Here is a 72,089-nt window from a genome sequence, read left to right as displayed (position 1 = left end):
CCTACTCTTTGGCTGTGAAAATTGCATTAGAGAGGGAGGGAAAGGGAATGGGGTCGCGTATCCCAGGCCTTTTCGAGACAGCAATTTGTTCATTTTAGTATCCAGCAACCGACACCACGAATGTCAACAAGGGTTCATCGGCGGGTCTGCAATTCTTCCTTGCTCTTTCTCCGCCGTCTGCTTACGACAACATTTGACTGCAAGAGGTTCCAGCCTCTGTCAAATTAACCTTAAGGATGAACTCTATTGTTAATCATTTGCTGGGGGGGGGGGGGGGATTTGCATTTCACTTAATGAAGAGCACTCTCGTGACACTGATGGAGGGAGCACCCATGCCCCTGACACACACGTGGAAAAACACACTCGCGTACACCGACACACACCGCCCAGGACTCGCCCAGGGACGCAATCATGGAGAGACAGCAGCCAAGTGAGCATCAGGGAAACAGACACCCATCAGCACACACCCCCCCCCCCCAACCCCCTTCTGCTTCTCGGCCACTCAGACTTGGACAGATGGGGCCGTGAGTGGGGATTGTCATGGAAATGAGTGCTGACCCTTTGAACACGGGGCCTTTTCACCGTTGCGTGTCATCGGCTCGACGCTCTCTCTCTTTATTTGCGCCGCGCCACATGCGCCGGGTCTGTTTGGTATTCAATCCCCCACTCCTCTCCTTTGCTCTGCTCTCCTCTCCTCGCTACCTCTGTCCCTCTACCTTTCCCCCTCTCTCTTCGCTCTGCTAATGCGGTCCTTCTGGGGTCTCACCAGTGCAAAGAGCAGATCGCGAAAAGGTTTCGAAGCAGGCCGGCCCAGAGTGGACAGAATTCACCGCACGCCTACAGTAAATTAGTACGTCTGAGCAGGTGGATAAATAAAAAACCGGGAAAAAACCCCATCGAAAACAACACAAACCGTACATCTGCAGCGTAGTTCTAGAAAAGACGGGGACAAACTTACACTTGCGACCGCTCGACCGTGGTGTCTGTCCACAAGAGCTGAGATTAGATTTCCCCTCCTTGACTGCCAATCATCCAGTCCTGATATCAAAAGCCGCCTGTCCTGTGCAAGCCTGCCCCCCCCCCCCCCCCCCCCCCCCCCCCCCCCCCCCCCCCCCCAGCCAGGAGGCATTAGGGTGATAAGCTTTCTGGCATGGGTTCAGGCAGTCAAATGCCAAGGGATCTCAGGGTGGGCATCCGTGCCTGCCAAGGCGGCCAGAAGTCAATCCCTTTCAGCCACCGAGTCACAATAACAGTAACCCAATCCCATTTCCTGCACCAAGAGACAAACTCGGCCTATTAGGCTCATCTGACGTTGTCCATCTTTTCCGTTGGATCAGAGCCAACGCAGTCCAAAAACCAAGCCAACACTTAACGGGATCCGTCAAATACATCTCGGTGAGAACGGTGTGAAAAACAAAATGCATCTCTCACCTCCTGCAGCCCATACTGCCTCTAACCTGTTCTCTCTCAGACCCAAACCCCCCAGTGTCGTGTGTCAGATCCCTATTGATGGCCAGTGGGGTGTGCTAGAAGGAGGAGGCAAAGAGCCGACAGCTGCGTTCAGTCCGGTTGGTTCTCTGTGACAGGAGTACAATACCTGGTGAGAAACGGAAGGATGGAAGTGAATGAAAGAGATGAAGATGATAGGAGGCGGTCTGTGAAGCCTACCAGGCCTAAATAAAAGAGAGCTGAGAGGAGAGATATAGAGCGGAGCAGTGAAGCATTCGAATGCTCATCGACTGTCTATCTTACATGGACGTGTTTGTGTGTGTGTGTGTGTGCATTGGGGTGTTTGTGTTGACCGGAAAATCAAACGCATGCCGGTGTCTGAGACAGAGATATTGGCCCGACATTCACGAGGTGATGTCCTGGAGGAAAGCCATATGTTTGTTTCAATCACTTCCTCCTGGCAGCTGCCGGGACTGGGTGGATGGATGGCGTCTCAGCCAGGGAGAGAGATGGAGTCTCGCACTTCAGTGTTTCCCCCTCTCGTGCTCACGCTCGACACGGTTACCACAGATGGGTATCGCCGAAGAAAAATCTCCCTCTCTCCGCCTTGGGTGCCGAGACACTCCCTGAGGGAAGGCAATGGACGAGTCTCTGACATTTTTTACAGCGAAAGGAAAAAGAACATTCACTCTCCGTTAACTCGTCTTTTCATGTCTAGCTGTGTGTCACAACCACCACCCCTCCCCCCCACACACACTCACACACATTTGGTGACGTAGTTCTACAAGGTGGATGTAAATGTGGCTCGACGAAAAGGCTTAAGGCATTTAATGGGTGGTGTGCTGGCCAGAGCCTACTGTAGCATGCTAATTGAGATCTGCTTTGCCCTTGCCTGCCTGTCCTCTCCCAAACTGCCTGACTTCCCTCTCGATCATTTTACACCACCTTCAGCCTTGCTGAGGGTTAGTGTGCTTAATGCCACTGTGTTCATCGCTCATTAATTACAAAAATCTAGCCACAGGCTGTCTGAACAGCCAAGACGCTTTCTGGTGCCCCGTGTCTAGCTTCCCCCCGATGAAATCAATGACGCTGTATAATTTCAATGGCCAGAAGCGTTACATTACCGACAGGCCATCAAAGCTTCATAGCAAATCTCTCGACCGTCCTTCTGATAATGACACGTTACAAAATGAAAATGACAAGACCTGTAGGAGTTAACTGTACAACACAAGCGGACATAAAAAAAATGTATTTTCTTCATTTGAGGAACTCAGCCTCAGAAGCAGATGTTCCTCTTCGAAACAAATCAAGTTGCAATTAGCTGGCTGTCAGTAGATTGTGTTGGGTTTGTTGTGATTGGTTTTATAAATTGATGTCAGTTATTTCACAGAACAATCCTGGGATTGAACATCCCTCCTACTCTCTCTCTATTGAGCAAACATTGCATCTCCCCCAAAACAGTCACTGCTGTCACAGTCATGCATAGTCTGAGAAAACTGAAAACTGAGAACTGAAGTAGGCCTCATCCCTTGTGACAAGCAGCATAGACACAATTCCTTAGCACAAAGAGTTTTCATTGGCAAACAGCATCTCGAAAAAACATATTAAGGCCCAATGTCAACAATGTAAACCCATAAGGGCTTGTTTAACATGGATTTTACAGTTAAGCTTCAAGCTTTCTTTGTTATTTCATGAGAACAACTACTATGCATGCCCCTTGGGCAAAACATATTTTAAGCGTGTGTATAAAACAAAGAAGATTGTGTTTGGTTGATTATGCATGCTGCATCTTCACAGTAAATCTAAACAAGGAATCTTCACTTGTCATCTAGCCATATCTCGCAAACGTATGCATTACCATATGTGTACAATCATTGCTAAGAACAACAATATTCTATCTAAAAGAGAAAGAGTTGGGGCTGGTCAGTTTCATGAAGTATAATATCCCTCAGTAGACCAGAAAAGCAAACTCCTATCCTAAGAGTATTTTCCACAAGTGCGCAAAACTTCCAACGTCATGTTGGGTCAGCCTGTTTACTTCCGTCCAGTATAAAAGACTGCCTCTAATTCAATATTAGTCAGGACATCCCAGCCTGCAGCCATGTCACCACTAATGTTGTTTACAAGTGCCACTCAGATGTGCCTTCGAACCCTCAAGCGCACTATGACAACTGTCAAACAACGTTAGCTGCAATAACAGAAAGAAAAAACAAAACAAAGCAGAGCATCCGGCTTTCTGGAAAATAAACAACTATTCATAAATTTGATTTAATCCGAGCAACGTGTTCACAATGAGTCACAGAGTTGTCTGGTGTGGTCAAATGTATGTCACTAAGTATGAGTATCAAGCATAATGGTCAACATGAGAAAGTACAGAGTTGGCTTGGCTTCTGATGTTCCCTTTGCAACACATACCACCCCTTCAACAACAGCAGGGAAAGGGTATGTGACTGAAAGAAATCATTAACTGTAGCCAGCATAATGGATATTCTCAAAAAAAGCACTGCCCCAGAGCCTCTTGTTGTGCTTCATACTTTAGTAAAGTGTCCATGAAATTTATAGCCACTTATAAAGATTAGTGATGCACCAAGCACATCCCACCTCCCCACCCCCATGCACCACTTCTGTTCGACCACCACATTTCCGAGGATCTAATGCTAATGCTACTGTGTTTACATGTACAGTACGCAAAATGTTGTTTGCATGTTAACGTGGGATTTAATTTGGGTCAAACTGCTCACTGTGTAGAGAAATGAAAGCAGACCTTATTTACAGGTCAATACCATCTGGGGGCTTATAAACATGCATTCTTGATGTATTATGGGGGAAATAGCAGGGTTTGTTCTGCAGGAGGATTGGAGACAGAAACATGTTCAAACATGATTCGCAATAGCCAGAGCCACTGTTAATTAAGGAGAGTACATTGATATGGGCTTGTTATTGACTTCAGAGGTTATGTGCAATCCCACGTTCATTTGTCAGGCCTGTTAGCTGGCTCTCAGGAGGTAGACAAGTCTGAAACGACTTGATCACTGAGCCCTCTCCAACGCCCCCCAAACATCTAGAAATACAATCGCACCAAACATCTGTAGGACACACAAGAGGCTCTACGTGTGCACTTAGTAACATTGAGAGCTGAATATGTGATTGTGAGTATCAATCGGGGGGGGGGGGGGGGGGGGGGCTATTAATCAGAAGGTTGTTGGTTCGATTCTCGGCCGTGCAAAATGACATGGTGTCCTCACTCTACTTGCTCAATATTCCGTTTCACTACACCCAGTTTACCATATGTAGAATCTTTTCAATATTGTTAAGAGCAGTGTGACATTCTATGAAACAGCTGACACTGTTACTGATGTATCAGTAACATCTTAGGAGACACAGTCAGAAGGGAGTATTTGCCCTCAATGGAAATATAGTATACATTATTTGTGAATGTTGCCGTCAAAACATACAGTATGCAACACAATGCACTAACTGGCAGCCCTCTGCAACGTGGTTCATTTGGGACTTAAAAATAAATCAGTAGTCAGCTCACAACCTAAACCATTGAAAGGGTTTGCTTTAACAAAACATTGTTTAAATATTTCATTCAATACGGAGTAGCACGCGGAGCCCAGAACAGGTGGGCGCTCCCAACGTAGAACAACACAGAGCGCGAGCTGAGCTGCTCCATTGATGAACGCACGCAGGAGAGACACTCATTAAAATACTGAAGCTACGGGCCTGGATTACAGAGTCAATATGACACGGGTGTCAGCATTTAACAGAGCTGCGAAAACCACGTCTTTTTTTTCATGCCGCATCAGATAGGACCAGACTACAAAAGTGCATTAGCATGGAAACACTAACTCACGATCCCTCTCTCATAGCATACCAAGCATCAGAATAGTGAAGGCATCGGTTCACATAGCTATTGGGAGTCGACTATGCCTGTTGTGGCCACATTGATTGTTTTGTGCAGTGGTGTGGACCAGTACAAATGTAATCCATAATGAAAACAACACACATGCTGTAGCCGAATGCTTACTGTTGTCTGGAATTTGAAAATGATATTCAAAGCTTAAAAAATTCCAGACATTTGGTATTACCATACCTATCATCAGGACAAGTAAAACAAAAATAGAATGGGAATCTTGGAAGCTCATATATCAGAGTTCTCTGAAGTCTTAGTAATGGGGACATATTTGTGGCATTCCTCTCTGGTAAAAAAAAAAAAAAAAGGTTATCTATGTTGCGACAAACATCTGACTGCACATCTGCTCATGTTCAAACAAGTGGCGGATAATATCTCTTACACATTGGAAAACATCAGGAATGATCGTGCAGGACAGTTGAATATGTTGGGGGCTGGGTGAGGGGATTCATGTAAAACCCTGAGTCTGGTCTAACTCTAAACCTGAGTCTGAGTCTAACCATAAACCTGGCCCATCTGATAGCTTGCTTACACTGCTCTACCACCGGGTGCAACATGGGTGGAGGTGAAGGAGATGACGGGGCTAAAACTCAAATAACGCATATATGCCATCGGAAAGTCCAGTCCAGCTTAAGAAACATTATCTTTGGATAATACTCAGCGGGAGGTATTTTCTCTACAGTGAGATTCTAATAAAGTCCCCTTGTATGCACATATGGCCTTTCTGATCGTTAGGATTTCTGTTTAGAAATGAATGTGTTTCCAATGACGGTGTTTAAGCTTAGCTTATGAACATAGTTATAATCATACAGGTAACTGACTGACAGATACAGAAGAAACAAGAAATGCATAAAAACAAGTTCCTGAATCCTGATGACAAACAATACTTAATGTGCTGTAGTCCAAAGCAAGTGCATGGAAGGAAGTGTGGTTTTATACAATGCATTTTAAAACCAATAAAAGGATTTATTCCATATAAATGGGCACGGCGTGTGTTCAATGGTTGTTCATGAAGCCAATTCAATTCAAAGGATTGATACCATGTCTGCCCGACCTGATTGGTTGGCTGTGAGCAGCATATTAAACACAGCCCCCTGAGATGCTCTAACTATCTCAAAGATCTCACAACGTGCCAAGTGAGTCACTACAAGTCAGTCCTATTCACAGTAAAGAGACTGCGCTTCGGATTTCCAGTGGCAGTGCACCTCTAGTGGTTGAATCCTGACATAATGTGTGCACGAGCCGTTTGGGAGGGCGAATCACACAGACAAGCTGAGAAGCAAGGGGTGGAGGGGAGCACCTTAAGTGCAGTCCAAAAAAGTAGCACTTTGAGTAGATGTCAAATGGACAAATGATACAGACCTCAAACGTCAAATGTTTCAACATGAAGACATCCACTTCATGTAGTTTGAAGCAAAGGAGTAACCCACACCACCAGTCCATTAAACCTAGTGTCTTTCTTTCACCTACACACGGATACACACAATTGTCTGTGTGTTTGTGTCTAACTGTGTGTTTCTGTGTGGGTGGGTGTGTGCTATTTTGATTAAACAGTTTATATATTTTTTGAATACATTTACTTCAACAAGGTGACCCCTTCCCACGCATACAATGTGCAGCCTACTGTGTAGCCTAGTCAACCTGACAATTATTTCAAAGGTCTAATGAGGAGAGAGAGATTGTGCGTCTGTGTGTGTGTAGGTGTGCGTGTCTTTTGTGTGGGTGTGTGTGCGCGTGTGTGTGCTTGTGTGTGTCATGGATTGCAAAAACAGAACTAGGGTACATCTCTGCCAAAAATGATCCTCGGTGGCCACACTGCGTGAAAGAATAAGAAAGCACATCTTAAGTAGCCTACTGTGTAAGACAATTCGGGTAACATGTCCGCATTTATGGAGCTACTTTGCTACCCAGACGACCCCTCATCAGTGGACTCTTAAAGCCCTGTCACGCTCGCATTTGATCCAAAATCATTATTACACATGAGCATGCATTGCAATAAACCATGCACGGTCGAGCTTAAACTTAGTATTTCCAGACTTACCATATGATGTTGCATCTCCCGCAATAAAGCACAACCAAGCAAGTACAGATAGTCTTTTCAGCCAAATACATCCAATTGGACCATCCATGATTGCGCTTCACACTGTTATTTTAAGCGACAGTCCACAATTAGAAAAAAATTACTTGTCCAACACACCACGCACTGATCAATTCATGAGCGCCGACCAAATGGAGCCGATTTCCAAAAACTGAATGCAATAGGAACAAAATGCGGACTCTGTGATAGTTTCCAAGTGAAATGAAGCCACAACTCTAATCGTCAGTCCTCCATCTCTTTTTGGTGTTCCAAGATATTTGGTTAGAATCCCCAGAATGACTTGAGAGGGGGCATGCAGCCTCACTGGTACCGGGAGCTGTCCAGCGCCTCACTGTGAGCATGGAGTGGGGTATGGTACGCGAATTCATTGATCTAAAGCGGTTTGAGCTAAAGACCGGTAGAAACTCCAACGGAACGGATTGAACAATTGGTCCTATTAAATCACACCGCAAACTCCTGGATTCACAGGGCTGTGTGGAATAACTGATATCGCCTGCCACCTCTGGCCACATTAAGAACTGTAGCTACAGTAAATGCCTACTAAATTGAGAGCGTTGAATATTCATTAAAAGTCGCTGTTGAGATGAGAACAGCTGCGCTCGGCCAGCATATTCATGCACACCATAAAATCACTAAATAGTTGTAACTTGTACCCAACGGATAGGCCTAGGCTACTGTATGTTTTTGCCTCGGTGTAAGAACAAGCTGTCCGTTTTTTTGTAACTTCTCAGACATGTCAATCACACCCACCATCCCTCCGTCTCATTCAAGCTTCTATTATTCTATGGATGAAAGCGGTGCCGAAAAAGGACAATTATGGGAACCAAATTAAGCCACCCGCGAAATGCTTAAGTCAACACATTAATAACATAGCCTGCTCATTCACACACGCACTCACCCCTCCTTGTCTTATCGGTCTCAGCGTGAGTTAGATGAGGGGACAAGATAATAGCACAACCGAATGAGGGAATTACCTAATTGGTTATTATCAGACTCTGAATTAACTGTGAACTAAACAGCGAATTAGGTACACTGTTGTATAGAGCAATCTTGTGGCCCACAAATCCATTGCTCATTCTCAATGGAATATGCTCAATACATCATGAATTACAAGAGAGATGATAACATACATTTCCCTTGGCTTTATGAATGATGTCAATGAATAGACACTGTGGTCCCTGTTCTGCTGACATGATGGTGGCCAGACCAGACGGTTTTAACAGAAGCAATTTAGTTCAACCAGAACAACTCCATTGTGTAATTGTGTCACATGCAGTTTGGTTGAGATTCAGGACACAGTGTATGAAATTATCTACATGAAATGAATGTAGGTGCATTGCTATTTCAGGGTCCTTTGACGTTTATTCCGTTTGTACATTCTTGTTAAATAAAAATAAATGCCTTCCGTAAATGTCTCGTTTTGCACCAATAAAAGTTACTCAAATTCATGGTGAATTTGAGTAAAGTAGGCTATGAGTAGATAGGACATGAGAGACAAGAACTAGTATTGCGACCGGGTGGCTGTACAGTGGCAGGACTGTTAAAATTCAATCCCAGGCTCAGCTGGGGTTGATATGGAATTTCAAAGCCATTCATGGGGACAAAGAAAGGAGATTGCCAGAGAATACCAGGCAGGTGAAGGGTTGTCATCTCTTTTGTCCACCTTGTCACAGCTCTGTTTTCCTTTTGAATGAAGAGCTAAGCCAGCGTTCAAAGGTTATTGCTCAGTGCTCCGACATTCAACACTCCCGCTCATTCTGCAGTTCTTACTCTATGCTAGCTGTTTTCAACCACCCCACCCCACCCCACCCCTTGCAACCCACCACCAACACCACCCCCAATACATTCTGGGTGGATTTTAATCATGGCTAATACTTTCAAAGGAAGGCGCCTTAACAATATTAACATTGCCAGCTAATTCTAATGATTTGGAAAGGGCAGGTTTAACTGTGAGGTGGCACACTTTGTTAATCTGGAAACGGATATTAATACAGGCTGACACTGAATAGGTGACGAAAATGAAACCTCCAAGTCTGTGTCCGACACAATGGAGGGTTTGCTATTGAAATTAGCCAGGCCGCACGAACGGCCTGGTAGTCCTTCCCTCTTTGATTATTTCACCCCCTCTACGGGAGATGATTTAAAGATCTGCCCACTGCTTTTCTGAGCACCTGTGTCTTGCGGCCACAAATAATGACTCTCGCCATGCCATTTTACTCTATAATGGCGGTGATTTGCCCCGCCTTCTGTCCCGCGGACAGCTGGTGCTATGGAGCGCCAGAGGGTCCTCGGCCCCGGAGTCCTTTGGACCACTCAGGTAGCCATGGCGACGCTCCAAGACACTGAATGGCTGTCTCTAATCAACATGGCCGAGTCCATTCTCTCAGTCAGTTCACATCGCAGTAATCAGAATAATTAGAAGCAATGCTCCTGATGTGGGTGTGAAGAGGGCCTCGCTGTCACAGGGTCACAGGCAGCGTAACGCACAAGGACAGACCCGACACGCATCGTTATTAGACTTCATTTCCATCAGTCAGGGCCGTTTTGCCCCCCATCCGAACACTCAATCCGATCAAGGGGTATTATTGTCGCTAAATGTGATTGGGATGACTGTCATCAGCATGATAGAGCATCTTTTAGACCGAACCGTCTCTGCTCATGACAATCTGCTCAAGAGCCACTAAAGAGCCGCTGGTGCATCTCTTGTGACAATTAAACCTGCTCCTCATTCAGTGTGGTTGTTTACCGAACCTGTTAATTCAGTGCAGGGAATCACAACCCATCCAAGATCATTTTAATCATGATGAACATAGCTGTCTAGCAACCAAGCATTTGAAGAGTTTAACAAATGGTTGCATAAAATAGAAAATGTTCTGTCTGACCCCTTGGACGATCCCTAATCCCTTGGTTCCCTAGGGCCTTTTTGGGCCAGGGAACACTACTCCCATGGGGTCGAAGACCCCAAGCAAAGAGACCTTCGTTTGAAATCCTTGTTTGAACTGAACTGAAAACTGGCTCATGTCGTTACTTGTTAGAACAACAACATTACTTTGACAGGAAGAACATATGTACTGTTTTTTAGTCACACCTAATTATACGAACTGACATGTTTTCTTCTTTTCATTTGTTTTTCTCTCATTAACAAAGTGGCTGAAACATGTGAATTTGTTCAGACAATTTCGTTTTGGTATATTATTGCCCTCATCACTCGGTCAACTTAAATTAAATTGTTCATCTAATTTGATCTCAACCAAATGATATCTGCTGTGTCTTTTGTTTGCACATTCAGAAAAGAAACAAACCAAAAGCACACAAAGTCTTACATTTGCGCTTTGTATAAAAAAATCAATGTCCTGGTTCCATTCCTTTAAAACCCGTCTTCCAATTTTGTTGTGAGGCCCCCCTGATGAACAGTACTAGTAAGTGCACTAAATGCTGTTGATTCTGATGTCAGGGTTCCTGCAAAACAGTGTGGAGCTTTCTGGATGCAAAGAATAATTAATAGCCTTGTTCCAAACCTCCAGCTTGTTCATTCAATTCTATACCCCTGGAGACAAAAGTGACAGCTAAATAATGATTCATTTTGTTTCCGATTAATTTAAGAGGAGAAATCAAATGTGCGTTCACGGGTACGAGGGATTGAAAAACACTTATCCAATTAGAATGATTTAAGTTATTAAGACTAACTCCGAGAAAGCCGTTGTCTCCAGGCATCTACAGCCGAAAAGCTTATTGGCTGCAAAAGTTATTGCCTTAAGAATCTAAAGAAGGACAACAACAACCTTGGGTGATCCACGTTTCTGTTTCACAGAAATACACAGGAGATAACTGTCCTGGGCCTTGATTAAATCCTTTCTCAGGATGAATTGTATGCTTGTCTTCTGTGCTGTTGTGCTGTCACTTCTCTTTTATCCAGTCTCTCGTTTCTCCTGATGATTGGGGGAAAAGTGCCATGCTTTCTCCCTAATTCTTTCCCTCTCGCTCATTCCCTCACTCTGGCCCCTTTTTCTCTATTCCTCTGGTCGCCCCCTCCTCTCTTTCGCTCTCTTTCTAGATTAAAGGCAGCGACGACCAAATGAGCATCCGTGTGTCCAAGAGAGGGAGAGAGGGAGGACACGGTAAAGGAGTATTACGTGTTTTCAAACACAGGAACACCAAAGCCTTTTGCCCATCTCAGGCCGATGCTTTTATCAACCTCTCAGATTAAGGAATTTTGCTGCCTTTGAAGAGAAATAGGAGAGCCTCGCAATCATATGTGATGAGATGCAATGAGATGTATGGCTGACATAAAGAAGGAAGCAAAACTGGCCTTAAAGCCCACACAGTGGGAATTCCTTTTTATCAGATCAACTATTGGTCTCGGTGGTAGGACTGTAAAATATTGGATTCTGATGAATCCTCGAAACGATAAAGCCTTCAGCAGCTAAACAGTGATATAACTGCTCATCTATAAGAAGGGTAGCTTTGTAACCTGCCCTGGTTCCGTTGGAACTGTCAATCATGCTCTGTGTGACCGGATGATCAAATCCCAAACAATTCTCCTGGGCTGCGACCCATTTCTTCAGCATCTCTCCCACACAATGTGTGCGATGAAGTGGCTTCTGTGTGAGTGTATACGTGCATGCAAGAAAACAAACCTTTCTTAGGTCCATTCACTACATAAGGTAGCAATGACATGCCAGGAAGATAAATGCCAAATACCAGGTAACCATGCCATTCCCCTATATGCACCCAATTCGAACCCCACCACTGTCTCGCTCCATCCTAAAAGTTGGTCATATTTTGTAACATGCTTTTGAAGGTTAAATCATTCTTGACCAATTTCTTCAGTAAGTGTTACTTCTCCTGCCTTCTTACAAAGTGAGTTCACACGACAAGAAAGCCACACTGTAGGTGGCTGACTGGCTCACGATTGCTAGCAGGAATGCTTTTTTGTTGACCGCTGCCTACATCTCGGGACTTAAAATAAATTGTAGGTTTGAAAACTCATGCACTGTGATTTCCATCTTAAAATGGTTTCCAGACCTGTGAGGAGGACACGGTGTTTGGGTTCTGTCACTGTCACTGGGGAGGGCCTTGACGAGTCCCAGGTGTGTAACAATGCACCACTCCACCTGCTCCACGTCTTTCCTGATAGGCTGCCTGCGCCTCACCTGATGCTGCAGGTGCTAATGAAGCCTTGCTGTGTGAGCCAGCTGATTGGGAGTGGAGCACGCTGTCCTCTGAGACAGAACCACACGGCGTGAGCCTTGAACACATGCTAGTGTAACCACTTTCATGGAGGAAATTTGTACAAATATACATTTACATTACATTTAGTCGTTTAGCAGACGCTCTTATCCAGAGCGACTTACAGTAAGTACAGGGACATTCCCCCGAGGCAAGTAGGGTGAAGTGCCTTGCCCAAGGACACAATATCATTTGGCACGGCCGGGAATCAAACTGGTAGCCTTCTGATTACTAGCCCGATTCCCTAACCACTCAGCCATCTGACTCCCACATACATACTTTCGAGCTGTAATTTAGAATAATGTCTTAGAGCGTGGACGCTAATGGGTTTGTTGTGCTAATGTAATTGGCTGTGTTCGCCCTGCACAGTAAAAGCTGTCACACCCCAGTTGCGCCCCTTGTCTTGTTCAGGTGCAGTATGGTTAATGTTGAACAATGACCTGACAAGCACGGCACACTTCCTTTGGGCTTGTTCTGAATAAAATGGCCACTTTCCCCAAAGTGGATATTATGGAGGGGATTGTCCCTGTTAACACAGGATTGTCCTGAACACACTGTGAAGACCTTAGTGAGCTTCTTTGCTCTCCCAGTTCGACGACACAGCAACATCTTCCCATGTCTGGACTCAGGTCTGAGATTGGGGGTGACGCAAGGCTTTTGTCAGTTCAGCGTGCTTAAACCACTTCCGTTCCAGTCTTCCACATCATCTCCACCAACACCAGCAATGTGGGAGAGCACAGAGACGGGAGTTCCGGGTCTGAAGGGCAGAGCAGGGAGATAAAGGCTAGGACGCTTTCATTATTGCTTTGACCCGCAGGTCAGGTTGTACCGGCAGCTAGAAAACTAGCCATTAGCCACCTCTCGATCACAACACACCTTGGCTGCAGCTGTCCAAGGAGGATTTATCTTCTCACTCTCACCAAGCACTGTACTGTACCAAGTCGGTACTCTGCTTGCACAGTAGCTGGTGTCCTTAACAGGGAGTGTATCAAAATATCTACTTGCTCAACAGACATCCTTTCTGGCCTCGTACGAATTGGCAGTTGTTTAGTGGCACGTTGTGTATTCAAAGGACTTACGCTACAATTGAGGCATTGTAACATCAATGCTATTTCATAAATGTTGGTACACAACCGTGGCCTGCTACTGGTAATATGACCAAACATGTTTAAGGCTCCTGATTTGGGCTTGCTGCCGACAGTTATCCTCATTTCTGATGGTGTTAGCCACATCGCAAACATGCTGAATAAAGGTAGAGGGAAAAAAGGGGGATTCTGACAACAGGCATGAAAGCAGGCAGACAGACAAACAAGCTGGCAGACAAACAGGCAGACAGGCAGGCAGGCAGGCCAGCTGCTTGGAGGCTGTTTGACATCCCAGCCACGCACAGCCAGCCCATCCACAGTGGTGCGTTCGATCAGAACATGCAGGTAAATACCTAATCAATGAGCGCTGGCGGCTGGGACTGGAGTGGAATACTGAGCTCCCTGCAGTGGGCCCTTGCTCCTCGCTGCAGTGCCCAGCCAGATGGATCCTCCAGGGGGGAGCTGGTCACGGAGTGGAGGAACAACAGGGCTCCTACCAAGATGGACGTGGTGCATACTTTGACATTGTGCTCGTGGATGACTGTAATTGGTCACGGAGTTTGGTCATTTGATGGCTCTGAGCTATAAATGGCCAACTTGGGAGAGCAGGGATGGTTCTGTCTTCGATGGAAGGTCGTTAATAAATGCCTTTTTTTTTAACCATTATTTGACGATAGATCATAAGAAAAAGGAAGGAGGATATTGTCATTTTATCGAATAACCATCTCCTGAAGACACTCTTGAGAGAAGACAGTTTATACAAATGAAATGAGTCAACCGTGTCATCTTATTTCAGAGTAATTACACATATACCTAGCCTAAATGCATACCGACATGGATCCTACTGTTAGAATCAATGTGGATTAGGGGTACTGTCAGGAGGAATTAGGTTGTGCCAACAGAGCTCAGCTAAAAATGACCTCGAGCTACATAGAAATACACCATCTCTAAAGATAGAAAGCAATAAATCACGAGATAAGGAAAAAAATGGTTATATGATGAGGCTGCAGCAGAATTGCAATGAAGACATATTCTCTCATTCACAGTCGTTAGAGCTCTGAATGCATGGCTTTGTCTGTGGGGTGATATATTGGAGTGCTTTCGAGGATTGCATGAGCTACATGTTGAAGACAAATGATTATCCAGCTTCATTTTCCCCACAAAATGTATTGATGGAAGTTAGACCTATATCCAAAGTCATGAGACGAAAAGTTGGTCACAAAATAGGACCAACTATTAGGATGGAGCTAAACAGTGGTGGGGTTGGCATGGATACCTGATATTCGGCATTCATCTTCCTGCCTTGAAAGAACGTCTAATTATTTACTTTTTGGGGGGGAGGGGGGGCTTTCTGACACTGGATATATATTTTAAAAGGTTGATTTTGAGTGTGAGGCTTTCTTAGGTTTCCATAATATGTTGTTGCCAATTTGCATTTTATCAGAAACAAACACTTTGTTTTGAGGCGCCTCGAGGACTCTTAACTAGTGGAATTCACAGCCTTGCACAACTGAAGACACAAAAACATAACCATAAGGTGTGTGTGTGTGTGTGTGAACGTTTGTGATATGTGTGTATATCATGGAAACACACGCTTCTTTGTGTGCTTGTGATTGTGTGGGCATGTTTGCGTCCGTGTACAAGGGGTGCCATGAATTCCATCTTCCCTCGAAAATTGGTGCAAAAAACACTCACCCCCCCCTCTTTTTTTGCCCCAATAATCCTCCCCCCCCCCCTCCCTTTAGACCCCCATACTCATCACCTCCATTTCAAATCATAAAACATTGAAGTGCACTTGATGACCGTGCCAGTTCCCTCCCCTTGTCATCTCATCATATATTGAAGAGGGACTGTGTGTGTGAGAGATAAAGTGGGTCTGACAAGTGCAGCTGCTCTGTGTGGTAAAGGATCTGTGCCAGTGGGCAGCCAAACACTCCATCGTTCCATCTCCGGAGTGCGCCACCGAGGGTGCACTCCACTCAAATCGGCCTCGCTGTTAAACATGCACACGGCAAATGCACGAAAAACACTCCACGCAAACACGGAGCAACACATTTCACCCGCCGCGAATATAAACGAACCCTTTTGTGGTCTGAATCACCGCTGCCCGCTGTTAAGTAGCTAATGACGGGTTTCGGGTTTACTTTCGGGTTACGATGTAACCGTGAATGGATTCGGCAACCGACGACGCCGTTCGTGTTTGATCGACAAGCCGTCGTGCCGGGCGGTATTGAATGTTGTCGCCCGGAGACCCACAGGCCTTGAGACAAGCTAATACCACAGCTTCCACTGCGTCCATCATTCACATGCGGAGGTTGCATCATTATACCTGAACACCAGTTGTTTGTGCTGCCCCTCATTCCCATGCTGATGTTATGGCCGAGAGGAGAGAGGGATGCAGGGGGGACACTGGAGAAGCTAATGAGGAATCTCATTAGGAGGCTGAAGACCTCCAAAAGGCAAAAGACAGAACTTACAGGGGGGAAGGTGTCAAATTGGAAGCCATTTTCTTGATCATCTCAGTATGCATCCTGACTCTACTCCATGTCTTATTTACATGGAGAGGGCCCAGTGACTCCAAAGTGACATGTCAGAGTGTCTTGTACCAGTATGTTTTAGGTCACAAAACTATTTTGTGATTCCATAGTAGAATGAGGAAATGTTGTTGTGTCTCAGTCTACGGACCTATGATGGGATGAATTTATGCAAAAAAGGTTTACCGATGTAGCTCTAAACACCAAGACAGTGCCAGCCGCCCTTGATTGGAGCGGGAAATCTGTTCCAGAGAAGAGAATCTCTAAGAACACCATTTGCCAACCCCCCCCCCCGTCGTCGTCGTCGTCGTCGCATTCAACTTGCAACACACAGTAACTGCTGCCACAGGTTAGCAACCTGTGTGTTGATTGTTACCGTAACGGTGTGAGTCATGTGAATTCATTTATGAAGAGACGGACCAAACACTATCTTCATCACAGGAAAGGGGGGAGGGGAAGACAGGCAGCAAAGAACTCAGCCACTGCAATATCACCTCAGCCTACATGGTACTCACACTGCACTAGTTTGAACTCATTTACAATTATTCGGTCGTTTTGGAACACGCACATTTTTTCCTCTGACATTGCGCCACTGTAATAGTTATTCGATATGCTGACCTAGCCATTTTGGAGGCTATTCGAAGGTAATCTGTCTTCCATGCATGATGTGTCACCGTGGAAGCAGGAGATATGCCATTGATCCACGACCGAGGCAACACTTCTCAATCAACACACACACACACACACACACACCTCGCAGCCCTGTGGACACAGACTCTAGCCTTTTCTTTCATATTTCACACTCAGAGAACATCATTGTCAACTTTGTCAATATTCTTGGCGAGAAGTCTTCTCAATAGAGGTTGATTTACAACGTTGATTTGGATTCTTTTGTCATTTGCAGGCAGACCTTCTATACCATTCCACAGCCCATATCTAATCTAATCATTGCAGCCTCATTCTACATGCTGGCTAGCAGAGATAATGTGAATAGAGATAATAGTACTACTGTATACGGAGACCCAGGTATAATGTAGGCACACTTTACTAGCTGTTGTCATCAAATCAGTATAGATTGGATCCCCAAAGGTCTACAGTATTGGCCAAATCCCAGGGGGAGTTTACCTTCATTTGTGTAATGGATGACACGTGAGACCAGCTATTGACTGGTCTCTGTGGTATAATCCTGAGACAGTACCTTCTGCTATTGCAGAAATCAATGGGTTTATTAGACCGTGAAACCGATCTTGTCTTGAAATGTTTTTTTTTCAATTTATTTGAATATTGAGATGGTCCTCCAGCTCCCGGTCTTGCGCACGGACGCGGCTTCGCCGTGAAACATGTCCTGCAGCGGAGGCGATCAATGGCAAGGATGGGGAGGAAATCCCTGGACTCATTACACTGTTAGTCAATACAAGGAAGAGCCATGTTTCTTGGGTGACATTTAGAAGCGCGCACGCACAAATCACACTGGGCTTCAAGTCATATCCAAATGTTCCGGAAAATGAGGTTGCGTCTCGTCAGAGGGACGCACGACTGTCCCGCCGAGCTGTTTCGCCAGTCGCCGTCTGCTGTCCTCCACCTGAACTTGCCGGCGGACGTGGCCCCGACCAAGCTTCCCTCTCACGCGACCAGATACACTGTGTTCAGAGGCTCTGCTGGAAGAGTGGCCTCGAGCCCAGTGTATAAAGAAAAGCCTGACGCATGTACAGCCACGCGTAACCCTTTTCTTAATGACTTGTTGTGCGTGGCGGTGGTGATGGATAGGAGAGCGTTCTCGCCTGATGGAACGAAGGTCCCTCGCTTCATCAGCAGGCATCAAATCATCAGGTCATGAAATATTGAGTTGAGGAGGGAGCCCATTTGACAAATAAGCCGCTTTAAAGATACCCAAGACGGGCTTAAATAAACATCCAGCATCGCATCAGAGACAGCGAGTGGAGCTACTTAAGGATTTCATACCAGGAACTTTTTTTTTCTCCCTTCGCTGGATCTTGGTCTGCGGCTGGTTCTCGACAACATCTTAAAGAATGTCTGATTTGATAAGAGATGGTGCTGGAGTTCTCATTCGTGCATCTGTTTCTGAGATTGTGGGGGGGGGGGGAAGCTGCGGGGGGTCTCTCATTCCGGACCGTCCTCTGCACCGCAGCAGCAAGTACAAAGACGCAAGAGCGCACACGCACACACGAATGAAGGCACGCACACACACTCGTGCAAGTCGGAGGCATGTACACGACACGCGTACGTGTTCGACACACACGTTCGCGGAGACACGTACCGTACACAGACATACTTAGACATGCACACAACACACATGCCCATGCGGATATGCATACAAAATCTCTCTCTCACACACACACACACACACACACACACACACACACAGAGGAACCTACCCCACTATTTATGAAGAGACAAGCATCCCCAGACAGCTACACATCCCTATCCTGAGTGTCAGCTATGTTGGTGATAGATTCCTGGCAACAAATTTCAGTGAAAGACGCAGAGGAGGACAATCAATTAGTACGCTCTCTTCTCCAGTCCGCCAGCCATCCCAGGTCTGACAGGTGTGATAAATCAGCCATCTACAGCCCCACGAGCTGGGAGTCAATGCAGCCAGGCCTCTCATTAGCATGGTGGAACACATACAAACACGCACACACACACAAACACATACATTTGCAGCCCCTTTTCTTTCTAAAACAGCCTCCCTACCTAGAAGGAGTGGATGAAATCAAACAAACCAGATGAAAATAATTACAACTCATTGTATCAATAGCACAATGGGTTGGAATCCTCACTCAATGGCCCGCCAATGCTGTTACATACTTGCAGCAGTAAGCAAAGATATCGGCTTTCGCATAATGCACAATGATATACCATAATCTGACGAGATTTTCCAACCATGGCAAGAGCAGAGATTAAACACAGATTAACCCAGTGTAATCTGGAGATAATAGTCACGGTAGGGGTTCCATGGAGATATTATCCCAATATGGAGACAGTGGTTTTGATCCCCCCTAACCCCCTGCTGATGTGAGTCCGCAGCAACATCAGCCGGCACCCAAAGCCGGCTGCCTGATCTGCCCGCTATGTTAACAATCTGGGCGGATAGCGTCGGATGAGTGCCGACGGTGAGCATTCCGTGACACGCAGCGGCGTGTGGCGGAGGGGGGGATCCCTCACAGGCTGGCTACGTGTTGTCTGTGAGGAGGACTGAACCAAACAGAGTCGGGGGGGGGGGGGGGGGGGGGGTTGGGCAACCCAGCCCAACCACAGCCCAACCCCCCTCTCCCTCCCTCCCTCCGGGGACTCAGTGAGCTGGGGAGCCAATCTAAAGCCTGGCCCGTTCCCAAGGGCAGCCAGCCCTCAAGTGGGAATGTGGGAAGCCATGCAGAAATGCAGCAGTCGTACCATTTATGAGAAGACAATTACTGTGCGGGCAAGGTGTAAATGATGTATACCATGGGTGTCTTTTCTATTAGGTCCTTGGCAGATGACGGCTTTGACTTTTAACGGCTTCTGTGTCTTAGGGATGGCTGTCAGGAATCTCTTACTGGGAGGGTGAGAGGGCTCCAGGGTGGTGCACGTGACCACCCTATGTCATCAGATATTAAGGAATTCGCTCGAGTCTAATTACACCGCAGACAGTGAGCTCGACACACAAAACGGCAACAGAAATGCGACCGTTCTGTTTGCTGACGTGAACCTCCATTTTCAGTGATATTTCATATGAAATGCAGAGGTGATAAAGGTATGCTTCCACCTAGAGCTTTGTGTCAGCTTTCGAAATGAATAATGATCCCAATACCTGCGGTGGTATTGTAGCGATATAAGCCGTGTGTTATTAGTGAGATAGAGATCAAGCTCTGCCCTTCTGTCCAGGCTGCAACCTCTGATGTGGAGGTAGATAACATGCTTCACGGTGATACGCACACCCACACTTTGATGGCATGATCCTAATCTGCATTGTTGATTGCAGCCAAGGAATACGTTTAAGCATGTATCCCTTTGAGCTTATTAACGGTGTGGGCGTACGCGGAGGTGTGTTGAGGGGAGAGGTTAAGTGCGTGCGTTTCGGCGTCCGTAAGCTGACGGGTGCGCGCATGCATGCGTATGTGTCTTAGCATGGGTAGAACATCAATCCTCGCCTTCCCTCCGTACATGTAACCATGTGACAGAAGGGCTCGGTTACAGGGCCATCGAGCATGACTGGCTTCAGGAGAAACTCAGGATGAAAATCAGATGTCTCTCTGAGTTTTGGCTCGTAATCGAAATGTGGCCGTCTCTGCCAAGAAGCGTTCCCGTCGTCTACCTGCGTTCAGCCCATTGGCACGTCTGTGTGTAATGTCAAACTCATCTCGCCGGCAGTGTTTCCAAACTCGAAATACAGTATGTTGATGCGGCAGCATAATCCCTGTAAATTATACCTCTTTAGCACTCTGCTCAATATCCTTCATTTACCGTAAACAACAGCGGGAGCAAATGATCTAATTAGCAACGACAGTCACCTAGCCCACCACTTCACTGTGACAGATGAGCACTAGATGGATGTGAGTGAACGAGCTTGATTAGCCAGCATGGCTACAGGTCTGCATAAATTACGCTGGCCAAATACCTATGGCAGAGGGGGGGGGGGGGTATTTCCGAAATGCATCATGTGAATTCTAATTCTGGATCAACACTACAAATATGTCTTGCACTTGGAGTAAAACGGGTCTTATGTGGATGTGTGTACAGAACGAGGATGAGAGAGGGTGGGGGTTGAGCCAAGAATCTTGCCGTGGGTTGAGCAGATGGGGGAGGGATTCCGTGTCCATGAATGATGCAGACCAATGAGTTTCAAAATGGCGGCCAACACCTCTGTGTCTGGCACTCTGCGACGCGGGGCTGAGTGGAGGAAATGGCTCTAAGTGGGAGGATCTGAATGCAACCCATCATCTCATAGCAGGCCCGTTCACAGCTTACAGTGCATCAATCAAATTAAAGTGTGGCCGCGAATGCTTGGTTTATCACCAGATGTCGACAAACAGATTTTTCCTTAATGTGCACAAACACGCTGAAGAGGACAAAGGCAAGAAGATTAGGCTACGGGAAATGTCCAATAGAGGATTGGTTGAATGTTGAGAAACGTACCTTGACGACACCAAAGAGAAACAAGAGAGAGAGAGAGAAACGGGGAGAGGGAGAGAAAGAGAGAGAGACATGGAGACACAGAGACGGAGAGAAACAGATTGCAGAAGAGACAATGAAGGGTAGTAAATGAACGAACGACAAATGCGCAGAAAAAACTGACAATCGCCCCACTCATGCTAATCATTCGGGGAATAAAGACCACACGCTAAATTCAGCCGACAGGCGTTCAAATTGAGCCCTGAGAAGAACGACCTCTTGGCCCGTGCCAGAATAACTCCGTAATTGCATTTCTAACTTCTGCACCCATTCACAGGATTAGCGGAGTGCTCCAGAGTCAGCTCTGCAAGGCCTCTCCCTCAGAGCACTAAGCTATTTTTAATCATCTTTGTAGTTGTCATGTATGCTAATGAGCCTTCCGTCTTTCTTCTTCTGCGAGATCTTTACATGAAAGCCAGCCAAAGTAGTTCACCTTCACAAGAGCCAAGGAGCAGAGGAAATAGATTAAGGAGACATTTCAGTGCAATACAAAAGCCTATATTCTATAATGGTCATCCAGTACAGCATTTATACAATTATGCAAATGCTAACTCATAGCAGTCGCACATCCGGCCACCCTATATCCACATGGGCGACCTGCTTGTTCGGGAGTTTGAAGATGGTGGCGACAGCGGCGAGTGATAAGACTGGTACCGTGTACGGCGAAAGGGTAAGTATGCGAGCGGATGAGAAGTTAGTGCACAGGACGTATGTTTTCGTGTTGGCGTGAGAAGGTATATGTGTGTGTGTATATGTGTATAGGTGTGTATGTGTGTGTGTATATGTGTGTATCCGTCCCCCTTCCGTCCCCCTTCCGCGTGCGTTGAGGGACGTGACGCTGCGCTACACTTCAATTAAGATAAGCCTTTGGTGCCCGGGGGTTCTCCAGCACCACTGTGTCTGTCGAGAGAAGAGCGAGGAGTGTGAGAGAGAGAGAGAGAGAGAGAGAGAGAGAGAGAGAGAGAGAGAGAGAGAGAGAGAGAGAGAGAGAGAGAGAGAGAGAGAGAGAGAGAGAGAGAGAGCGAGAGCGAGAGCGAGAGAGGGAGGTGTCAGACTGTCGCTGCGTGGCTCGTCTCCCGGCAGGTGGGCCTGTCACACTTTGCTCTGCGGGGCTTCCTGTGGGCCGGCCGTCGGACAGCGTCAAGCCTCCGACCTAATGGGGCTCTGTCAGAGGCTCTGAGCGTCAAACCCAGAGACGAGGACTGTCACTGGGCAAGGGGGGGGAGGTGGACCCACCGAGAGGAGCAGTGGGACATGTTCTCCCGCCACTCAGACATGTCCTGGACCCTGTGCCTGGAGGCAGAAATCAATCAGCAGTATGACAATAGGAAGACCAGCGTTGGGCTTATGTTATGTTAAGCAGATACAGTGTCCTTATATAAAGGACATTTTATCGGGGGAGGAGGGCAGAGAGCAATGGAGATGACAGGAAAGGACAGACAAAAGAAAAAAGTCATTTCCCGAAACTCAATCTTCGACACTGGAAATCTGCGGATTCTCAACACTGGGACAATGAGAGGAGTCACGTAGATCAAAGGTACTTCAAGGGGCTGAGCGGGTTGGACAGCCACAATCTCATGATTAGGTTGCAGGGGGCCAGGCCCGCTATGATGGATCGACCTTAGTGGGCACAGACAGCAGGTGAAGACAGGCCCTAGCTCCATGTATCCCTGGGGTCAGGGGGGAGGGGGGAACAGGTGTGTGCCATGCTTGAAAGTGTCATATCCATTCGTTAACCCGGCGCCCTTGACGCCAGGTACCATCTGAGGGCGGTGACATAACATGTCCTTAATCAGTTTCTCCTGTGTCCTACAGCCAACCTTGTGTTTGCTTTGCATCTGTTGATTTATTCATGGCTCCCTCCAACGGCCACATGACTGGGGCAACCAGAAGGACTATGGAGTGAGGAGAGATAGAAAGAAGTAGGTGGGGGTGGGGGCGTTGGGGGGGGGGGGGGGGTTCTAGGGTAGCTGTGGAAGGACCTTGAAAAGATAAAGATTTATGTGCATTTTAAGGATAAAGTGACCAAAACAGGACTGTCTGAACAATGTCCAAAGTGACAGAAGGCAGCTCTACTGGACTCAATGTACAGTACATTTACATTGAGTCATTTAGCACTCTTATCCAAAGCGACTTACAGTAAGTACAGGGACATTCCCCCGAGGCAAGTAGGGTGAAGTGCCTTGCCTATGGACACAACGTCATTTGTCACAGCCGGTAATCGAACCGGCAACCTTCTGATTGGTAGCCCGATTCCCTAACCGCACAACCATCTGAACCCCCAATACGTAAAGGAAAACTCCCAATTTATTCGGAACTTCTAGAAGGAACTGACGCTGTGCCGTGATGGTTGCTGCTGGACACTGCTTTCACACGATTTCAGCTTTAAAGCCTCTACTCAGGGATAAAGAGTTAATTACAGTATTTCATAGTCCAGAACACAAGTACAGCTGCGAGCAGTCGGGTTGCAAAATAAAGGTGTTGGAAAAGTGGAAATGACTCAATGAAAAGAGCCGGTCCTTTCCACACTATGATTGTGTCAGCTCCCAGAATGGAATGCATACACATGCAGAGAATAACATAACACAATGTCATAAACACGCACACACAAATTCTTCTCAATGCTAGTGCATGACTCGACCTCAGATTTCCAAAGGGCAAAAAAAAACGATATACATTTGACAAATTTCAATTGTTTCCAACATCATTTAGTTGCATGGCGGAGCAGTGCCTTGCACTGTCACCTTACAACAAGAAGGTCAGGGCTTTGATTCCCACATGGTGCACTGTTCAATGCTCAGGGGGTAATCTTCTGGGCCTGTCTGTGTGGCGTTTGCCTATTCATCCTGTGCTCACATGGGTTTCCTCAAAAGAACACCAATATAAACATGCAGAACAGACAGCGCTCATGCCTAGGCCATGAATAAGCATGTGGACTTAAAGTGGTTGATCATTGGCACAGGCTCCCATTGGACGATGGCCAGTCTTTCCTGGTCTCCCTGCATGAGAGTATGTGTGTTATTGCTGTGAGACTCGTGGACTTTTCTCCTTCTTCCTGACCCTGACCCTGATGCATTCACATCCCGCCATTAAAGCTGATCACAAACCCCTCTCATGGAGACATCCTCCCTGTATGTCAGAGATCATTTGTATCTGAGCATCTAATGCATTTCCCGATTCAGGTTCTGCTAATTATACTGACAGTTCACAGAGCGACCCTTCCATTCAATCCCGAAGCAACATTGTTTGCCTCAAAACATTTACTTATCTGAAAGGTGCGTGATGAATATTAACTTAGGTACTCGGCTGAAATGAATTGAAACTTTCACAAAAAATGATGAGTAACCACAGCCATTATCGCGCCATTACACTCAGTGCTCAAACATGATGTCAATAGTCAACGCCCAGGCTTCAATGGGTTTATCCTGTCTTTGCATATGGCAAACATATTCACACAATTCTTAACTTAGTATGTTGAAGAGGCGAGTTCTGTTGATTGAAATGAAGAAATGGAATTATAAAGAATTGATTTAAAGAAACCCCTCTTCTTTTCTGAGGTGAGAATAGTGACAGAACTCTGAAAGCTAAAAAAACACTATTTGAAAACTCATGTCTAAAGGAACTATTTCCAAGCTTTGTAAAATACAGGTGCAAGCTTGTAATACATATTTGCAAGCTTGTAACTTGGAATTTGAATAGGGTAACCACATTTTTCAACCCCCAAACAAGAACACATTAGCTGGCATTTTCAGACCAATTCGCTAATTGCTCATTTCTAATTGTTTCTTTCGACATTGCGGCTATTCAATTTGTGTCTTTTCAGGGTTCTGTTACTATTCTCACAACATACATTTCCGGCATCGTGGATCTGACCTGGAAGTAGGATGACAGCTCCCTGTGGAGGTCTGGGGCCTCAATTATAACTGTGGCGTACACACAAAACAGGATCTGAAAGAGTAGCATGCCACTTTCCAAGCAAAAGTTGGGATTATAAAAGCAAACTTGATAGGAGAAGGCGTAATGTCTGCACGTAAACTCTGACCCCTGTGTATGAACATCTCGGAGATGGAGAGTGTAAGGTGATAAATATTAATAATAATAATATAAATAAGCCAGATTGTAAAATATTACTGTGAGAAGAATCCTTACGCGTATAGTGACGCCTCTCACATATTTATTCTCACTTCATGTCACACATTCCTTATAGATCTCCTTTGTCATAAACATTCAAACCCGGCGACGTTGTTTGTGCTTGTGCTAGCGAACCGTAACTATGCCATAGCAGTGACAAATCAAACAAACCAAGGTTAGAGCCATGAGATATTGTGGGTTCTGTTTGATGTGTGCTTGTCTTCACACGTGTGTGGGTGTGTAGTGCGTATGCACAGCTGATTACCAGTGTATAGAGAGAGGAAATATAATTGATGCTAGGATGCTTTTGACTACACAAGGATCTGACTATTATGTCTTTTACCTATCACCGTTGAACTTCCTACATCACTCCCATATTTCTCATATACACAGCTACTTTCTTATCCGAACGAATACTCCAGCAGTGCACAGTTTAACCATATTACTGGAGTTACTGTGGGATATTATCGTTCGTCAGAAGGTTTTTGGGGTCAAGAGAAAACTCGGAGTGGAATATCTTTCAGAAATCAAGGTAGCTTAATGGTTTATTCAGCAAAGCAGCAGTAGATACAGGAATGCAAAAGAAGCATATTCATACATACAACATATTCAAAGTCAACATGTGGAAATTCCCCCTCCCTCCATATGACTATTTCCCAAGATTAACCCACAATCGTTCCACAGTTTGTACCCGTGCCCGTGCACAAGATCTCTCTAACCTGCTCTCTCTGTTCCCCTTTCTCCTTCGTTGGAAGACACGGTTACCTCCCAAAGGGATAAAAAAAAGGAAAACTAGCTCCTTTCCCTGGCTCCTGTTTAGAGGTTTCTCCATCTAAACTCTGGCCATACCCCTCTTCTCCCCACGACTCGGTTCCATAGAAATGGGTTGTTGTCTCATTGTGATGCCGTTCTCTGGGTCAGTTTAAGAACGAACAGCAAACAGACAGATAATGAAACATAGACCTCAGCCTTCTTCCCTACTTCTGGACACCCCTACATATCAGCCTACAGTGCATAGTCAATCAATTTTCGACATTAACGACAAGAAACAGTCTGTGTTTAAGACACAGTACAACTACACCCTTTCTCCACACCACATTGGCTCTTTGTTGGACTGCCTCTCTTTTCATTGGATGGTCGTTGGTTGTCCGAGGGGGGGGGGGCATTAAATCAAATGAGCGAAAGACCACATGAAAAGCCTCTGACATCATCTGCAGATGTCTGGGAGGATATCAACACCTGCACTGGAGACATGGGTTATCGTGGTTATCGTGGTTATCGTGGTTATCGTGGTTAACGCATAACACAGGCGTTACCGTGTGGTTGTTTCACCGTCAGGGATCTTGCCCTGTATCAAGATATCGCGTCAAATTGAACTGTACCGTTTGTCTCTCTTTGTGTAAAGTGTTTCGTGGGAACTCTCTGTGGAGGATTGTGTTCTAGCGTACAAATGTATTGATTATAGGTCACGTAGGCTAATATGTGTGGATGTCCAGGAGTAGGGAAGAAGGCCGAGGTCTGGGCCTCACTCTCTGTCCTGCTGTATCATGTTGATGACTCGTTTCAGAGGAAGGCGTCACAAGTTGGAAACAACTCTGAGTAGTGGGGAGGATCGGGGGTATTTCCAGAGTTTAGAACGCGAAACCTGAAAACAGAAGAAGAATCCTCAGAACATAAGCCAGAGAGGAGGGCTTGTTCTCGTAGTAGAAGGGGTGAACTGGGGTTTGAGGAGAAAACGGGAACATAGAGAGGGGGTCGAGCATCCATTAGAGAGACAGGGAGCTCGCACACATGACGAATCACGGAAAAAGGGAACAAACTACGGAAAGCTCATGGGCAATATTGGGAAATAGGATTATGGAGTCTCCAGCTTTTTCTGTCTTCTTTTCTGAACTGCTGCATTGCTGAATGAAGCATCACGTTGCCGTGATTCTGAAAGATATTCCACTCCAAGACTTTTTCTTTTGACCCAAAAACCCTTCTGACGGACAAAACTATCCTACAATTGTAAGGAGGGGCCTCCTATCTCAGCTTGCCACCTAGTGCTGACTGTACTTCACTGACTGAGCCCTGCATTACAACTGCTGGAACACTCCGGAACACCAGGTCTGGAAACTCCAACAATAGTTTTTCCTGAATAAAAAACAAAACGCTTCACATGAAGAGATAATATATAACACACTATCTATTCTCACTGTCACTGTCTATTCTGTTGAATTCTACTCTATTTCAACCTGAGGGGTTCACCATGGCAGTCTTGAAGTAATCAACCACTGAGGCGTGGTGGCCACCGCACTCCTGGCATGTGCACTCCAGCTCCGTTGCCTAGGCAACAAACAACGGCATTAAACCCCATTACGAATGCCTCGCAGAAATGATTTGCCTCAGGTATGCCAGTCTCGATATTATTATTTACCATCATGTCACTCACAGTTATTATAAAAGTGTTCAAGTAAAGGTGGAGCGCAAAAGCCAGATAGCTTAGGCAGACGATGGAATACAAATGTCAAACACAAAAATAAAGGCATTTAAAGAACTATCCGGCTTGAAACACAGCTCCAGGCTTGGCTGGAGGCACGAGCTGAAAAACTAGGGAAAGACTATCGGAATTCCTGGTGCACCTGACCTCCACAGCCAGTACAGCAAATGGATGAAATATATCAGCATTCCGTAACCTGACATGTGAGATTCAAACACAATATTTCTGGAGGGACATAGCAGGCCAGATACAGATCCACCGCTAAGCCACGACTTTCTGAAGGAGAGAAGGATCAGTTCTTGGAGTTTTTGCCCAGCTGGGCCACCATGCAGAGTAGAAAATGACCTGTAGAGGGAGACAGAGAGAACACAATTTTCTGTCATATTCCAGTCCCACTCAAGTAGAGACTGTAAGTGTTACTGGTCAATGCGTGTGGATGAAATCCTTCAAACATGAGAAGCAGGAAACAGGCTTCTGGGTGCAAGATTTCCTCATGCCTCAAGTCACGGCAGAAAGCAGAAAGACCAAACTAACACTGGAGCATCACATTTATACAGCAGGTATTGCCTATACCAACCTGTATGAAATACCTGTGTGGCAACCTGTGGCAGAGACGCCATTAACGACACAAAATGTGCTCCTCATTCACTGCGAGGCAGGCCGCAGAACATGGCGCAGTGCATGGTACACTCGGTACGCTGCATAGCCATGGAAACAGCTGGAATACCTAACATGGCACAATGCCTGTGGGGATTGAAGGGCTGATCTGCCACAGGGCTGCTAGTACAATGGTGGGGGTAGTAGTGCAGAAAAGAACCTGGCGAAGGAAAAGGGCCCAAAACACGACATGTCATTTGAAAAGCAACAGTTCTAATGATGCCAGCTCACGCAGTAAACCACCGCGGTGTGACAGGACAGAGGCGACACATCTCCCCAGGGGAACTGCGATCATTGAAGTAGGCGGGCTCTCAACAGCCACAGGCCTGTGGCTAAGAAGAAGGGGCAGAACTCGCGTTCAAGACAGAGGGACCGCTCCTCGAGTCCAAGTGGCCTCATTTCCCCGGTATAAGCAATAGCCACGTATGCTGCCGATGTTGTGCCGTTTGGGGTTCACGTGCTCGATCCTTTCAACGTCCGTCCGACACGCTGACAAAGACACTCTGGTCCCTGGAGTCCTTGTGTGACTCTGGTGCAGCCATGGGGGAAGATGCAGAGGGGAGTCATGGAAGAGGGCTGACTGAGTAGCAAAAGAGAAGGCTGGGGTGGAGGGAGGTGAGGGCTGGGAGAGGGTTCTGACAGGAGAACCAGGAGCAGATGAAGCAGAATGCTAATGTTGGTTGAATTTTTGGCAGACAGTTGCCAAGTAAGAGAGTGATGTACTGGGAGAAGCTGACAGGAAATTGTCAACACGGATGCATAGTTTTTCTCTTGTCAAAGCCTGAGTAGAGGCTTCTGTCGGCAAGCTGGTCAGGGATGGAGAACAGGGATGGAGATTGCTTGTTCCTTCTGCTCCAATCTTCCTCATCAGACAAATACATTTAGTTCTTCTTTTTCAGTTCACAGAAAGAGAGGAAATGAAATAAAATAGGAGTCAGATGGCTGAGCGGTGAGGGAGTCGGGCTAGTAATCAGAAGGTTGCTGGATCTATTCTCTGCCGTGCAAAATGCCATTGTGTCCTTGGCCAAGGCACTTCACCCTACTTGCCTCGGGGGGAATGTCCCTGTACTTACTGTAAGTCGCTCTGGATAAGAGTGTCTGCTAAATGACTAAATGTAACCCTATGTAAAATGAGACTGTTGTAAGAGGACACGTGAACTTGAAGAAGGCCAACATTTCTCGAGTATTGGGGCAATCAAGAAGTATCAATGTGAAAATGGCTTGTTACATATTTAGCTAGAGTTAGATAGTTATTGACTAACCTGCAGTACTACATTCAGTCATTTATCAGTATACTGAACAGGAGGTTTCATGGTTTCTGTACATGGACTTCACATAGTCCAAACAAATTGCCACCTAACATTATATTGTAAATAGTTAGCTAACCTAACTGTTTCATACATATTCTATTCATATAGCCTATATTTATAAAACCGTGTTATAATTGATGCGGTTACATAGGGTTCTGTAAATGATTCAGTTTATGTTGTTAATGGGGCGTTAATAGGTGGGAGTCACCATTTGACTTTGACTGTATAAACATCAAAGTAATAATGCAGTTTTGTTTTTACATTTAAATTGTTGTCTGACCCGACCCAAGGGGGAAACGACATCCCTGGTGCACAACATGTTTACTATTTGCTTGTTAATATTGGAAAACACAGGTTCACTGGTGGTAGTTAATCCAATAACATACAGTATTGATTTTAATGAGACAGAATATCCATGGTGTAAACCATATTACCATGGCAACTTTTTTCATGCTATAGAAAATAACTGGTGTCGGACTCAAATCTTGAGATGGGATTTTGTTTGCCACAGTATTGATATTCTTCCATATTAAAAACAAGAACTATTTCCCATTATCATATTCTATGAGGTATCAATCCATCATACCATGACACAGCATAATTGGTTTCCCATGTTTGTTGTCAGTCGTTTGTGAAAAATTGTGCAAAGTAATCTTGTATAGGTGTTTGCTGTGTTCAGGAGCCATAAAGTTTGGTTATACCTTTCCTCCTGCAATATAGCATAGCAATTAAAAATGATCATTTAGATTATGGGAAATTTGCTACTGCAATTTGAACTGATAATATACTGAAAAATGTACCATATAATCCTAATTTACCATTTAAACCTCTGTGAGTTCAATAGAGAACTAAAGTTTGCCAATACTCAAAGCTTGCGTTTAAATTCCCCTTCAAAAGACACATTTGGGAATCTTGGACAAATTTTGCGGTAGAGGATTGTGAAACAGCTACAGTCCAAAACTCTAACCATATGCCATGACTCAGGGTTCAAACTCACTGTACACATTTCCATTTGTCAATAAAGACGGTTCTGCTGAATAAGATCCATTGACCTGCTTCCACATGAGTGACACCCTATGGGCAATGCGCCAGCTTCAAAATGGTTCATTTGTTTATAACCTGACAATCACAGGGAGTTAGACCTGAGAACTCTTCAGTTTCCAGCCAAGCAGAAATATTTGTTTAAACATGTAAGGATTACACACACATAAATTGCATGATCATCTTTTGAAGGTGGTGAAGAAAACATCTTTCTCCGCTTTGTCACTCGATGAAAACTTTGTTTCTCACAGTTCTGTTTACTACGTTGCCACCGACCACGTCAGTTTTTCTCTGAAAGGTTGGGCACCCATGTATTACTAAGGTACTAAAGTAAAAGAGAACGTTTTGAGAACAGTGCCCAATATATGTATCGATCTTTATAAGTGACAGAATTATGCATAACAGTAGGTGACCTTGTAGTCTGTTGATGAGCACAGGCGCAGTGGGTTATACCCAACAGCGTCCATTAAATCCCCCAAGCTAAAACAATTACACACCCATGGTTCAAAGATCTTACGGAGAGATCAGGTCAGGTCAACCTCAATGCACCATGTCAAATGCTTCTCCCCATTGCTCAAAAGTGAGCAATGGAAAACAAAATACAGATGACTTTGTTCAACCTCATGCATGGGTGGCCATTTTGCTCCCCTACAGGGCCTAAAACACGAGGCCGTGGATTCAGACAGCAGTACAAATATTGCTCGTGGGGATCATGAGAACCATTAGCCCCTTTCCGGCTGTTTAGCAGCCTGTGCCTGGTGAGGAGGGGGGGGGGGGGGCCTGTGGCGGGCAGCCAGGGGCCCCTCAATGGGACCTGCCCAGGGGTGTATATAGAGGGGGTAAGGAAAGGAGACGTTTGGGAGAGTATCTGGGGGCCGAGGGAGGGAAATGATAAAGGGGGGGATGTCGAGGTACGACCGCAGGTGTTTGTTTAAGAGTGGCCGCGGCAGGCTTGTCAGAGCTCTCAGGGAACTACTGGGGAGGCAAAGGGGGGAGGGGGGGGGGGGGTTCTCAAAGGAAACCGTTTTCCTGACGTCTAGGTAGGTAGGAGCCGCGGAGAACGAGCGCAGAGTGGAACGTTGGGTGGTCTCGCTAATGCATGTCATCTCCCACTGGACGGCTTTCATGCTCAGACAGCTCGGTCAGGTCGAATGGACTCCTGCTGAATATGGGAACGCTACGAGGGGCGGATGGGGAATATCGCACTGGAATTCAGCATGTTCTGTTCAACTTCATAAAAAGGCCTACATGCCTGGATAACAGTTGTGTGTCACAAAGGAACATAAGTCATCTGAGAATATCATGATTGGAATACAATTCATTTGAATAGGAAACATGACTGTAGAATGTCTTCCTCCAACAGGTGCATACCTACCTCTAGGCTTTAGTAAGCACTATCAAAAAAAATCCTGATACTGAGCTCAGAGCTCACACTTTCTGAGAGAAAGTGTCTCCCTCTGTTGGATGAAGGGCAAACTGCGCTTAACCAAGACACAATGACACCCAGACTTGTCACATCCCCCCTATTGTTAAGTCATAACTCATTAAATAGTTCTACAGCTAAAGGATATTAGTTATTACACTAAATGGATGGTACAATTAGCTTCCCAAAACAAGAAATTCTGCATGTGACCTAACATTATCACATTACTCCTGCCCTTAAGCAAATATACTCATATAGCAAAGTTTTCATCATAGTCATTATCATGACATTATTTATTTTGTTTGTGGGTTCTGCCGTAAGTAATGGCTGTGTATATTTTCATCAAACCCTCTCAGTGGCCCTGCTCTCTGGTCAGGGTCAACATGTTAATATCAACAAAGAGATTAACTAGCAGGTGAAAGACTAGTCTCATAATATGCTCACTGACACAACCGTCCAGTTCAAATAAATCCGCCATGGAAATGACCACAAAAAAGACAAGCAATTGCTGTTTTACAAAAACAAAAAGAGGTTTTATGATGATAAGATAATCTGATGATAAGATTTTATACAATTTTGTACAGCAATCCCAGTATTTGCTTTATTAGCGTGTGTATGATACTGTCATTGTTGAAAGAGGAGGAATAAACAAGATTAAATAATGACTTCAGTATGTATTAGAAGAATGTATGTGAAATGATGCTGTACTTGAATTTTTGCATTTAAGACATAAAAATGAGAACAATCTATTTTGATGCTAAATGCCATATATATGCTTTTATATACATATATTTATACTTTAAGGAAACAGCTATATATGCAAGACATCTGTTTCCAATTCCAACAGATTTAGTTTGTCCCATCTGGCTCATGACAATTTTGAAATCTTACCCCAATTTAAATGTTTTTATGCGACTTCGATTTCTCTATTTGCTTATGTTTTATAGAGTTCAAGGTCTATTTTTTACCTGGGATTTCTGTCAGTCCTGGGACCAAAGAAAGGAAGGAATTTCAATACTGGTTCAACTTTCATCGTACCATTTCAAGACATCAGTCTAGGAGGTAAAAACTAGCCTATAAGACAAAATGCGATGCTTTCCTTATGGTCATGTCATAAGATATTCTAGGTTTGAGAGATGACAAATCGGGCAACCTCATTGCCAGTTTGAGCAAACAGTATTGGAGTGTGTGTGTGTGTGTGTGTGTTTTCTCAGTTTGCATCTACAAACGCAGCAGTGAAGCATAACTCATAAAACAGTCCTCATAAAAAGAACCCTCACATCCTCACTTCTATAACTCAGCTAGGGATCCTAAATAAGATTTTTTAATCAGAAACAGAGCATTCGGGGACAGTGCGGTATCCTTAGCAAACACTGGTTCTCTTTTACACACTGAGTCAGGGAAAAGTAATTAGAACCCTTGGTGTGCTGAGAGGCTGTGACTGGTCATCTCACATGCCCAGACTGAGAACACCTCAAGGGGTCATGCGCTGACACCAGCTCAAAGTACACAAGTGTTCTATTTCTGTTTAAACCCAGAATCACCCTCTTTTTTTTCTTCGCTCTGTCTCTTTTAATACTTATAAAATCTGTCAGCAGGAAACTTGAACTGTTATATCTCAATTGCATCTTGTTCACTGACATTTCTCACAGTTCCTCCCAATGTCTTCAATCTTTAAAGTTCTGCTAGTTGCAGACAGTTTGATCAAAAGACTTTGATTAATACAATATCAAATGTCCCTGCGGGGATTTGTATTTTATGAATTCCATGGTTACCTTGATCAACACAATATCCTCCAGATAATTAGCAGAAAATGTATTTACTGTGCTTGAAAGAAAAAAACAAGAAACCTTTATTGATCATGCAATTGGCACACACACACACACACACACAAACACACGCACACACTTGAGTGATCCATCCCCATTTTATTATCTGATTTGCTCTACAAACTACATTGAAAAACCAAAACACGTTTTTAAATTCCATTTCAGCTTTACTTTTTAGTATCATTCTTCCCATTATAGTGTAAAAATGTTTGTATCAAATGTAAACGATTCTGCTTGACAGACATTACAACTATGTACCTCCCTTTCTTTAAAAGTCTGTCTTACATTTTTACTATTACCTTGTTATGTTGTTTGGAACATATTCCATTATCCTACATCACTGCATCTGTCTAACAAACAATTGAATTCACTCTTGTTTCCTGTTTGTTTCTCCTAAGATCAGTGTACCCAGATGGAAAAACAGCCTTGTAGCTGGCATGCCAGACCACACATCCACTTCTAAGAGCCTCTTATCACAGAACATTAATGTTGGATAAACACATGACAGCATGAGAAGTAGGTGCACTTAAACTTTTGGGATTTTTAGTTCTATGTAGAATATGTGGGATAATGATAACACCAGGTTATAGTATAGTATTTTCTGTATTATTAGTTTGTTAGTGAGTTTTTTCACTGTATTCTGTGGAACACATGGAAAAATCACTCTACTATTCGTGTTGTCTACTATCGGAATGACAGTTTCAAGTTCACATAATTAGACAAATCTCTCAAGCGTTTGTCCAAGGAACAATGACAAAAAAAAACACACAATATTTCTCACATTACAACAGAACGAAAAGTGATAATAGGTTTTACATTCACAGTTCCAATGGTACAATAACTCTGCCAGCAAACTAGTCTACTATTCAAAAATGGATCCCAACTCTCACGTAGTGGGAGTATGGGAAATACTTTTATTAGTAAAGTAGGTACACTGTTCAAGCTATGCATTGACATTAATGGTAGGTTTGCAACCACTAGATGGTGCTCCTATAGAAAATTGGGAGATAAAACACTTAGGATTTTTGCAGTTTACTGTACCAAACTAAATCCTTAAAAGATCATTTTAAATTGTGGGCTGTGGTGGAGTGTTGTAGCATTAAAAACAAAAACTGCTGAGGTTATATGTATGAAGCGAGCCCATGGCAATTTTCATGTGGATGGGTTCATTTAGATCAACTCCAAGTAATCTATTCAATTACACGTTTGGGATTATTTAAAAAAATCTGCTGATACTATCTTAACATAATTCCTCCTGACAATTCCAATGCCTCGTATCTATTGATAAGAGGTATCAGGGCCATTGATTTAGACGTGTACGATTTATTTACCGTCAGACTATTTAAACAACTCAATTTATTTGCACAGACGTCTGAGTATGCATTCACTTGTTTTAGCTGTCTCCTGTGAACGTTTCCCTCTAAGGTAGACACGTATCTACTACAATAGGCCTCGATTGTCTTGGTAATTTTGAGTAGACTATGGGCTAACTAGTTTGTAGCATTCTACCATGGCACAATCCAATTTCAACTTTCCCTCGGAAAATGTTAACAACAATGTGTTAAGTATAGTTTACTTTATGATATAATTGTTCCTTACATTAACATGCTTGAAACCATCACCTTTTTTTCTATAAAATCAGACCGTTAACAAATGCTTCCACTGGGTAGTACTCTTAAGTGTCGATGGCTCCGTTAAACACGTGACCTCAAGCATGATGATTCTGTTCAATTTCGCATATTCTCAAAAACACACTTAATTCTGGAAAATCTACCAGTTGAAGTAGCCTAAATGTGTGATCCACCCGCTATGATCCACGGGGGACGATATGCAGATCCTTAATCAGATTATTGCACAGTGTGAGAGTGCGCAGGGGGAGGGGGTGGAGGGGGCCAATGTAGGTTGTGGCCATGCTTGTCTGACAGAGATGCTCACGCACTCAAACAACATCGTGAGAGAGTTCTGAACTACGACCGGAGTTGTTAAAACTGAAAGGACTTGATGAGAAAACGTCATCTGGAAGTGTTGGTACATGTTTTTGGACATCTTTGGACCGAGGTCTACTTTTTATGAAGATAATGCATCCTATTCTACATTTCTATCAGCGATGGTAATATATCCATTTGCGGACAAGAGGGGGAATATAGTCAAACACCGACACACGATCACCTCTCCACTGCATTTCTTTGCGGCCGCACGAATAACCTGTTGCCCGCGCGGGCATCTACAACTTTTGAAAGATCTAGAATCTTTTACAAGTTTCAAACAATCGGATTTATGTTGATGTAGTGCCTTCTCACGTGTCATGAAAGCACATTGTAAAGGGGAAATGTCCAGTGTCACCAGAAGGACGAGTATGTGACAGTGCTATATTCTTACCAAAGTAAACTTCCAGGACATTCACCCATGCGAAACAGCATTTTCAAGTTAAACGCAGCCTCGCGCCAACATGACTTTGTCCACTAGTATGGCGGGTACATGCCGGTGTGTTTTAAGTAATTTCATTGAATGGAAATTAGGCAAATAACATAGCCCCCGTGGATTTGGATTTGAGTACCCTGCAACACGTTGTGAAAATACCGTGAACGTTTTTGCTACGATGCTGGTCACTTGGGGCGCATTAATTCAAGCGTTCCTATTGCTGGTGAAAGCTGACCAATGGAGCCTCAAGGAATCCTCTATCTGTGAGCTTAATAGAAAAGTAAGTAGTTGTAGTAAGTATGTATTATTCACTTAAGGTATTAGATACAAAAAAATACCTTAAAAAAATACCATCCATAGGCTACTTGACAGACAGGCTACCGCATACATTTAAAATGGAAAATGTAAAGGAACCGCTGTAATGTAGCCTACATTTAAACATGTATTTTATTGTGCGTCATAATTATCAATCATACAAATATGAGTTTTTTTCCTAAACAAATTGTAAGTTGGTCACACACTGTAGATCGTGCAATTTAGATGTGTATTGCCTCCAATGTCTCCTATCTTTAAGTGCCCTATTAATAATATATAATCAGTCTTAAAGCGCTGGCATTAATTGGCTCAACAGCTTCCTGAATAGAAGTGTGGTGTTTTGGTCAAAGACGGACTACCTTTACTTGGTATAATATTCATAGACTTGATCTATAAGATGAATTACAAAATGCATATTATATAATACCCTGCTTTTATTTCTCACAAATATGCATTGCATTAAATCCCCCATCTTGCCTACAGTCTTGAAAACAATTGCACTTATATTGTTTCATTTGCAGCAAAGTGATTTAAACTCCTTCCTATGGACTATAAAAAGGGACCCTCCGTCCTACTTCTATGGCACCATTCATGTTCCCTACACAAGAGTCTGGGACTTCATCCCGGAGAACTCCAAGCAAGCCTTCCAGCAGAGCAGCATTGTGTACTTTGAGTTGGACCTGACAGACCCATACACCATCTCAGCGTTAACCAGCTGTCAGCTACTCCCACAAGGGGAGAACCTGCAGGATGTGCTGCCCAGGGACATCTACCGGAGGCTCAAGAGGCACCTGGAGTATGTGAAGCTCATGATGCCATCATGGATGACCCCTGACCAGCGAGGGAAGGGCCTTTACGCAGACTACCTGTTCAACGCCATTGCTGGGAACTGGGAGAGAAAGAGGCCGGTGTGGGTGATGCTGATGGTGAACTCGCTCACGGAGGCGGACATCAAGACGCGGGGTGTGCCTGTTCTAGACCTGTACCTGGCACAAGAGGCGGAGCGGATGAGGAAGAGGACGGGCGCCGTGGAGAAGGTGGAGGAACAATGCCATCCTCTGAACGGACTCAACTTCTCTCAGGTGAGTTGTGAAGTTTGATATTTTTTTTTTTTTACAAGCGTTCTGAGTTTAGCCTTTAAAAAGGCTTCTTAGGGGGGGAAATGTGACCATTTTTTTTTTAAGACCAAGAATGGTTGACTGTAAAGAAAGGGCTCCATGGTTCTTTCACCACACTCAGGTAGGTGTGGTCTAAGATCAGCTGAACAAATAGTCTGCTGTGCGAGTGTCTTCCGTTATTAAGAAAAAAGTTCAACCTAATGGTTTTCGTCTGAATTCTACAGAAAAAAAAAGAAAAAAACTTGTTTAACCAAGGGTGTGTGTCAGCCAATTTGACCCCTGCAATTATGTGTGTCCTTCAAAGCACACAGTTGCTATGAAATCATGTTGAGTATTGTGGAATTTCTGCTAATACTCATTCGGAACTAAGGGGATTACACATGGCAATTTTACTTAACACCCAGAAGCCAAAGCAATGTTATTTTAAATCAGGTTTTCGCAGTTGAAGTCCATAAACTCCAATGCACAATGTTACGGCCATTTGTTTTTCACTTTTAAAGGATTAATAGAGCCAGTAGAAAAAGGACATTTTCAGTGGCATCTGGCCTACTGTGTAGACTAGAGCATGATGAGATGAGAGATCTCCTCTCAGTGCAAAGCCAACTCTTTTTCTGACAACGAAGGTCATTTAATTTCCACGTTTGCTTTTGCCTTTTAAGTAAGCATGACTGGTCTTTAACACCGTGTTCAGAACTTCTGAAGAGTGAGCCCAGCTGGCACATTACACTAAGTGATCTGGTTTTAGACAACAATGGACTTATGAAGAACTGTCCTTTCGGTCTGTCTACTCTGGAACTGAATAGACATTCCACACTTCAGCAAAATAGCCTGCTATTGAAAGTGATGTTTTCTCTTTCCCCGTCACTGGGAGTAATGGTCCATGGAGAAAATGATGAATGCTTGTCTCAGTGTACATCTATGACTGAATTGAAGGCAGGCTAGGTAAGACAGTGCCGTTCAAGAACAAACTGGATATGGGTTTCAAGACTTGTCCTCTCCTTAGTCACTTATTACTTTGCTGTTTTTTCACACTCCTCTCCATATTTTACATAATAATATTAGATGAAGGGGGAACTTACTGACCTATATTTCTAATGATCTGTTCTCTTACTATTAATAATTCTATAACATTTTGAAATGAATGCCCTGACACACACATGATCAAAACAGACCTTTGTGACAACAGGGTCACGGGCAGTTCTATAGGCGTATGTGAAGCCCTCTGTGACATTGCTTGTAAAAAGGGCCGTACAAATACATTTTGATTTGATGGAAAAGTATTAAGTCTAAATGTGCTTGGAAAATTAGAATGTTGTGGCCTCTCCCTACCAGTAGGGAGTTCAGTTCTGAGAAAGTTATTTATTAAAGGCCAAAAACCAACCATACCTTTGCATTAACCTCCATGAAACCAAGTGTGCAACTTTTTATAGCATCAGTGATTTTAGCTTCATTGTGATATTCCCTATCCACAGCAAGGGCACTTCCATTGTCGATTGTAGAATAATTTGATTTGCAGTTTCACAAAACCAGCTTGAACATGCTGCACTTTTTGAAATGAATCAAGATAATTTTTGATTATTTTACAGCATCAGAAGAATAAAGTAATACCCGATACAGGGTAAAACACATGAAAAAAAAACAGATTATCTCCTCCTTACCTATGTTCTTTCCTATGTCATTCAGAAAGGACCACTGTATTATCTATTTATATGCATACTTGTTGTTAAATCAAGTGTAATAGTTATGCAAGTTCCACTGCTTTGTGAATACAATAGATTTCCTTATTTTCCCTGCTGGGCACTATTTGGGCAAGCTGCCATTGATTTGTTGAGTTTGCCCACAGCGGAAAATCTGTCTGAACCACTTGGTAATCAGATTAGATCTTAATGAGCGATGTTTCAACTCAGAATGGAACAAAGACTAACATGCCATCCCCCTCCTGATTAGGAAGATTCCAGAATATTTTCCTAAATGTGAAAGGATTCTTTTTTTCTTGGTAGTTTGCGCTCTTGTTCTGTTTGTAATATAGGTTGTACTTTTCGGGATGAAATTTGCTTTCTAAAGAAATTGAGCTGATGATCCCAGGCAGTGCGCATTTTAAAACTATTTCATGATTGTACATGGGGAAAAAAAAAACAGTATATCACTCTAAGAGGAAAGTGATGAGTGACACAGTCCCATCGTACCGTACCGATATCCTGCAGTATTGCCTTACGGACTGAAGAGCATGTCTTCACAGCTCCCCTTCAGAATTGGATACATTTCACATGGAGGTGCCTGGTTTCCTTAGTTGTGTTGACCAAACAGCCAGATATTAGATGTCACACATTCCGCAGGTGTATTCTGTCCAGATGGATGTCAGGGTACACCAAGGATGAAGCTGCAGCCTATTAACATCTCAAATGTTCTCCCATTTACAGCAGTGGGTTGCATAGCATTCTGGGTTGATTTCTACCTCCGTAAATTTGAATAGGAACATGCGTGGAAGCTGATGATAGTTCCCCACTTGCCAAAGCCGTTTTTTTCCGTCACTGCGTACAAGGCTGAACCTTGAAAATGTGTGTTATACGGGCTGCTCTCGAATAGCGCCGTAGGCTTTTCTGGGTTGTGTAACACAAGCTTGTGTAGCTCAAATGGGGATTTAATAGCTTGTCTCTGTTTTAACACCAGGTCATGAAAACGTGCGGAGGCCAGGGAACCTGGCGGAGGGCCTACTTGAGAGACCAGTGCTTAGAGTCAGACGTAGTAAACACAAGGATAGGGGATTGAACAAGCTTGGCTGTTTGTAGTTAGCGGAAATACACTACATGTCAGGGCACCAGTGATGTTTTAGATCTTTCCTTGATCCTGCCAAAAGCTCCAGAAGGTCCGAATTTAGCTACTTTTGGATATCTTTAAAGGTTTAGACAAATTCGTTTTAAAAGCGTAATCATTAAATCACCAAAAGCTGTGACATTATTTCATGTGAGTAGTTGCTAAAATAAATTTGACACGAGAATAAAGTTTCACTTCGATAAAAGCCGCCATCCCTCACATCAAGAGTAGCATTTTTTTGGGTGCCGCAACGTGTGACAGAAGTTCACCTAAATATTGTTAGTTCATGATCACGAGTATGATTACTGCCAGAATAAAGTGCAGTAACTCAAAGAAGCATGATAAAAAGCCAGCACCAAATACAAGTCCAGATGTAATTATAGATAGGCCTGTTGCTATCTCAGTTTGTTTCAACAGTCTAATACACATCAAATCGTTTTCCGTGTGGTATTCCAAGGTTTCACAATTTAGTGAAAGTCGCAACCCTACTCTCATACTGAGGGCTATTGCTGTCACCATAAGCCCTCCTAGTGTAGAAACATGTAAGTAATTAACACTCAATTTCAATTTCTATAAGGCCTGTCATTCAATGTATTGTCCCAGGGCTGTGCTACTGGGAGAATAGAGTTGCCCCAGGCCTTCATTAGCACCAGCCTACAGTCAATCACCATTACCATATGTAATGGCTAGCAGCAAGTACAGGAGTATTGAGTCGTCATTGGCAGATACACATAAATTGTGAATGGATTAACACACAAGTAACCGTGACAATTAAAACAATCAAGACCAGTAGAAAACGTTCCATTTCCATTGTTTGAATCGGAGGACCATCGCTCTGACTCGTATACTGTTAAGCCGTTTGTTATATAAATTAGATCGGGCCTAAACCATCTGTTAAACATACTCAAAGAATCTGAAAGGAAATTATACCGAATGTTAAATCCGCAACTATAAACGTCAACCCAGAGAATCTACATGTCCGTTTTCGGTGTTCATTGACTTTTCTCCGGAACTAATTACACCTGAGAGTGTGGCCAGATGTATTTGTTCAATCAGAGACATTCAGGACCAATAATAGCCCTTGCCACTTGGCAGGCAAATACCTGTACTGTGTAATGCATGTTGAACACACCTATATCCACAGGGAGAGGAGCTGTGTCAAGCACAGAAGGAATTCAGCTTCTCTTCTTTCACCCAGGCGACATTTGTAAATACAGAAAAGCACTTGCTATCCGACAGTCGATGGTGTAGAAACGTGTCATACCTTGGGACTCCTTGTGTTAAAATGACAGATAAAAGGTACGAAGGATACATTTTCATGCTTGTGCTAAGGATTTGGATCTGAATGGAACATACTTCCGTTTGACAAATGGACAGATGATAGCATACCATTTTGACAGATAGCTATGGTTTGGGATAATTGGAAATGTGATGGTCTGTTGCTTTGACTCAAAAGAACAAAATCACCGTTCATCTTTTAACACATGCGTATGTGTGTTATGTGTGCTGGCACACTCCATATTTGTGTTGCCATTTTATTGCGCTAACAGATAATCCCTGTTAAATTAATTGACTTCCTAAGGCTAGTGTTTGCCAAACATGGAACACATCGGTGATATGAGGGGTTATGTCAACAGTTGCACTTCCAGCTGTGGATGGACATACTTCCTGTGTATTTCTGAACATTATTTCAGGTAGATACTTGACGTCAGTGGGATTGTGCGGGAACTGTAATCCTAGTCCAGTATTGAGAAAGATGAACCCTTTCATTAGTCAGAGGATTTTCTTTCTAGCCTGTCTTCTGAGTGACAACAATAGTTGAACATATCCTCTGTGGAAACGTTCTGTGGTGATATGAACCATGCTCATTTGAGAATAATCTCCTGGGTTTACAACATGAATAAACTGTGCCACCATCCGTTTATGACTGGATAGCGAACACACAGAGAGCTGTGCTCACTACTTGACAGATGAAGTCCGACGCAGCTGTGAATTATAAACCAAGGCGGCAACGTTTCCAAACCCTGCAGTGTTCGTCCAAAGTAGCGCTCCGTTAAAAAAAATATATAGATAATCCAGGACTTTGTTCTTTTGTAGCAACCCGGGAATCATGTTTACAGTGTTGGAATGGAGTATGGCCCAGCTTCTGCATCTGTCTCCTGCATTCAGATCCACACTGGGGCAGGGGAGAGTGAAAGGGCACGCCCCAACCCCCAACCAGCCCCCAAAGCCCCATGTATTGTTTACTTTTTGTCCCCGCTCAGAGAGAATTCCACACTCTTCAGATGAAACAGCCTGCGTTTTCAGGGTCATTTAAACCCAAAGAGTGTTTGTCTTTGGGGATGGTGTGTCTTTGTCTGGATTTGGTAGCTGACATCATAAAAGCTGTGGATGCCTGACAAGAAGCCCACTGTTCCTGTCTGACCAAAGTTAATTGCATCTCTCTCTCTCTCTCTCTCTCTCTCTCTCTCTCTCTCTCTCTCTCTCTCTCTCTCTCTCTCTCTCTCGCCCCCCCTCTCTCTCTCTGTCTCTCTCTTGCCCCCTCTCTCTCTCTCTCTCTCTCTCTCGCCCCCTCTCTCTCTCTCTCTCTCTCTCTCTCCTCCCTCTCTCTCTCTCTCTCTCTCTCTCTCTCTCTCTCTCTCTCTCGCCCCCTCTCTCTCTCTCTCTCTCTCTCTCTCTCTCTCTCTCTCTCTCGCCCCCTCTCCATCTCCCTCACTCTATCTCGCTTTCTAAAAGCCTCTCACTCTCATTCTGTGAGCAAACCCACAGCTGCAGCTGTGCCCCTGACCACTTGTATTAACTAAAACTTTCTCCTTGTCAGGGGAATAAAGCACTGAATAAAAGTCAATTTCACTTAGCATGTTTTTGAACTCTCGTCCCTGAACAATTCAGGGTGTTTTTATACACAGGCTAACACCCAGTCCTGCCTTATATTGTATTCAAGTCAAGTAGTCCATCTCACTATTCCATGAAAATAAATGCAAAGCGAACTCCAGAACATAACTAGATGCATATTTTTCATATTTTGCATCATGTTCAGAAGCCTGTGGTTGTGGGTTGGCGAGGAAGGCCATGCTAACAGTATCTCTGTTAGACACTCTTTGCAGTACTCTCCCAGAAACCACAGACTCGATCCCTTTGGCAAATTCATCTCTGAGGTTTTGGACGTACAGGATTTGCATGCCGCTATTTTCCATGAGATGGACACATTTTTCCAGTTGGGCCCATCCACAGTTTAGGTTCATTAAGGACCCTTTGCCAGTAAATATAAGTTAGGGCCAGGCTTTGGAGGATTGTGGGTAACATAGTGAATGTGCGGTTTTCATCCCCCTGAAGCTGTTCTCCCATCACTGGTTTGATCCTAGGAACTGGACATGGCCAAATGTTAAAACCCAGGGATACAGAATTCTGTAAGATGTGACAGCGTTAATCAAGCAAGAACATGTTTATCTGACCTTCTATACACATGCGGTTCAGCTAGGAAGTGCATTAGTGACTTTTAGACTTTGCAGAGGTCAAACCATCACCCCCAAAACATTGCCATCTACCGATGGGCCCCTCTAAAAGAGAGCACTTAAGTGATTTTTGGTTCATTGATGAATTCATCTAGAACACAAAGATCTTGGCATGGAAAAGAAGATACGTCTTCGAGAAGGACCTCCCTGTTTTTGCGTGGCCATCCTGACAAGTCGTCCACACGAACATCAGAGACACGAGTGGCCCTGCTGCTGTTGTTGGCCTCAACACACGCTGTCCCTCAGACGAACACAAGTTCCGTCAACATCCGGCATGAGATTGATGTGTATTTTGGTTCCGCTGTGGAGGTTTTTCTTTTTCGCTCCTACCTTCTGTGCCTCTCATGTTTTCCCCTCAATGGACTGTTGAATCGAGGAGCTCCACTCTTTGAGTGTTTTGAAAGGCGTGTGCGGGGCATGTGAACAGAGGAGCCCTGTGACCCACACCCCTCTTGCCTCTCTCCTGCTGTCCCTTCTCTGTCGGGGGGGGGGGGGGGGGGGGGGGGGGGGCGGTGGGCGGTGGTGTTGATAGGCGTCGCTGCGGGGGAGGTGGCCCACTGCCCTGTACTTGTGATTGGAATGGGGGGACGGGGGGCGGGGAAGGGGGGACCGGGGGTTTGCTCAGTGAAGCTGTCATTCTCGCCACTGCAGGCCCCCTACCCTCCTTCTCTTGTTTTGAGGGTGATTCACTTTGACAGCCAAAATATTTGGCTGCGGCCGTGCACCAAGGTAAACGTGCCCCCCCAACCCCCCCCACCCCCTCCTCAAGAATGTTTTTGCTTAGTGTGTGCACCAGGGGGTGGTGGGCTTGATGTAATATCAGCCATGCCCGTCTAAGACGCGGAGGAAGCCAGAGCTTTGCTCTGTCGAAAGTGGCGGCTGGGAGAGCGGAGAAACGCGGAACGCACACGGCCCTGCGGGCAGCCTTGTCTGAGCTGCTCCTCAGTTTATTGGAAGGGTCCCGGGAACACCACCTCCACCTCAGTGTCCGTCCCATCCCCCCCCTCACCGCCACCTCAGTCCTAACCTGACTCGTCATATGGTTTGTTACACATAACCATCTGGGAAGTCGTCCTCGGAAACTGGAGAAGAGCCGGCACTTTCGAAAAAAATACTTTGGCAGGTGATTAGATTGGATGGATTGGAAGCTATTGGTCTATCACCATCTATCACGGGCTACCTTCAGTCACGCTGGTAATCTAACAGTAGTTCCTCATAGGACGCCGATTGGTCTGAACAACTAAGGTTCGGGCACAAGCAAATAACTTTGAGCTTGACAAGATTCTGGTGTGGGCGCGATCTGGTGAATCTAGCTATCACACACAAGGTTACCTTAGCCCCACCCCCAACCTCCCGTCATCCACAATTTGACATTTTGGCTCCACCCGTAACCACACCACCACCACACATTACCTAACCTTACCCTCCATGCATTCTCAATATTACTGGACCCCCAGGTTCCCCCCACTCGCCATCCATACAGGCCCACAGTTCCAGTGCTACAGCCTGTGTGGATATACGTGTGTGAGCCGTGCCCATCCCCAGGCAGGAGTCTGGGGCAGGTTTATTTTCACTCCCATATTACCATGACAGAAAGCCAGACCACCACTCCCATACACATAAACAGGTCAGTCTCCCGCTCTGAAGTTGTTTACATTGGTCAATTCTCCATCTTTGGCGTTTTATTTACGCGCGCGTACTCGGATGTATTTATAGAACTTGGATTTCAAGACTCAATTGACAAAGCCACTTCTGAGAGGAGACCCAGTTCTACAGCCGCTGAGTTGGCCCAAACATCGGAGGGTGTCTGTGTATCGAATGAGTTGGTTGGTGGAATGGCCTGTTGTGTATCTGCATCACCGATTGGGTCCAGAATGAAGTTCCCTTTTAATACTTTTTTTTTTCTTTTTCATAAATGGAAAAATGTATAAAGAATCTTCAAAGGCATGCTTCGGTGGGAGCTCAAACGTCTCCAGTAATCCATAATGACGGGCCCTGGCTCTCCGCAGTCATTAGACCCCATAGGAATGCAGGGGTCAAATCTCAAGACCTGTCTAGCGGAGGGTCCTCGGGGATCAAAGGAAGGGATGGAGAGGCAGTGCAGACGACGGGGACTGTGAGATAACGTGAACAGGCAGGCATTTTCACCGCACACGCACCTCCTGCTTTGCCTCGACACCGCCGAGGCGTCCTGCCCAACGAGCCTCGAGGAGCGCCGGAACAGACGCGCGCCAACAGACGGGTGACAAGCGTTCTCAGCCTGAAAGGGAAATCTCTCGTGTCTGTGTGCCGAAGGATTTATTTGAGGGAGATTGAGGGGGGGGGGCTAACTGACAGGGAGAAAGCTCACTCTTCAGTTTGTCCGCTTTGACTGGCAGGGCTATGGGGAGTGTCTTAGCTTTGCGAGGTGGTCCTGAATTGCGGACTTGGTGGACGCTATTCCACTACCCCTACCTGTGACAGTTGCGAAATAGTGTCATGGCCTTTTCATATATTTTAGGTTAAAGCCAAAGGTTTCGGGGGAGAAGGTGTAGCCTAAACTGTCATTTGTTTTTGTTCTTAATTGATTTTGAAGAAAGTAAAGAGAAGTGTTGTAAATGAGGTGGAAAACCATGTTTGGGATACCAGAGGAAAACGCTGCAGTCATTATAGGTTGAGGAGGGCCAACCACTACACGATGTGGTCAACCTCTTCTACCTTACACTGACTTGAGTGAGAGCGATGTTGTCAGCAACCACAAGCAGGAATCCTCCGATTCCAGGGCCTCTTTGATTCCAGTGTAAGAGCCAACCTGCAACTTGACTTAATGAACCACAAAATGTCGCTTTCAAATATAATTCAATTACGTTTTTATTGAATAACAGAAACTAGCCTCTCTTATTTGCAACTCTTGATAGAAAAATGCTACCTCATACAGCCTAGCCACAAAGACTTGGGTTTCTTTGATAACGTCATTAAGGCCTGACAGTCACGGAAAAAAAAGCAGAGAAAAACGTAATTCATCCATGGAATTCTGCCAAGACTATTCAGCTGTTTGGCTGCTGGAAAAATTGTTAGAGGCTTGTCAGCCCTGAGCTGCCCTAAAATACTGGGACCACCCCTTACACTGGAGTGTGTAAATGAGTCTGAAAAAGCTTCAGCATAGCTGGCGTAATTGTAATTAAGTGCCATGTCATCAGGTGGTTAGTCTATTTGGCTATTATGCCTATGTAAGACACAAGTAGATTGGGGCTGATTCTGCCTGATATATGCAGTCATTAGAGTGCATAGACATAGGCTAATAGCTGAAAACCATCTTGTGTTCCACAATGAAAGGGTTGCCAGTAGTTTTTTTTCGAGATGTACAGTTTTTACCTTTTCTCCTGGTCCTACATTGTCTTGCTTTTAGACGACTGAAAATAGTTCAGGTGCCGCTAATTTTTGAAAAGCAATTCTGCTCTGAAAAGTTCCACTTCATCCCAACTTGTAGCTTGTCTACAACGAAGTTCAGTTATTGACTTGTATCGGTTGCAAGGCTTTGAGATGAGCCAGCTGTGGTTTGAGGTGTGCACACCGCTATTGAAAATGAAACAGTTTGCCAGCCATGAATGGAAGGGACTGAGTGGGAAAATGCACCCACTGACCCACAGCAATACCACAACAGAGAGGGGATCACAGGAAGAAATGTAATTCGTTCAGCTTTCCTTCTTCTCTCCCAAACCCTCCTCCTTTTCCTTTTTTTCCCCTTTTTTTTCCTGTATGAATGATCCGTACCCCCCCCCCCCCCACTCCCACCCCCCTCCCTGCCTCGCAACCATAATTTAAGGGGCTGAAAGGCGCTCTGAGCTAAGGGCTGAGAAAAGCCCCTGAAGATGAGGTTCGGAGAAAACAGATGTGAGAGTTTTTGTTGAGGAGTTCGGAGGCTGGCGGGGTGGCGATAGGCTAATTTGAGCAGCATAAAGCCGGCCCCTTTTCATATGCAGAGTGGCGCTTTGATCGGAGGCTGATGAAAGTATGGGGAGTGGAGAGGATGGCGGGGGGCCCTTTGTTCCTGACAAGAAGGCATCTGCTGAGCTCTGCCCTCTTCTCCTATACCACCGCTTCAACAATGGCCGCCAAAGGAAAAAGTGTCATCTGAGCACTGTAGAAAACAACACATAAAAAGGAGACCCGGTCGGTGTACGGGTGTGCATATAAATATAAATTTCACGTGGATCCCGGGCTTATCCACGCTCATACATAGCGGAGGCTCGACACAGGGGGGCTCCTTGATGGACTCTTGCCTGTCGAGAAACAAATCAACTTGTTATTTTTGTGAGGGGAGAGCCATCTAAAGGATCAATTGAGGGTCGATGAAGAGCTTCGGGGGTGCTCATGTGCGTTGGTGATCTCAGGCAGCAGGCATAGCCCCGGCCGCTCAGGAAACACTGGAGAATTTCATGGTGGGACAATAGTAGGCTGTTCAGCAGGGGAAACGAAAGATAATCTGCTGGAGAAACGCTGGAAACCTTCATTATGTTAAGGATTCCCATACCGAGCCTCATTAGAAAATACAGTTCATGCATGTTTACTGTGCTGTTCACCTGATGTTTAGCATTTACTTTACTCTTTGGATGGAAAAAAAAGAAGTTTGTTTGCATATAAATGTGGAGTGAGAGGAACAGAGAAAGAAAATTCAGTGCAGAATATGATGATTTGTGTACATGTGTTTTTATTTGAATTGGACGATATGACACAGAAACATAATGCCATGGGAGACTCCAGATACAGCTAGTTAGACCCTGGAACAGCCTGCAGTGGAAAGTGATGCATATCCCAAATCCACAAGGCCTTTCTGCAACAAATGACCATATTTGTTCTAGTGCGTTGGGGAGACATTCATGTCTTTGACGAATGCATTTCTTGAACACAAATTTGTATCGAAGAGCTTAGACAGGTCCAAGGCCTGAAGACTAACTACTCACCAATTAAGTCCATTTGGTTGATGAATGAGGTGGCGTATTGAGCCAGCAAACTTCTAACGCCAAGAAAAGTAGTCTGCTTTCCTTATATGATCCCATACTGGGAAGAGTGTCCATTCCTGTTAGTGGAGTCATGATTCTCTTCCGTGATTATGTTATGTAAAAGGGCTAACCGCTAACCAGTTACATTTAAGCAACTCCAGTGGCTCACCATTAGTAGCCAAGACTGAAGAAAGTATGGCTAACATTTCGAATGGTTGTGTTCTCTACCAGGTGATATTTGCCCTGAACCAGACCCTTCTGCAGCAAGAGTCTCTTCGGGCAGGCAGCCTGCAGGTCCCCTACACCACAGAAGACCTCATCAAGCACTACAACTGTGGAGACCTGAACTCCATCATCTTCAACCACGACAGCTCCCAGGTGGGTTTTGGAGCGAGGACTGTAAATACCTTCAAGACCCATTTCAGATCATGTTTTTCAGTACCCCTGATTGCAGATCCTTTGGCACGGCCTTTTCAACAAGCCGAATTTCGAAGAAGAAGAACTCCTGAGTTGAAGCAACGGCTGCCTTCCCGGACTGACAGAACAGGTTTTTTCTTTCGATCCTTTCCAGGTGCCCAACTTCAACAACGTCACCTTGCCCCCCAGCGAGCAGATCACCGCCCAGGAGATCGACAGCTACTTCAGGCAGGAGCTCATCTACAAGCGCAACGAGAGGATGGGGAAGAGGGTGCGCGCCCTTCTGGAGGAGCACCCAGATAAGAGCTTCTTCTTTGCCTTTGGCGCAGGTCGGTCTCCTTCTGTCGTTAACTCCTTGGTTCTTGCACAGACAGATTAAGTCATGAAGCCGGTTGAGTTCAGTCAGAGGTCATCTGGATGCCGACGAGGCCTAGGTCATGCATTCGATGAAATAAGTCGAAAATCTGATTATAGCTACTTAGAACAAATACTTCGATTCTTTTCTTTGTGAGAAACGGCACTCGTCCAGGATGGAAAGGGCTTAGCTCAGGCCATTTAGAGTGAAGTACATGGGAAATCAACTCTTGCAAGTGGGAAGGCCGCTAATCAGTATTGTCGTCCTCTCTGACTGGGCTTTTCTGCAGTCTGTATGGCGGTGCTATCCAATTTTATTGGCGGAGGACGAGGGTTGCCACGTCGGCTTCATTTACCCCCAAGTTGGAAGCGGAGAATGTTGAAGGAGTTGGAGTACATCTCCGTGAACCTTTCGAGAGTTCACGGAGATGGAGCTCTATGGCCGACTGAGTCAGGCCCACTTCTCCTGCCAAGTCTCTATCTAGAGCAAGAACCCTTCACCATGCCACTACCCAGGCCTCCCTCCTCCCGCCAGCCCCATCTGTAATCACGTATGTTACAGCTGCGTATAAAAGCGCGTTGGACTTTAAAGTTGTGCTTCCCTTCGGTGTGAAATCGAAGCCCTCTGAGGCGATTACGTCACCTTTCCAGTTAATGACGGCCAAAGTGCTGGCCTCGTTTCACAGCCAAACGCAGGTTTACAAGAGTACGCCGCGCCTTGGTGCCCCCTGTGAGAACTATGAAGTCGCTCAGCCTTGAAGAGAGATGGTACCCAGTCCTTGGGCTAGCCACTGTCAGACCAGGCTATCATTCACCTACCATTGGACCTACTTCTGCAGACAGATGTTTTAAATGAAGGGGAGGAGGTCTGATTAAATGTATTTACATTTTTAACTGCCTATTTGTGTTGTTTTAAATATCGAAGCAGGAGCTTCTTGATTTAAGACTGTGATAAGGAACATTCACAGGCGGCAACAGGGCATGTTTGATTCGTAGATAATATTAACCAAGAGTGTTTATGTGGGATTAGATGTTGGCATTCTTTCGGTCACTCGGCACTGCTTCGTTTCTTGGGCGGCTGATAAGGGGTTTCAAGCAAAGAAGTGGGAGTAGTTGATAAGAACCACCGAGATTTGGGCAGCTGTGTATCTAAGCAAAGCAAACACACTTTTGTCCTTTTTTCTAAGCCGTGAAGTCATGACGGCTCGTGGGTTATTTGCACTTCTTTGGTGATGGAATGAGGGTTCTTTATCACCTGGACGGCTGACACCTTACGGAGCACAACACTGATGCAACGGTTGATGCAATCTGAATAGTCTGAATAGTGTAGATTGGAGTTGAGACAAATATTGTATTCCGTCAAAGATAAAGCTGTGGTTGCTGGACTAAAGCCTGTACTGACTTGCCTGTTAGCAGTAACACCACGATTGAAACACTGATGTTGACCGGGAACATTTGTGCTATTTATCCTCTTCATCAGTCCAACCCCTGGGTTGAGAGAGTGGTCCGCTCCTCTGTGGGCAGTGGCAGCTCTAAATGCTAGCAGAGGGGTCTTCACAGTCTGCTGAGCTCCCAGGCTTCAGGAAGTCTGGGAGTGAAAGCAGAGACCGCCTAATAGGTCTGCCGGACTCCTGGCTTTGCAAGTCTAACAGGGCCTACATTTCATGACTCGTCCCTGCGGGTATTTAACAAGGGGGCCTCGTCCAATAAGGTGAGTGAAACCGATCCGGCCGTTCGCCCAGGAGCATCACCCTCAGACATGGAAGGCCAGGTCGCTCCCTATCAAGAGGGCTTGGCTACAGACCGCAGCGACAAGGGGGGGGGGGGAACGTGTCCTTAATTATTCCCCAGAGGGGTGAAAGGTGAGAGACGGGGGGCCCCCTTCCACAATGGAGCCCTTCATCCGAGCCCCCCCCCCCCCCCCCCTGGCTGCTCTGTAACATCAGCTGTGAAGCCGGCCTTATCAGGGGGCCCCCATCTCATGTCCTCGCACCGTCCCACCGGTCGTGTCCTGAACTCGCGAGTGACGGAAAGCCAGGTTGGAGCATGTGTATCAGGGGTCGGGACACAAGTTCCCCAACATCTGAAACGAGATGTGTAGGGAAATGACAGTGGAATAGTTCCGAGAGGCATGTCGGTATTTCCTTTCGATCTTTTAAGGTGACATTCGTCAAATAACGAGCTGTGGAAAACAGTGACGTGACATTGTAGGTACTTTTACGTTTGAGGTTGATAGACTGAAAGAAAAATAAATGAATTGGTTCTTTGTAGTATGAGGAAATAATTCAAATGACATAGACAGTGTTTTGGTGTAATGGAAGCTGAAGCTCTCTTGTTTATACTGTGGTGTTCACAGTAAAGAGCCATTAAAGCTGGGCAGACGAGGCAGGCTGGGGTGCTGATGCCAGAATGAATAATATGGAAACTGGCTTAGGTTTATCTCTGCCAGTGGTGTGAGAAATGTGCTGCAATGTTGTTTAAGTTTGGTGCTTTGCATCTTGGAAGTCGTTTAGTGTCATCATGTCTGCTGGTTGACGGATAGACTCAGCCAAACCCCAAACTATAATTTGTACCCCCTTTTCAGATGTATTCTTTTTCTGTGCGTCTCTCCAACCCCCCCCCCCCCCCGCACACACACGCATTCATACATCATAGAAGCTCCCCCATTCTCACACTCTTGCTTCCACTCCTTTCTTTTCATAACTCTGTCGCTCCCGCATGCATTCGGTATTTGAAGAATGTTATTTCCGTGGTGGTGGTGGTGGTGGTGGTGGTGGTGGGGGGGGGGGGCGCAGAACGGTGGTCACCAAAGTGGGGTTGTTGAGGACTCTGTGGGGACCACCAGTCGACCGTCCCCCTCCTAGTCCAGACACACTGTTCACGCGTGGCGGACCGCCAGAGTGCATCGCCAGCCCCTGGCTCCACACTGGCTGGCAGATGGAGAAGTAATGAGGTCAAAAGATTGATACTTGTTGTGACTGTAACACAAACTGCTTTAATCACAGGATATCTGTCTAAGATCTGTCTGTGTCTTACTTTGCTGCCCTGCCGGTTATGGATTTGCCATATCAATGTTGTTCCAAGTGCTCGATGTGAAACATTGACTTTGTGAGACGGAGGAGCGTGAAACGTTGTTTTGAAGCAAAACTTTTGAAGACCCAATCGCTGAAGACCACGCTCCTAGATAAATGGTACATAGTAGTATATACAGTATATACTATTCATCAAATTTAGACACAATTAAAAAAATTATAAATATTTATTGAAATTGTAATTAATACAAATTAATTAATTACTTTCTCTGTAAAAAAAAATAAGATAAAGGAACTGGTGACAATCACTTTGTCAGCATTGACTTGAACTCAATGATTTGAAACTGTTGGTCAGTCCTGTGCATCAGACTGAAGCAGTTTTGTCCCAGTCCTGTATACCGAACAGTTTACTGGCAGACCTGCATGACAGCTCTTCTGAGGCCTTGCCATAGCATTCCAACTGGTTTGAAGTAAGGATGTCTCTTCTGCATCCATTCTGCTCTCGGTTTGTAAAATGTTCTGGTACACTCCAAAATTCACGGCGCCCTCAGGATCACATGACCAATGATTTGAATACCAAAAAAAACACAAACGGTTTGCATTATAGCCTAAAGTAATTAGAAGTCCAGAATATGCATGTTCTGCCTGTACACTTGCCACTGTATGTTGGTTTTTCATTTCGAGGAATGGTAACGACCATATAACTGTGAGCTAATCAGTGTTGGGTGTTACGCGTTACAATGTAACGCGTTACAGTAGTCAGACTACTTTTGTTAGGTAACGAGTAACTTAACGTGTCTTTTGCGCTAGGCATGTATAAAAGTCTAGGAAAGTTGAGGCTACTTTTCGCTAGGTACCTACAAAAACGTCTTTCTCTGCTAGACAGGTGGGTTCCCCTTTGTTCTTTTGATGAGCAGTCTCACAAGCCCAATTTACCCGGCTGTCATGGAGCCGACCAGCTAAATAGTTATTTAAGACTTGCATGTACAGGCCAATGTAATGTCACATTAAATAATGTATTGAACTCAAGCTGGTGTGATGTGTTGCTGTATCGTTCAGTGGTTTAGGATTATATTACAGTAAGTAAAATAGTCTGGTTCAGTACATAAGTGAACACCATTTTGCTACCATTTACCTAGCTATAAATTAGCTTCTAGTTTTGCTCCTAGTAGAGCACCTAATAGATTCAAACCTAGCCCTGGTAAATTGTAGAACTAGCTAACTACTAGACTTCTGCCAGGCATTTTATAACATTATTAATTGATTAGTTTCTTGATTCAAGAACTTCATGCAAATATTGCTTTTCATTATGGTGGATTATTACCTTGATTCGTCTTGTTGTATAATGAGGATTGATCATGTTATATGCGAGTGACACTGAATAATCAGTACAATATGTGCTATTGCTGAGGTCAACCCATTAAATGTGCCTTCTGGGCATAAGAGTGACCAAGGTGAATTGTCTTAGAAATAAAATACTTTTCTTAATGTAACGCAAAAGTAACTTAATGCCTTACTCTCTACAGCAAGTAACTAAGTAACGTAACTAGTTACTTTACAAGGAATGTAACTAGTAACTGTAATTAGCTACTTTAAAAAGTAACTACCCAACACTGGAGCTAATTACATCCTCAAATTCATCCCGTTTTCATCCATTTTACTGGAATAGTCATGCCATCACTCACGGTAACTGATAACGGTCGAGTAGCACTGTGCATTTTGAAGAACCATATGGAAACGATTATTGCTTTGGGTTTGAGCACTGTAACCCAATCCAGCTATACAATCTGTACCCATGTTGCTTATAATTTCTGCCATACCCTGGCCCTCCGTCTTTGATAAAATGATATGTTTATATATTGTTGAGGGCCGAGTGCTCAATATCTGCAGGCGAGTACAGTTCCTGTGAGCTGTTAGAGGCAGCCTATTCATTCTACAGCTGCTCAGCATATCACATGCTCTTTAGTTCAACCACAAATTTAAATATTTGCGGGTAAGTAATTACAACCGTGGTTGACCGCCTCAGTGTTTACCGTACTTTGAAATGTTTTACTCTTTTCACAGACAATTAGATTTGTCTTTGGTACCTCAGCAGGGTAAGACAGGCTAAGTGAATGTCTGGGTTATCTTAGCTGTTGGAGAGTTAAAGCCATTATTTACAAATCATCTATGCTTGTCAGTGTGCGGCTTGCTTCATACCTTTACAGCAAAATACTCTCTCCAATACCAAGTCTCTCTCTTCTGCGGATATGGGCCAGTTGTCTCCTTTCATATCTGTTCAACATTTTCTTGTTTCCTCTGTCTCATAAACTGGTGTTTTACAGCTATTGGTGTTGACATGAGTATACGGATGTCAAACATGGCAGTAAAAAGGAGACTTCACACAGTTGACACTTCGCAGACACAGCTCTTTGCTAGAGTAATGCTACCCTACATTCCACCGCTGACGTATAACATTTAGTCTAGTCTGTCTCCAATCTTTAAAGTAGGGATGTCCCAATGTGAAGAATCAGAAAATATCTAGTCTATTAACCTACATTACGTACATAAATATTGCACAGACTGTGATCCAATACAATTATCTGTGTTTATTGGGCTTTATAGATGTAATATGAAAAGCACAATAAGGATATTTTTTACATAAAGATAAAAAAGGAAAACTGTAATTTCTTTTTATTGGAAATGTTAGGAGTAAATTGAGTTCATACTGTAAATGCACATTTGTCTTCACTCATGTAATCACATTTCCATTGTTTATTTAATACACAATCCATTGTTGAAGATAAAGGATCAATCCAAAATTATATACTCCAAAAGCTACATGAAGTCAACTCGGTCGAGGAAAACTTATCAAGGATTCAGTTTTCCGAGCAAAAATTAGATTCCGATTGCGTCACGTTTCCTGCCGTGTTCCTCCGGCTGATAGGGCAGCCTCTGGCTGCTGTGTGGTTCAGATGTTCAAGTATCACTCAGAACTTGTCACAACAGCCCCTCTGATTTATTGAGAGTTGAACTTCCCTGAACTCTGCTCCCTGACCCTGCAACCCACTGGCAGGTTAGCTGATGCACCTGGAAGAAAGCTTGATGTTTTTGCCCACGGCCAAACTTTCATTTGGCACACAAATGCCCTCCCTACTATGAAAGGAAAGAAAATTACATATCTGTGGGTCTTGTTCTGCAATTGGTGATCCAGGCAGCACTTGTTATGAGAGCTTGTCCTTTTCATTTTAGACTACAAACATACAAAATTGTGCCTGGAGGGGAGAGCCATAAGAAAACACAACTCCAATGATTTGTGACTTCCACGTTATTGAAAAAGCAACTTTTGTGGGGGGTTGGGATTGGGGTCGTGGTGGTGGTGGGGGGGGGGTGTCATCCTGAACTGGAATGATGTTGCAACAATGCATGTAGTGCATACAGTTGTCACTGAGGGAGTACATGACCAATGCAAAATATAAATATAGCTATATAAATGTTGCATCCAGGCCATCGTCCAGTATAGGTGCCACATGTGTCCAGGCCGTCATCCACAACTGGATGAAGGCCTGACAAAGGCCTGGACAGCCTCTCTCTTTTGTTTTAAGGTTAAGTGACAACCCTTGTTTTGTATGTCAGACTACACGTCATATTATACTACTGTCAAATAATGGTCTGAGCACTGTTTGTGTGCTACTGGCATTGGATTTGGGGACGTGATTGAATGCTTACAAAAGAAATCACGAGCTTTAACATGTCTTTCATTTCTAGAAATGCAAGTCCACTGAAAAAGGCTGTAATCAGAAAAACATGATTTCTGGTCTTGGAAAACAACATCAGATAGGTATTTAGTGAGCCAAGATGGACGGCTGGTCTTGTTTTGTTATATTACTGCATTGTTTACAGGGTTTCTGGGAAACATGCCTTTGTGTCCTTCCGGAGAGGGTTAGCTGGAAGGAATGGGAAAGATGGAAACAGTAGATGAGTTGAACAGCTGAGATAGAACAGGCCTGCGGGCTGTGTTGGGTCTTCAGATTGACTCACACCCCCACTTCTAGAAGACCATCCGCAAGGCTCTATACAAACATGGATTTCTCTCAAATCATCTGAAATCCATATTACTGCCTGATTCGCCCTCTCTTAATCTAGAATGTGTTTAGTCTTAGAGATGATAAAAAATTAATTAATAAAAAATAAAATAAAAATACATTCCATGGCAAAAGATTTGGACTTGAGATGCCGTTTATTTTTCGAAACGTCTCACTTTTATGGAATTCTAACTTTGATCTGTCTTTCATTGCCCATAGTAAAGGGGCTTGTTGGCGTTCAACTCTCATCATTTCCCTTGCTTTCGTTGGCGAGGCTCAGGCATGAACAAACGAGCCAGAGATATGTAATCCCTTTGCTGGCTCCAAAGAGCCTGTGCCACCACACACTTTTCGAGCTGGTTTATTTAAGAAATGGCTTCACACCCTTCTCATCTGCACGTCCTGGGTTTTATGGTTCATAGCGGGAACCCAAAGAAGAATATGTGTAGCTGTCGAGCACAGCTGCACATGGTCCACCTTAAAACTCCTTCTGATGTCTAAGTTACATCCTAGCAGGATGTCGCCATTCCTGTTCAGTCTTGAAGCTTTTTGCCAAAAGAGACCCGTCTATCGTATGACTGCAGTCATGTAGGCTATTTTATGTGACAGTTTTGAAATGTTCTTGTTGGTGCATGAAGTTATTGAGAAAACGCCGAAAACGAAAATGTGTCCACATCACATTACACAAACCCCATACATCGTATTTAGGTTGGAAATCTGCTCGACGCAAAATGACTTGGCTGCCAGGACTTTATTTTTCACTGGGTGGACATTGTTGATTTTATTTTGACTGTGACAGTTGTGTGGTTATCCTGTCTATCATCCTCTGATTGTATGCTGGCCCAGTGAAGCTAATTATATAGGATTTCATGTCAGTATCCACCAGAAATGCAGACTTTACATGGGCAGCATGTCAAGCTTAAGTCTTACGCGGTCATAGTGAAGTGTTTAAGTTTGAACCTGATCCCGTTTACGGGTGCCCTCGCGGTCTCTGGTTATCACACTGGCATCTCAGGAATCAAAATTCCTCCATTGTTTGTTTGTCATGTCTTTCCTCATCCACCTTGATTTCAATCTCGCCCTCGCCTTCTCCCTCCATTATCTAGTGTGCCCGGCTCTCCCTCGCGCTCTTCCACTAACAGAGGCGATTATTTTACTTTTGAGAAACTGGAACGTACCCGAGTGCCCACCTCTCTCTATGCCCGAGAGAATCCTCAAAAGTGTTCAAGTAAGGCTGAGATAGCATCTCTTCTGGGTGAAAGAAAAGCTCTGTCGGTCCGGGCTTGTTGTCTCAGTAGTGCTTCAGTTCTACGTACATCGCCGTCTCTTTCACTTCCATAGAGCCATGTCCGGTCTCTGGTATCTCACCTGGTATCTCACCTGGTATCTCACCTGTTCCTTTATGGTCCAGTAAAGAGTGTATCCACAGCTGCTGAAGGCTTACCTGTGGTTGGGGATCATAGTAGAGGATACTAAACACCAAGCCAATTCGACCACAGATTTTTCCAACTGCATTTTTGTCTCGAAATCCTGAACCGGCAGGTCCTGCGATGCCAGGGGGTTGTCGGAAAAGTACAGCTGCTTAAATGCTCATTGACTCAAGAAATGTATCATTTTGAAGGAAATGGTATGACTTCATCTTCAGAAAGGAGCAAAGTTATTAATGAGTGCATGGTAGAATACTAAAACAACATGTCAAGGTTTCGTTTGGCTCGAATCGCTACTTTTACTTATATACAAGGTTTAATATAGGATCTACATCAATACAATAAGCCAAGGTACTCAAGGCCGAAAGAGATTTGGTGCCCGTATAAATTCTGATTTAGTACATTGACTTTGCAGCCAATCTGTAGCAGCAGAGAAACTGGATTATTTCAGTGACTGTCCTGTTTAGAATGACATGATTAGAATATTGGGCGTTTTGAAAGGTCAGAGGGGCAATTACGGCACTAAATGAATCTGTTAGTTTCTGTATTTCTGTGTCATAGCAACTGGCTTGTGACTGCTGAAGACGGTAGTTACGCAGTTTAGTACTCACTGGCTTCGCTTGTGCTGGAACGGTACGAGGCCGTTATTTTCCAATTAAGCCGTTTTCTTCTTCTTCTTCATGCGGGTCCCGTTTTGCGTAATGTGCTTTTCGTAACAGCCTTACGGACGGTCTTTTTTCCATTCCACTCGCCTTTCTCCACCCATGAGCGCAAAGTCACGTTTCATGATCAGAAACGGAGCACGGTCCTGGACGGGTCAGAGGACACGGGCCGGACCCGTTCAGACAAACCGCTCGCCCCATGTTTCACCTGTGTTAAGTAGCTGGTGTTAAACAGGGGGCGTGAATGGACGTTCTGCCTCGGTGGACTGGGAGAGGACTCCCAGTTCCCTTGCTCCAGGTCTGAACAGGCTGTCGAGGGCAGGGCAGGCGTCTCTGGAAGCCCTATTAAAGCTGTTTACTCAGTTGTTTTGGCCGGAGAAGGAGAGGGGGGAGGGAGGGGAGGGGAGGGGAGGGGGGGGACTCCGGGTCCTTGTTGACATGTTTACCTAGTGTTAGCCCCCCCCCCCCCAAACAGGGCATATCTCAGTGGACTAGCCCTGCGTGGTTCTCATTAAGGCGACCTTACAGCTACCTTAAAAGAGCATGGCGGCTTTTAGAACATTACAACATTGCATCAAGTCCTGTCAAATAGAAGTCCTTACGGTCTCTAGAACTGTAACACTTGGTAATCATGTACGAGAGGAGGGTATTGGCAGTGCGTTTTAGTAGGTCCTAGTTATTTAACAGCTCAAGCCATCCTGGCTGCTGTGAGGGATACTAATGTACTCTACTGTACGTGTCAGCGCTCCTCCTTCCCCTCTCTGCCTCTGTCTCCAGCAGTCTGCAGTGCTCTCTGCCTCTGCCCCCAGCATACTGCAGTGCTTTCTGCCTCTGCCCCCAGCATACTGCAGTGCTTTCTGCCTCTGCCCCCAGCATACTGCAGTGCTTCCTGCCTCTGCCCCCAGCATACTGCAGTGCTCTCTGCCTCTGCCCTGAGCATACTGCAATGCTTTCTGCCTCTGCCTCGAGCAGACTGCAGTGCTTTCTGCCTCTGCCCCGAGCAGACTGCAGTGCTTTCTGCCTCTGCCCCCAGTACTGCAGTGCTTTCTGCCTCTGCCCCCAGCATACTGCAGTGCTTTCTGCCTCTGCCCCGAGCAGACTGCAGTGCTTTCTGCCTCTGCCCCCAGTACTGCAGTGCTTTCTGCCTCTGCTCCCAGCACTGCAGTGCTTTCTGACTCTAACAGACTGCAGTGCTTTCTGGCTGTCAGGAATGCAGCCTACGAGAGAGATGTGGACATAAACAGCAGAATGGGCCTCCATAGCACTGAATGGTGTTCTGGACGTTTATTTACTTAGCATGCGTAATGTTTTGGTAACTGCCGCTCAGCCCCGGTTACAAGTTGTAATGTAAATATTGCAATGTATGGAAAGAAACTATATTTAAAGGCTTGCCAATGTTCTAATTACCGGAGAAAGATTGGAAGCACTGTCTGCTTTTATAGCCAAAATGTTTCACTGAGAGAGATCGGTTTGCTAGTATTTAACTACTGACAATGGACATTGGGCCATTAGACTGACAGAAATGGGTAAATTCCGCGTCACTTTAAAGTTGTAAAAACACACACACAAAAAAAAAAGAATCTTGCAGTGGAAGTGTTGAAAGGAAGCTTTCAGCCCAGCCACTGGTCTTATCTACACCATCAGGTTTGCTCGGGGTGGAGTTTTGCGGCCTTGGTATGCCACCTGAAGTGACCACTATGAATGTTTGGGGGTTGACTTTGGCCCGTCAACAGGCCTCCCAGGAGGCATGCTCGGTGTCAATAAGACTATTCAGCACCGTCGATATTCCGCGCCGTGTCAGGTCCCGTTTGACCCATAGGAACTGGCTCTCTCCCGGCCTCGATGCCTCTACACGTACGGAGGCTGTGCAAGACAGACCTCAGATGGACTCTCTTTCCGATCCTTTTGTTTTTCGAGCACGACCATTTCATCCCCCGCCCCCCCCCTTCTCCATAACTCCACCCCTCCCTCCCTTGACTGACTGGGCGGTCGAAGGATGGACCAGTATGAGTAATGATGAGGAGGGCTCGGCGTGTGCGCTCTCGACCGCAGGAAGCCTTGGAGGCACCCCTCTGTCAGACAGAGAGCTCGGGGCGCCGGCTGACAGACCGAACGTCACGGACAGATTCGTGTTCTCACACGTTGCCTGCTGCTGCTTTATCTGAACCCTCGCAGAAGCCAGTAGCGCTCTGGGACAAACCGTTGCGAGCCAGCGCAAATTAAACAACAACAAAAAAAAACCCCGTATCACAGTAGCCGTACCTTTGTAACAGTAGATTAGCCCGCCTCGGAGTAAGTGGCACACACAGGGAAGTATCGTGTCGCCTTGCGGTAGGAGCTTTCGCCCGTCGCTATTCGTTTTCAGAGGGAGACGAATTGTCAGACGTTCTGAAGTCCCAGCTGGGCATTTCTAGACCAGGTCTAGTACCGTGGTCAGTTGATTTGGAAGAAGGGTTTTCTTTCTGCTCGCATGCCAGTTGGGGTTCAAAGGCCCACTGTGAGCAGGGAGAGGTTGTCAGGAATCACCTGATGGATCTGGAGCTGGAGGTCCTTTTGGCTGCCAAAGGCTACAATGCAAAGACAGAGTAATTGCAGGAAAAGTGTTACAGTTGAAGCATAATTTTCGGTTTCTTTCTCTTTCTTCTTTCTCTTTCTCTCTCTCTCTCTCTCTCTCTCTCTCTCTCTCTCTCTCTCTCTCTCTCTCTCGCTCACCTTCGCTCTCTCTCTCTCTCTCGCTCACCTTCGCTCTCTCTCTCTCTCTCGCTCACCTTCGCTCTCTCTCGCTCTCTCTCGCTCACCTTCGCTCACTCTCGCTCTCTCTCGCTCACCTTCGCTCACTCTCGCTCTCTCACACACACACACTCTCTCACTTTGCCTCTCACTTTCGCTTGCTCTCGCTCTCTCGGTCTCTCTCTCACTTTCTCTCTCCTTCTCGGGCCAAGACGTCAATCATCTGTAATCAGAAATGCCTGTTTTTGTTTGAGCATTTAATTCCCCCCGTGATGGAACAGGAATCGATTTGAAACATTTTAGCGTGATTAGGCCTAAGCTATTATTGGAAGGGATGCTGCTGCGAGAAGTTTTGGATCACCTATGTGGGATCCAATTTGTTTCTGACCTGTGCTGCCATCTCGGGGGCTTCGGTTATGCCTCAAATGGGGAAACTCGCATGTACATGTGAAGTGCTGGGGCACTGAGTCCCACATTAACATCAATACGCGAATGGGCTCATTTGAGTCAATGTAGCCAGCCCTCTAAGTAAACTGTTATTTCAGTGGTTAATCACCTTTTAACGACTCTAGTTTCATGTTTTCATATAAGTTTGCAATTATCCATCTTCTGAACCGACCCTCGGTCGCTCTTCTGGCTTTGTCGCACCACACGGTCTGCGATATGTCTGGCGCAGCAGCCCCAGCACTGTTTAGTCCTTCACACACACACACAAACACACGCCCACTCTTATGGGAATGTTGGTGCTGTCTTCTGGCCGTCGCAGCCAGCCCTGCCCACTCCCCGTACACGTCCCGTCAGCGCGCAGCCCCAGTCCCGGAGCGCAGCTCCGGATCGACGGCTTAACTCGCGAGGTCCAGCCTGAGGGACTATTGGTGGCACTCAGTCCATTCGCACGGGGGGGCTTCCCCCTTTGAAGTCTCCCCCTCAGTGTCGCGGTGGCCTCTCCATTTGTCCCACCGTAATCCCCCCGTGAAGTGACCCCCCCCCCTCCCCCCCTCCTCCCCCCTCATAAATCACGTTGGGCTGTGTTTCCGAGCACGGGCAGGCCCACCACCTCTTCCCCCTCCTTCTCCCTCTTCCCGTCTCCCTCCCACTCTTTGGCGCCCCCACCCAACCTCTCCCCAACCACCCAATACCACCCCACCACCGACCAGCGATGCAACGCAGGGTTAGAGCAAAAGGGTACATCTGTTTCTAGGCTGGCACATTTCGTGGGGTTTAGTGCGTTTCGCTGTGTTGTTTTTCACTCGTGTCTACGCTTTGCGCTTGCTGCAGAAGCACATTGTATTGCGCTCCAACATTGTTGTATCAGAAATATGGTACTGATTGTTCCAAGTGCAAATACTGATTTGCTGACCTTAAGTCAAGGTCCTGTCATTTCTGTACAAGTCGCTGTTGAGTCATCGGTAGTTATTCATTGCCTAATTTGTAGCTTATTAGTGACCTGTGGTAGTTAAGCAGTTCAGTAATGATGGGTCCCCATGGCAACGCCAAAGTGCTCTTCATTGTGTACTCTAGAGCACATGAGTCTCATTTTTAGAATCGTTTCCAAGGAACACGCAAACACAGCAAATGCCATCGGCTTAAACATTTTCCCATTCTCATCTTCCGAAAGATCTTCCCTTCCCCCGCAGCCTCGTTTGCAGTCGGTTTGGACTCTGAGCCATTTTCTTGTCTCCTGTCCTGACATTAAAAAAAATCAAGCCCGGTTTTCTTTGTGGTTTCACCCCATAGCAAGACCGTACTTCTCAGCTGATGGCCCACCTGCGGTCCTGATCCCCATGGCTCCCCCTGCCTGTGTGAGAGGCTGGCTGGCTTGGCCGGCCCTACAGAAAGGTGCCTTGATGGTTACGGCCCTCCATTAGGGCTAGATTAGGACCCCGGGGCTTTTGTTTACCCATTTCTATGGTGCATGGCTGAGCTGTTGAACACAATGAACCCCCCCCCCACCCCCCCAACTCCCATTGTGAGTGTGTGGAGGAGAATGGAGCCCTCTTGACATGCAGGCAACCTGAAGCCTCAATGCCTCACTACACCTAGTTGGGTTTTGGAGTGGAGGAGCCCGAGAGAGGAGGAGGAGACGGAGAGTGGAAGGGAGAAAGGGAAGGGATGGAGATGAGAGAGGGGTTGTTAGGAGGGGTGGAGGAGAAAGGAGAGGAGGTGGAGGTCTCTCCGTCCAGGGTCAGAGGGCAACCCCCTCCCTCCCCCCTCCCTCCCCTCCTCTTCAGCCGCTGGGTTTCATTAAACACTCCTGTAACCACGGCGTCGATCCCGCACCAGTTATTAACAAGGGAAGAGAATGGGGAGGGGGGGGGGGTGTGTGCACCCACCCGGTGGCTCACCAGGTAGAGGGCACGCCATGTGGGCTGAGTCCCCTACAGCAGAGTCCCGGGTTCGAATCCGGCCCTGCCGCATGTCCTGCTTCCCTTCTCTCTCTCCCCTGCCTTGCTTGTCATACTAAAAGGGTCGATATAGAGTGAGAATGCCCAAAAATATACATCCAAAATGTAATTCAAAGCTGAACTATTCTTTCACTGGTATTCATCCTGTCCTCCAATTGTCAAGTGTATGGAGGCCACTGTGTGTGTGTGTGTGTGTGTGTGTGTTTTAGAAGCATGATATGAATGCAGCCAGAGCTTCTTGTGGACTAGGTCCCAGGGTCCTGGTGTCTGTCCGTCATATGCGCCGCTCAGTGGGGTCCAGGTGGGGGGGGGTGGGGGGGGAGGGACGGTGTAACAGCGCGCCGCGCGGCGCTCGGTTCCTCCAGTGCGCGACGAGTGGACGCTGTTGCTGGGATCCCGTGGCTGAAAGGAGAACTGTTTATATTGCAGGTCACTTCCTGGGCAACAACACGGTGATTGATGTGCTGAGGAGCCAAGGATACGAAGTGGAGCACACTCCTGCTGGGCAGACCATTAACAGGTAATAATACACCCCGAGCTGTCCTCACCCTCCCCTCCCACCCCCTCCACCCCTCTCCCTGAACACACCTCTTCTCCTTCCTTAACCCCCCCCCACCCCCCCGCCGCTCCGTATCTCAACTTCTCCCGAACCCTGTCTTAGCGTCTGCCGACACCTGAAAGTGATCACTTTGAACAAACAGTTGTTGTAACCATGCATTCACACGCGCACACACACACACAGGTAAGCTTCAAGGTTGTTGTACCCAATGGAGGGTGGATTGGTTGAAAAAAAAGAAGACTAGAAACTCATTGATTTGAGGAAAATGTACCTGTTCAGTCATGGCCTTAAGTCCAGGGAACGTGGCTTCTGAACGACAGGGAGGAAGGGACCTTTGCTTCTGTCAGTCACAAGATTGTTAGGGTTGTAGGAACTGAAGCACTGCTTCACAGACGCTTGTCTTCGCCTGGGCTTCGGAACACAATATTGAAGCGATAAACAAGTTGAGACCACAAAGCCAGTTAAGTAGTATCCCTCTTTTTGTCACTGGTTAGCAGTAACAATCTGGTCTTTACTGGAATCCAGGGTGGACCACTTAAAGGTTACCATGGTTTTAAGGGAAATTGTATAACTTAACCGCTTGAGAACATCTAGACCATAAACATCTATACCACTGGGGTTTAAAACGGGTAGGTCTCACCCCACATTTACAAGGTTCCTGTGGTGAATACCGGCCTACCTTTGGTTTCAAAAAAGAAGAGAGTATCTTGTTCTTCCTCAGATTTGTTTCTTATTATGATTTCTTCGAGAAACCGGTCTCTGTAAAATTGGCACACCATATTTTATCACTTAAATTGGTGTATGGTTACACGGCCGTCTGCCTTTTTCGCCATGTACCCGTTGCCCCAGGCCTGTGTGGTATTTATTTGTTTTTGACCGAATTTCAAATGGAAATCATTTTCCAAGTAAGCACACTCCTACTTGGTGTAATTTCACCCAGAGACTTAAAACAGATGTTGAGTTCCGCTCGGGCTGTCGTGAAAAATGTGTTATCTTCGAACAATTGCCGAACTCACCAGCGAGAAGCCCTTTCGTGTTCCTCTGCAGGAAGATCCGCCGCTCCTTCTGACGATGCATGCGTCTTCACCTCTTTATCGAATCAGTATTAGTTTTACATATCCCCCCCCCCCCCCCCTCCCTCGATGTTGACTTGAGGGACATTAGGCAGCCATTGCACGTTTCTCGCTGGGACTGGTTCGCAATCCGCCAATCGGGTAATGAGTGGCATTTGGGATGTGGATGTTGGGCAATTTGGAAAAGGGAAAATAAATAGCCCCCCCCGTCAGGGTGGCCGCCTCTTTTCGCGCCGCCGCGTCCAAACGCTTCCTCGCGGCCGGAACCGTCCTCCAGAATCTCCTCGCCGCTCCCCCCCCCCTGAGTGGTCTGAATAACCACCGTCCACTCCCCCCCCCCCCCCCCCCCCCCTTGGGATCCACATTCACCCCCCGACTCGAATGGGGTCTTTGTGTTCGCCGCAAGCCCGGCTTCTCGGGTCCTGACGGCCGGTATGAATTTTGATTTGCACGGCTCTTAAGCTGCCGTCATTGAAAAAAAGAAAAGAAAAGAAATAGGCTCTTGCGGGTCCCAGGGCCTGCCGGTGGCACATGGGAGCGGGACAGGTATGTGGGCTGAGCGTTTCCGGGGGAAGGGGACGGGGCTCCTGGGACAATGGCGCGTTGGACGTTTGCTTGAAAGGCGACTACTCACGCGTCATTGCGGGGCTGCCGTCGTCAAGGAAGTGAAACGGAGCGAGAAACCTTTCGGGGGAAGGCGGTTGTTCAGAGGCATGGACTTGGAAGACAGTCTAATGCGTGTTCTTAAAAAAAAAAAAAGATGTTTTGTCTTGTGTGTTTACCCCGTCGGGAATCAGGCTGTCGCATCTTTTTGTTGGCCCTGTAGGTTATCAACCTGTCAGCTCCCTTCCATCTGACGGAGATGTCTATCCATAGCAGCGGTGCTAGATAGTGCAAGCCTCGGCCCTTTTGTGACTGTGGGTGGCTATCTCGGTGTGCCAATCAGTGTGTAATCTGGCTGGCCTTGTCTCTCCCACCTGCATGATTAGACCCATGTCATGGCTGCTCCTGTCTAACACTGCACCCCCCGCCCCCCACCCACCCCCACCAACACACACACACACACACTACAGACAGACAGACAGGCAGGCAGGCAGGCAGACAGGCAGGCAGACAGGAGCCCAGAGGCTAGGCAGGCAGACAGACAGACAGACAGACAGACAGACAGACAGGCAGGCAGGCAGACAGGAGCCCAGAGGCTAGGCAGGCAGACAGACAGACAGGCAGGCAGAAGCCCAGAGGCTAGTCCCGGGAGAAGAGAGCAAGATGGTGAAGATAGGTTTCACCCAGGAAAAATAATCCCTGTGTTATCTGGGAGAATCTCAGATATGTCCTCTTGAACCCAGGCCTGAAGTCAGCTGGTCTCTTTCTCACACATAGGCAAGCAAATGCATGCACGGACCATGCACTCTGTTTGATTTTCGGTCTATTTTTCCCCTCTTCATATTCTGCAAACAGCGCACGCACGCACACGCACGCACTTATTTCTTCAATAAATTGGAGCCGAGATTGGAGGAGACACAGGAAGCCTGGCGATCGGAACGTTCCGTCGTAAATATGCACAACCGAGTGGATAAAGGGGTTTGGCTTCCCCCTTCATTTGCACCAGTCCAGCTGTAATGGATTCCTGTCATGTTTTAAACATCATTTGAAGCCACATGCATGTGTGTGTGAATGAACTCATCAGGGATGGCCAATGATTCATCAGAAGCAGATGTCTCTTAAATCTCGAAATGGGAGGGAAGGGTATCCAGATCAACACAGTTTAGATATCTCAACTGGATTATTCAGAAGCCTATGTTGCCATTGAACAGATGCAAAACTCGCCTGCATAGCCTTCACACTCATCATGAGGCTTAGGGAATGAGCTTAGCCCGTCCTTTTCCTTGTTTCATGCTGATCCCGTGCCATTTTGCTCGTTTCCTTGCAGCGGGAGAGCGTCCAAGTTTTACCCGGAGCAGACGGGCCTTTCCCTGGGTCAGGACCTGGACGAGCCCCCTCACCTGGAGCCCTTCCTCCACGAGCTCCACGAGGACCAGCAGCGACCCCTGGAGGACGGCTCGCTGCCCCACATGCTGCTGCCAGACAGCCTGGACCTGCTGGAGAAAGTGGAGCGCAAGCTGAAGAAGAAGCGACGCAACAAGCAGAAGAAGCAGAGGCACCGGCAGTTCAACGACCTCTGGGTCCGCATCGAGGAGAGGTGAGACGGGCTCCCGGACGACTGCCCGGCCTCCTCGGTTGGCGCAGAACCGCCGGCATTGCGGCCTTCGAATGTTGGTCCTGGTTGTTGAAGGGGCAAATCTCTCGGGTGTCAGTTGGCAGCTCGGGTCTGGCCAGTAGCCGCCGCCCGCCCTCCCTCCCCCCCACACACACACCCATCTACAGGATCTAACTGACACTTCCCCCCTCTCAGGCCTGCAGGCTAAACCAGCCACCGTATCAGGTCACCAGCTCCTTACGCGACGCCTAGCCCTCCGAACTGCTCTGCGTGTCAGGGTAGGAATCTGTCTAGACTGGTCCTGCCACTGGGCTGGTGGATCCGGGTGTGCAGTATCCGCTCACTTGGGGAAACATGCATCCGATTGGTCCCAGCCTTAGGCTTTCGGCCCTTTGTGGCCCCAAATGTTTTTGTCTCTGTTCTAAGTATAACCGTAAAGAGTAACCATATACATCTTAGCTTAACTGTTTAGAGTCTGTGTACTACTTTTGATGTACCTGTACCTTCTGTTGAACCGTTTGAACAATATTGACGGGGGGATTAAACCCCGTTCAAAAGAACACATGTACTTGTTTGAATTGGAACAAGAAATGTGTATTTTTGTGATTTGTTGCGTCTAGTCAAGTTGTTGCGAGGTGGTGGAAACTGACTTGCAGCCTCAATCCCTGTTTGTTTCCGAAACTGTTGACACAGATGTAGGATGTGAATGTCATTTATGATTTCAAACAGTGGAAGAATTTATTTGGACTCCGCTTCAGCCTCCTCTGTGTCAGTCCAGGGTCCGTCAGAGTCTGCTACTCCAGACTTTATTTATTTGTTCTTTATGGAGAGAAAAAAAAGCCTGTTTACTGTGGCTGGTCCCAACATACACGGGAGATTTCAGCAGTTCCTTAGCTTGCAAGAGCCAAATGAGAGGAACATGATTGAAGGGCACGTTTTCCCTTCAAGAAAAACGTTCCAAATGTGGATGTTATGTCTGAAAACGGGGTCAAGTTATTATTCATATTCCAGATTTTCACCGAGGAACATTTGAGCAATCATTTTTTCAAGTCATCTTTTTTTTGGGAGCGGTTGAAGAACAAAGCAGCATTTCTCTGGTCTTTTCGATGCGTGACGCGTCAGACTTGATTACGCTCCACGCTCCAGATTTCAATGGCAGGTCTTTGTAACGCAGGTTAAACTAAAATAAACCCGCTTAAAGTTCCAGAACTCAAGGCAATAAACCCCCCCCCCCCCCCAAAAAAAAGAAGAAATAAACGTAACTTTTCTAAAATAAGCACAAAATCCAAGGCTAAATCCAAGTACTGTAGCCAAGGCCAATCAATGAAATGTAAATATTAGTAACCACAAGCATATGCCATAGGATGAAAAGATTTGCATTTAGGTCTTATTAAAAACGCAATAGTAGGTTTCAACTCTGGGCACATGTGCCCAAAACGTTCACCACCATGCTTAGTCCTCAGCTTACTACTAAGCCCACCTGTTAAACAACCACTTTAACCGAACATGGTCTTATTAAGAACATTCTAGTGTCTGGTCCTTATTTAATTTTATTTGCTTCTGGGAGAGGTAGCAGGCCTATGGTCTCTCTCTCTCAGGCAATGGTCCTATATAGGACCCAGTGTTTGTTTTGACTGGCTGGGACCCAGTCACAACGGCAGCAACCCTGCAACCTGGCTTCAAACAGGCCGGCAGAAACAATTTAATAGCCAGGCTCAGTGGGTTAGCTGGATAGACTATGGCCCACTGCCCTCCAGGAGCACTGCCATCCCAGTCATAGGTCTGGCCCACTGCAGCCAGCTGGCCCGCACGTTGGCACCTGAGCAAGCCTTTCTACGGATCGCTTGTATCTCTTGCAAAACTCGAGTTATTGGTTGTGGCTTTCTTGGAGTCGTCCCTGTTTGCGCTTCTGATGCGTTCTGATTTCCATTGTGTTCTTTTGTCTTTAATCATGGCCGTCGTGACTTGTGGTTTGGGCGGCACTGGAGGATTTCACAGGGGAGGATGACCTTTAATGTTGGTTCCAAGATGTTTCAGTTTACAATCTGTCGACGTCGAATTAACATGCTGAAGCACTTTTGTGCGATCAATCAGGATTTTCAGAAGTGGACACTAACATGATCTGGAGTTTCTTGGCGCCCTTTAGAGAATTAAATTGACTGCTTTTAAACTGCAACTGTGGAAAGTCCAACAAAACGGATTCATGTCTCATCATAGGAGAGGACCTGTTCTGTAAGGCAAGGGACTAGACCTGCTAATCAATCACAGAGTGGTGCGTGTTACGATCAGAGCTCCTGCTGGGAATGATTCTAACCCGTAGCGTCCTTCCCTGTGTTTCCAGCACCACGGTCCAATCACCACCTCCCCCGCTGGTGCGCATCATCAATGGCTACATCACCGTGAAGCCCCCGGAGAGAGTCCATCGCGGGAGAGCCAATCACGGGAGGCCGTCATCAGGCTCGTCTCCTGCCCCGTCGTGGTCGTCCCTCAACCTGCTGCTAGCGCTATTCCTTCACGCGTGGACTCTGCTGGTCTAGAGGGGAAGCACAAACGCTGCTCGGAAATGGGATGGAACGGTCACCTGATCCGATTGTAACAACACCAAAATCCAAAATAAATGGATAGTTTTTTTTGTTTGTTTATCCTTTTTTTTTTTTTTATGTTAGGAACCCAATCAGCTCTTACCTTTACAAAATGAAAACATCTCGTCCACCCTTTATTTATTCTTCACTTTTAGAAGAATCAGCTTTGTATCGCATAATACTGTGGGGAAATTGTATATACTGTATCTACATATTATAGATGCATTTTAGAAATATGAAAATTAATGGTTGAATGTCAATTGTTTGTTGTTTATAAATAGTATTACAGTATATTTTTGAAACTACGTCAGATACTAACTACCATAACCCATAATGGTTTCCCCTAGATTGGAATTGTATTTGTGTGGGGGTAGAAACATGATTGTACCATTGTTAACTATGGCTTTTTGGGGTTGTTTGTGCTGTGAGAAAATTGTTTGTGTTTTACATAGAAATTATGTGTTTAATTTATTTTACAATATAGTTGTAGATCATCTAAATAAATGTCTTTCTTGTAACTGTTCATCCACGTGGCTGTCTCCCCTGTACTTTCTTTAAACCCTGGTCATACAATGTCGTCACAAATTTGTTTCATCATCGTGTAGCTTTCTCTGCTTTTGTGGCATGAGATTGTAATATTTTCCTATAGTGTTGAGAGAAAAAAAGATGTAGATCTAGTTATTACGTTGGTGCTACAGTCGGAGTGAAGACACAGATATTTTCGCACACCCTAGTAGCCGTCGGGCTGGAGCTTGTGCAGCGTGTGTTGGGTGAAATCGGTAAAGCCACTGCTAGTTAGTTTTGTTCATCTGATGGCCTGCAGTGGAAGCTGTGAAAATATACAAAGGCCGATAATGATTTATTACGCAGGACTGCAAGCAGTGACACCAGGAAACTCCGATTTATGACCCGTTTACCAGCAGTCAAAACACATGCCCTTGACAATACGAGATGATTGTGCGCTGATACATTTACGGCCTGTTTGTTCTCACCGTTGCATAGTTCAATGCCATAAAACAGCAGTGTTGTTTTTGTGTGTGGCCCTTGT

The 72,089-nt window shown here is 45.7% G+C and overlaps 1 protein-coding gene across 1 annotated transcript; it reads left to right on the top strand.

Moving 5' to 3' along the window:
- Nucleotides 1–35,877: 35,877 nt before the first annotated feature.
- On the top strand, nt 35,878–71,570 carry trabd2a (TraB domain containing 2A). Its single transcript, XM_084693798.1, has 7 exons — nt 35,878–37,054; nt 37,611–38,171; nt 49,750–49,896; nt 50,090–50,264; nt 65,039–65,129; nt 68,172–68,441; nt 70,801–71,570. The coding sequence occupies exons 1-7, from the start codon at nt 36,953–36,955 to the stop codon at nt 70,994–70,996; spliced, it is 1,542 nt and encodes a 513-aa protein (XP_084549924.1). The 5' UTR covers nt 35,878–36,952; the 3' UTR covers nt 70,997–71,570.
- The last annotated feature ends 519 nt before the right edge of the window (nt 71,571–72,089 follow it).

Source organism: Hypomesus nipponensis, chromosome 27 (assembly GCF_054491055.1).
Source record: "Hypomesus nipponensis isolate SF chromosome 27, ASM5449105v1, whole genome shotgun sequence".
NCBI lineage: Eukaryota > Metazoa > Chordata > Actinopteri > Osmeriformes > Osmeridae > Hypomesus > Hypomesus nipponensis.
Note: the sequence above shows the minus strand (reverse complement) of the source record. Positions and strands in the feature narration are given on the sequence as shown.

Excerpts from the sequence above, each read along its gene's own strand:
- trabd2a (XM_084693798.1), top strand. The coding sequence starts at position 36,953 with ATGCTGGTCACTTGGGGCGCATTAATTCAAGCGTTCCTATTGCTGGTG. Across the intron at positions 38,172-49,749 it reads ACGGACTCAACTTCTCTCAG|GTGATATTTGCCCTGAACCA; the intron begins GTGAGTTGTGAA and ends GTTCTCTACCAG. Across the intron at positions 65,130-68,171 it reads GCTGGGCAGACCATTAACAG|CGGGAGAGCGTCCAAGTTTT; the intron begins GTAATAATACAC and ends GTTTCCTTGCAG.